Consider the following 72,089-nt stretch of genomic DNA (forward strand, 5'->3'; position numbering starts at 1 on the left):
AAACTATGTGTGCTACCACTGTCCACCAACACAAATGCATCTCTTCCCTTGACCTTAGCCTTAAGTCTCAATGTATGTTCCCCTGTGTGCAACCGACATAGGGTTCATTGGATATGGAACAAAGAGTAGCATTGTGTTCATATGCATTTGGAGCACCCAAAGTATGAGGTAAGACATAATCATAATCATAATGATCACGAAGAAAACCCCTGGAGTTAAAAGAAAACTCCCCTTCTAGTTATAAAGAATGGTTGGCATCCACAAACTCATATGGCTCCATTTCTTTTTCATCAGTCTCATCCACTATTTCCAAATAAACCATATTAATTTTGACATTGTGGGCTTTGCACTCCTTTCAATGCTCTTTGTGGTACTTCCCACCACATTTGTAGCATTGGTTTTTGTTCCTCATCTCATTGATGTGGTGTTCCCTCACAAATTTGGTCTTGTTCACCCCATAATTGGTTGTCTTTACACCCATTTGTGAAGGCTTTTGAGAAGTATTCCCACTTTTGAAACCTCCCACATTGTATGGTTTGCCACCACTACCAAAGATGGTAGGAAATTTAGGTACATTGGGAGTGGTAAAAGGTGGCTTTGTGAAAGCATTTGACCCATAATCCGGTCAACAATTCACCCATGTATATGTCTTTTATAGTCCCAAGGCCCATGTGTCCTAATCCCACAAGTAAATGACCCTAAGCCCATATACCTAGACCCATCCCATGTGCATGTGCATCCTAAGAACAATTTGTTTACAAACCATCGCCTCCTAATATGATTTCTTCCTCAAAATCTAAGGGTGGTCATGCATGAAAATACATATACAAAAGGCTATATACAAAAGTTTAAAAAAATCGCACGATCAAGGACATAGATCTCGTGCCACCTAGGTCCAAAGGGTAGGTCGTATCTCCCCTCGCCCCATCAGTGTGCGGTCACCTAGGTCAAACATGAAGTAATGTCGCTCCACTGAAAGGTGATCTCCGACGATGCCTGGATCAAATGGAAAGGTCAGTGGACTCCCTTCTCAATGATGAGGCTAGATAAGCTCCCGCCTGGATCAAAGGGAAATCTAAGGCACTTTGAATCAAAGACAGTGGTCCTATGATGGTCTGGTGTGAATGGAGAGGCTAAGGAATCACCGTCGATGGGGCGAAGCTAGTCATGTAACCTCACACATCAGGGATTCTTGATACCGATGTCCTGGTAGCACCAAGGTCAAAGGGAAAACTCGTAATCTCATCCACACGACCATGGTGTGAATCCAAAACTCGAGGTATCCACCAAGTGGAATCAACACTCCTAGTAGAAAGAATGTGGAATGGTCGTAGCACAGAAGAACCATCGTGTATGGCACGGCTGAGATGTGCTATAGGTGTATCAAAATGACGTATCACACTAATCAAGAGTTAATCCCCATGATAGTCTAATGCATCAGTATCTCCTAATGCATCACTATGATCCGTTTGATGGTAGGTAGACATAAGTGTACCATCAATCATAATGCTTGAAATCCTCGCTCTGCCATCCCTGCCATCAAGATCATGACCACATGATCTAACTCACACACATCACTCTCACTATCACTATCACATACATCATCATCATGTGCATGTGTCAGTGTCATCATGTGTGCATGTATCACTATCATCATGTGTATGTGTGTGCGATACATCACTATCATCATGTGTATGTGTGTGTGATACATCAGCATCATCATGTGTATGTGTGCACGATACATCATCATGGATATGTGGGTGTGATACATCATCATCATCATCATCTGTGCCGATGTCGATGTGGTATACATCCTCAGGAACATAATCATGACTACTCAAGAATGTAGGACACTCAAATAAGCAACCATAGGAGTCATCCCAACTGAGAAAAATTGGTCCATCTGCCTCTAAGAAATATCTCAATGACCAACAGTCAAAGGATCACTGAAGATGCCAATCTCTCATCCCATAAATGAGGAACATACATGTATAGACAATAAACTCTGCAACTCCATCATCCATCTATGGCCTAAATGGAGTATCTCCTCATCACGTGAAATAGATGATGAAGAATCCTATGGTTGAAGTCTAGATGTCCCAAATGTATGCACACATTCACCAAAAGTGATGTATAATCCGATCATGTCAGGTAACCCATGATACTGCGTACGAAGAATCCCCACTAAAAATCTAGCATCACATGCATCCCCAATCATCGAGAGTCACAAGATAATGTCATTGCCAAAGGAAGAGAGGACCATGGCAAGTAGTAGAGGGGTAATAGTAATAAACCATGGCTGTGTGTGAACACTACCCGATGCTCAAAGCGTGTGAACAAGGGCTACAATGCACAATGAACTCACACCGTATGTGAATGCACCCAAATTAAGTGCCAATATGTGTGAAAAGAATAAAGCCCACAATGTGCTAATGCATGTGAACACGCCCCATAAAAGCCCTAAGCATGTGAACAATATCCAATGAAAGATTAGAGCGAGCGAACATCTCACACAAAAGGACTCATGTGTGAACAAGTCTCACAATGCGTTAAAAGAACATGTGAACAAGCCCCAACAATCCCAAAAACATGTGAACACACTCCACAAATGACAAGTGTATGAATCACGAAACAAATTATCAATGAATTCCAAGGCATGTGAGTAAGATTCACAAAGCACTTACGCACACAAATATGTCCCAACAAACCCTGAAAGTGAACTCACATGTAAGAAACAACCCCATCAATCTCCATGCATGCCCATATCTCTCAAGGAGTGTATGTATGTACCATGAGTATAATGTAAATGAAAAAAATAAGACAAGGTAGCAAGGTATATGGAGAGACGGAAAACTCTCTCACTTGTAGCAAGAGTAGCATGATCCACGTGTAGCTCAATCCAATGGGATTTGCATCCCTTTCGGAGCTAGGGATTCAACCCGTACCGGTGCACAAAAGCTTATCCACAAATGGAGAGAATGCTAAGAACACCACTACCTTGACATAGACTTAACACACACATTGTCAAGCTCAATCTTGCCACAACTCATTCACTCATCATCCCACTCATTCATGCATCCAATACAAGAAGAAAGCTAAGCTAATGTATACACAAGCTCAAAGCATACTTCATTCTCAAGCACTTACTTCCCTAGCATGCACACAAACCTTGAAGCTATCAACAAAGAAACATACACACTAGAGAATAGACATGAGAAGAGAGACAAACATCATCTCATTGCATTGAATTAAAAAAAGAACATTGCTCATACAATAATGTAGATGGGGAGAGAGAAGAGCTTGCACCTCTATGAAAAAAAGAGGGAGAGCTAGTCTCAAGAGAGCTCAAACATGAGTTTAGCCCAATGTGTCCATAAGCTCTCAAATGAGCCACTTTTTATACAAAAACTCTAAAACTCCCAAAATTTCGCATGTGGGATTATTCTCAAGCCCACTCCCACACTCATCTACAACTTGGAACTCTTTACAAGAGCCCTAAATAAGAATGTCACTTGTTTTCCTGCTTGCATCTTTGTGTTGCATCCTTGCATCGATCACCAGTCGTCACGCAACACTCCCCCCTTCCTATTTTGCACACGTCCTCGAGCGCGGTAGAAGCAAAAACTGCAAAAAACAATGGATACAAGTAAAGCCTTTTATTGAAAAAAAAATAGCAATGACAATCTCACACGTGAGCATACAAGTGAAAGGCTGATTAGAGTTCTAAAGAGTGCTAAAAGAGGTGAGTAAAGACTAGTCAAAGTGAGACTAAGTGGTAGATAGTGCTATGCAAAGGCAAGTGTGCTTGCACACCACAGGTTATGACCGCAGTCTCATTGTCCTACAAGTGTTTAAGTTATTCCTAAGTGGCAACCTAACTCCTAAATATGAGCAATGGTGATTGGACCTCTTTTTTTTTCTATTTTCTATTTTCTATTTTTTTCTTCTTTTTCTTCTTCTTCTTTTTTTTGGTGTGTGTGTAAAAGATGAATAAAGAGGAAGGTTCCATCCCAATGAGACCCAAGCAATGGCCAAGAGACCTCCGCCAAGAGAATCTAAAGGCCGCTAAGTATCTCAAGGGCGACAGACCCTTTTCTTTCTTTTTGACATAAGGAGTACCCCATGAAGATGAGGGCATCCATCTCGAGGGCCCATAATGTACCCCAGAGTCCTACCAACATCTATCAAGGCGATAGAGTCCTTGAAGGTCTTTCTTAGCCTTTTAGACATCTGTGTTCACCCCATGGAAACCAAGGCATCGGCCCCAAGGTGCTAAGACAACCCCAAGTCCTACCAAGCATTCCACATGGCTGTAGACACGTCATGTCTCGATTCTGGCATCATTTTTAACTGTAGCCTTTGCCTCTACCCATTTGGTCAAATAGTCAGTTGTGACTATAATATATTCGGCATGCGTGTGACGAGCTGGAGGTTTAATGGGACCGACAAAATCAATACCCCATTTTGCAAAAGCACATGTGCTTAACATAGGCCGCAATGGCATATTGTCCTTTGTGATGGGAGGTTTGGTCCTTTGACAATCGTCAGAACGTTTTACATATTCTTCGGCATCCATTTGTAAGGTTGGCCACCAAAGTCCAAACCACCTAATCAACTTAGCTGTGGTATTGCCCGAAAAGTGTCCACCCCCAACACTTGCATGTGCATGAGTCAAGATTTTCAAGTAGTCAGCTTCACATACACACATGCGTAAGTTGCCATCCTTGCCCCTCTTGTAGAGTTGGCCCTCTATCAGCATATAGTTTGTCGCTTCAACTTCAATAGCATGCTTTTGATATTTAGGAATTTTTTGATGAGTATGACCATGCTGAAGATAGTCCACAATATACTTACTCCAACTTGGTGTAGTTGAAATTTGGAATAATGTGACATTATGAATTGGCTGTTGAATTTGACATGAAGCACAGTTGCAAACAAATTTTTCAGCATCCGCATGCATGGTAGGCCACCATTGCCCATCCTGAGATATACGTCGCATACAAGTAGTAGCTGATGCATGGATTCCACCGATACCCGCATGTGCCCATTCCAAGATCTCCTCATATTGGTCAGGGTTAGGTATAAGCCGCAACACTCCATCATTACCCTGACGATATAATCTCCCTGAGATTAACTTGAATGGTCGCCATAGGTCCACATTAGGACCCGCTAGTTGTATCTGCCCACTTGTCAAAATTTCTAAGATGGATTCAGACCATTTAGGAGCTGTCTATGTAGGGTCTTGTCCACTAGATTTGCCTTTGCATCCCTAGTTCGAGGTGTCTCATCAGTCTGCATTTCGGCATTTCGTGTCTATGATCTAGTCATGACTCTAAGTGGCACGACATCCTCATTCTCTGATGAAGGTGGCGATGGAACTGCCCCTACAAGGTTGAGTGAGACCTTTGGTTGAGAGGTGCCTTCCTCATGTGGTTTCAGCAAAAAACAATCCTTTGGGAAGTGTTCTACACAACACCCTAGACAATATCTTTCAATTGGTGGAAACTGTGGTATTGTTGTATTGGATCGAGCTGCTTGCCTTGAGCGATGTGGACAATCACGAGCCCAATGGGGTTCTCCGCACTCATAACAGGGTCCCATTAGTTTGGCTTCTACTTTCCTTTGCTGCCAATGACCTGAGGGGCCTGGAGTCCTAGGTTGGTAGCCGCCTAGCAACATCAAAGAATTTTGTTCCCCTGGTTGAGCCTCCAGTGCTTGGCTTGGATATGCGGGACTTTCAAAGAGACTTTCCTTGGATGAATATGATGCATATTCCTCCTCCACATAGCCTGAGTTTACCAAGTCTCTACACATATTTGAATTATCGTAGTAGCAGGAGGTTGAGCTCCAAGAACAGGTCGTGCTTGCTCTTGTGCCATCGGTGGCTGACGTTCAAAATTAGTATACTGTTGATGCATTTGTGGAGTCACTCCACCCCTTTGCTGCTCACGCTCCTGTCTCATTCTTGCAATGCGAGTACATTCCTGTGTGGTGTGGGTAACGTTCCAAGCACAGGCCTGGCACCACTTCTTTGTGGGCTAGTTTGTGACTAGAGGAGAAAAGGTATTACATTCTTTGGTTTTATGGTTACCGCCACATGCTCCACAAAGATGAGGACCTGTAGGTAGTACACTCCTCATTCGCTGCTGCTGTTGTTGTGGGTGCATGGGTGGGCGATAGGTCTATCCCAATCTCCTTAGTACTAGGTTAGCTATCTGGTCTGGATTTACTAGCGCACTAGACCCTGAACTTTGGTCATCACCCCACTGATCCCTAGGTTGCACCTCAGGGCCAGAACCATCTTGGAATTTGAAGTTATCTATGAAATCCATAGCATCATGGCAACACTCAATGAAATTTGCATGCTTCTTTGCATAGAGATGTGTATGCAGTGTTGAATTTTTGAGTCCTTTTAAGAAGAGAGAAATTAATCGACTCTGGGTGGGCTTCTCATCTTCTAGGCAATGATTAATGTACTGCTTCATCCTATTTACACAATCTCTAACACTCTCAATCTCGCCTTGCTTGAAAGAGTAGATATTTGCTACCGTGTCATGTTGATTCTCCATCAAGGAAAAAGCAGCAATGAATCTCTCTTCGAGAACTCGTAAAGAAGATTTGTCTGAAGCCTCTAGTGCCTGAAACCAAGCAAGGGCCTTTCCCTCAAGAGTGAGCCCAAATCCTTCAATTTGCGTATGCTTGTTAGTCACTTGCTCAGCTCGAACTCCTTCAATTTGCATATGCTTGTCAGTCACTTGCTCAACTCAAACTGCTTGCCTAAATGCTGCTTCATGGTCATATGGATCTCCCGACCCTTCGTACTTCTTTACCAGTTTTTGAAGAGTTGATGGCCTTACTTGTCTTGAATATTCATCATAGGGCCTACGGCCTCTCACTCTCAGTGGGAATTGTTCCTCTCTTTGGTGAGATGGTCCACATGCATCCCAAATTGGTGTGGGTCCCCTATTACCTGCCTCACCAACCCCCTATTACCTGCCTCACCAACCCCCTCCAAAGATCTTGTTACCCGCATTTCAGGAGGTGCATTTATGGGAGGCCGAGTTGGCTCCCCTACCCTCCGATTGTCATAGTGAGAGAAACGTTGTTGTGGTGTGATCTGTGGTCGCACTTTTGGTGTAGGATAATATCTTGGTGCTAGAGTTCGGCTACTTGCAGTGGTCCACTTTGATGTTGAGGGTCCCTCTCTAATGAACTCTCGTAGGAGAGAAGCGACAGTTTCTTCAAGAAAGGCTGTCTCTCCTGGTTTAGCTATATTTGTTGAGAACACTTCCATGAATAATGGTTGTCCTTTCCACGTGAGCTCCCAAATCTCCTTCCAATCTAAGGTTCGGTATTCATTGGCCCATTTATCAACGATTGGGTTCTTGTATTCTGCAAGCTTCTCGACTACCACCACAAGTGCTAGAGGAAGATCTAGCTCTGGCAATCTAGTTGTGGCATAATATCCTTCTAAAGAGTCCTTATAGACCTCTTGAAGTGGGTCATCCTGTAAGACCTTTGTCACTGGAATTTGTCGTACAAACTCCCATTGGTTCTCAACCCCCTGATCCATTTTGCTCTTGCCTTTCCTATCCCTTTCCAAATTTAGATCTACAAGAAGTAAATCATCTATGGATGGCTTTGAGGACTGGGCATTGGATGGTCCAGGCATGTCCGGCTCAATGAGCCAATCATCTCTAGACTCCCTTACTCTGGAAAGCTTTGATAAGTCTAAGAACTCGCTTTTGGTGGAGAGCTCCCCTAATTTGTCTACATTCTCTGGATGATAGGTGACTTCGTAGGCGAACACCATCTCCACCCATGTACATGTTACCCTGGTCATTGACTAGAGGTGCTCTATCAAATTCTGAGAAAAAGTCTGCGATCTTAACAAGATATCGTTGTTGTGGATCCCTAAAGATCTCAGCTCCTTGAGCATTCGTGTAGACATATTGAAGTCTCACATTGAGTGGTAACCCCATGGTGTCGGCTTCAAATGGATTAAAAGATCTTGTGGGTGTCCTATTTGGGGCTAAGGGATGACTATTTGATTGTCCATGGACAATGAGCTAGTTGTTCTGGAAAGGGTATCAGATTGGGATTCGGAAAAGGTTTCAGCAATATCTGCCAAATTTCCTACCGATTGGGTCCCACTTTCCTGCGTAGGTACTCTAAAAGGTACCCTAGGCCCTATGGCAGTGTCTATATGACGTCCCGACCGCAAGTGCATAAGGTCAAATTTTAAGGTTTTTTTTAAATACATATATATATATATATATATATATTTATGTATATATATATATATTTATGTATATATATATATATATATTTTTAAACCCTACCTAACCACTAAATGCAACTAACATGAATATGTGTGTAACTATCTATATTATTTTTTATTTTTTTATTTTTTTATTTATTTCTTACTAATTATACAAAAATTATGCACAAAATTACAAAAATTTAAAAAAATGCAAGTTACACTAATTATGCAAAAAAAAATAGAGAAAATTTAAAAAAAAATACAAATTATGCAAAAAATATGGACTCAAAATAAAACACATAATTTTTTTTTATTTTTATTTTTTTACTAATTACACAAAAATACTAATTATGCATAAAATTACAAAAAAAATTAAAGAAATGCAAGTTACACTAGTTATGCAAAAAATTATAGAAATTTAAAAAAAATAAAAAATTACAGAATATGCAAAAAATGTGAACTAAAATTACAAAAAAAAAACTTTTCTCTTTTTTTTTAAATTATTTTTATTGTTTTATTGTTTTTTTTCTATTTATTTTTATTATTTTTTTAAAAAAATGCAAAAACATGAAAATTAACAAAAAAATAAAAAATAAAAAATAAAAAAAAGTACTAACCTTATCTTTTGGTCGCCTCCGGATCGTGCGCCGTTCCCGGATTTCCTTCACGTGCCTCCTCGCCTGCAGCCCCACCTTATCTCCAGTCGCTTCCTCAGCTCCTCGCTTCCTTCACAGCCTTCGCCCGGCCTCTACTCGCCTTCTGCAGCTCCCTTTCGCCTCTACGTCCGTGCGGCCGAGGTGGTAGCCCCTGCTGCTACGGACGTAGCCGTTGAGAAGCCCAAGCCCATCGGCCCTCCTCGCCTGACTTCTTCTCTTTCTCCCACCGTCGGTGGCCTTGGCTTCACCTTCTTCCGCCAGCTGCTCTGCCAGTCGCCTCCACGCAGCCCTTCAGCGGCCAGGTGGCTTTTTATTTTTATTTTTTCACCTCCTTGCCGTCACCGCCTCTGCTGCCGGCCACTGCCTTCGCCTCTTGCTATAGCCAGTCGTCCACGGCCTTAGATGCAGCCGGCTAATATTGCATTAAGCATTAATCTATTGCATTATTGCATAATGCATTAAGCTTAAGCCATAACGCATTAATACATTAAGCACAAGTTTAATGCATAATACATAAGCTCACACATAATGCATTGAGCTTAATGTATTATTCAGATTTTCATTTCTAATCTATGAACAAAAAATGAACACAACGATGAAAACAACCATGGAAAGCATATACATGAGTGAGAAAACATTAGCGGGAGTAGATCTCAACCGCACAAGTAAGTACTAATCTACTTTTTCTCTTCTAATCACTAGCTCCGAGATTCCACACTCATGTTAACCCTAAACCTAAAAACAAAAAGAAATAGTGGTAGTAATGCAAGCTTCTCAACCGGTTTTGAGTCTTCTCCCCGACAGCGGCGCCAATGGAGAGACGGAAAACTCTCTCACTTATAGCAAGAGTAGCATGATCCACGTGTAGCTCAATCCAATGGGATTTGCATCCCTTTCGGAGCTAGGGATTCAACCCGTACCGGTGCACAAAAGCTTATCCACAAATGGAGAGAATGCTAAGAACACCACTACCTTGACATAGACTTAACACACACATTGTCAAGCTCAATCTTGCCACAACTCATTCACTCATCATCCCACTCATTCATGCATCCAATATAAGAAGAAAGCTAAGCTAATGTATACACAAGCTCAAAGCATACTTCATTCTCAAGCACTTACTTCCCTAGCATGCACACAAACCTTGAAGCTATCAACAAAGAAACATGCACACTAGAGAATAGACATGAGAAGAGAGACAAACATCATCTCATTGCATTGAATTAAAAAAAGAACATTGCTCATACAATAATGTAGATGGGGAGAGAGAAGAGCTTGCACCTCTATGAAAAAAAGAGGGAGAGCTAGTCTCAAGAGAGCTCAAACATGAGTTTAGCCCAATGTGTCCATAAGCCCTCAAATGAGCCACTTTTTATACAAAAACTCTAAAACTCCCAAAACTTCGCATGTGGGATTATTCTCAAGCCCACTCCCACACTCATCTACAACTTGGAACTCTTTACAAGAGCCCTAAATAAGAATGTCACTTGTTTTCCTGCTTGCATCTTTGTGTTGCATCCTTGCATTGATCACCACTCGTCATGCAACAGTATGTATGTACCATGAATGTAAATGAAAAAAATATGACAAGGTAGCAAGGTAATGTGAGAAGGGAATTATTTATAAGAGGGAGATCAAAGAAAGTGTGGTCTAAGGTTAAAAAAATGGGTAAAGGCATATGGGACAAGGGAGTGTGAAAGCATTAGATGAGGTGTGGATGTGGACTAATTAAAGAAGGTGTGAAAAAATAAGAACCCTAAAAAAAACCTCACTTCACTTGAGATCAGGTTGGTGGCTTCTTTTCACCTTGAGCTTCTTTATCAGCCAATTCTGGTAATGAGATGAGAGCTCTTTGGTTAATGATTTATGCTCTGTATAGCAAAGCTCTCTTCTTCTTCTTTTCCTTTAGCAAAACAATTGTTGCTTCTTCTTTTCCTTAACAACAATTGCTTTCCGTTGTTGAGCTGAGACGAAACGAAAGCCTAAGATTTAAGTAAAGCGAATCCTTAGCATTGCGCCAAGGGTTGGTCAACAAGCATTTTTCTTTGCTGATGAGCTGAGACAAAACAAGGCCTGAGGTGAAACGAAAACCTCCAATCTTTGCTGAGCTGAGATGAAACGAAGAATTATGCACTCTCTTCTCACTGGCGAGATTAACCCGTCTCTGCACTTGCTTCTATGAAACTTGCTTCACGCTAAAATGCCTGTGAGCTGCTTGCTCTGAAGCACTTGCTCTGAGACGCTTATGATGCAAACAGTGAATGTTGAATACCAACTCTGATGGCCGCCTTACCTCTCTGCTCTTAAGTCATCAAAATGCATGTGCGGTGCTTGTTACTGATGAGACGCTTATGCTGCAAACCGTGAATGTTGAATACCAACGTTGATGGCCTTACCTGTGCTCTCAAGTGATCAAAACGTTGCCTGTGCTAATGCACTGAAGAGGTTTGGAGATATGATGGTTTCTGATCAGAAGGCAGCCCATATTGCACTGAAGATGCTAGGGCTTCCCAATGCTCTTGATGGCACTTACAAGCTTGGAGGAGTGCAGCCAAAGCTTGTTTTGGCTTCAGCTTCTAAGAATGAGACCTCTATTTCTACATAGGCTTTTCTCACTTTTTTTAGTATTAGTTTATGGTATCTTTTCCTTTTAACAGTTAGCTTGTGAGACAAGGAAGGACATAAATATGTTTTGGAGTCTTCATGTACAAATTCTAAATAATGTGACTTTTGTTTGTTGCTAGAGCACATGTGCTACCAATTGTTTGCCTTTTATCATCAATCTTTTGCAAGCATACTTGGAAATTGTCTTGCAAACCACTAACCGAGAGCTGCTATAGCTCAATGTGCTACCAATTGTTTGCCTTTGATCATCAATATTTTTCAAGCATACATGGAAATTGTCTTGCAAACCACTGTCTAAGGGCTGTTATAGCTCAATGAAGAAAATGTGTAAGCTTGTTGCTGCTGTTGTCAAGACCTTCTAATGCTCCCTTGGCCAGCTAGGTTAGAAGACCCCTCCTATGCTGCCCAACTTGCTGTAAATCCTTGAAGGCTACCAACCGATCAATGGTTGGTAGTCTCTCCCAATAGCCCAACACAACTCGAGTTGTAAGTCCTTGAAGGCTGCCAACCAATCAATTGTTGGTAGTCTCTCCCAATAGCCCAACACAACTCGAGTTGTAAATCCTTGAAGGCTGCCAACCAATCAATTGTTGGTAGTCTCTCCCAACAACCCAACACAACTCAAGCCTTATGGTGTACGGAGAATATTGGCTAGTGCCAATGGTCTGGGTTCAACTCCCAGTGAGGCTTTCTTGATTAACAACAAACAGTTGCAGCAAGAATCCATCTCACATGGAATACATTCATCATTGCTTGCCTAGTATGCATCATTTTTTACATGGATTTAAGTCATTATGTCATGCATACATCAACTTTTGCATCAAACTGTCAATCTTACTTGCATTCCAACAAACCATGAAATTGTTTTGCTTGATAATCTTGTCCTCCTTTCATCAAAATTAGTATAGCTTGATCAATATTTGTTGTAGAAGTGTGTTTAACATTAGTCTTTGAAATATTAACACTAATCTATGATAAGACCTTGCTTTTGCACGAATCTGAAAAGATTTAACAGTTTCTACACATTTTCTTGCTCAAGAGCTACATCGTTTCATTGTTGTTCTCTGTAATTTATAGCTCTTGAAGCTTTCACAATTTCATTGCAATTGTTATATAATCTTTGTCAAAAGTTGTCAAGATTCACTTAATCTTTCACCAAGTATTAATGTCTATCAATTTGTTGCTTGTTGAGCAAGCCATAGTTGCACAATATTCAAGAAACATGAAATGAAGTTAAAGTTTGTGCACTTACTCCTCCAAGATTTATTGAAAACTTCATTAATCTTGAAATGCACTAAAATCTGTTCAGAATTACAATAAATACTCTCTACACAGCACTTTGCAACTCTGCAACAGTAATCTGAGAACTCTGCACAGCAATCTGAATATTCTTCACAATAATCTAAAAACTCTACACAGCAACCTTGATTTTCTACACATCAGTCCTTTTCTTGCAATGCGTCTCCAAGAACTCCAAGATTTAAGAATCTAGGGTTTGATCTTGAAGAAATAAGGGCTTTAAGGATTGATATTTGAAACTATACGCTCGCTAAGCAAGATAATGCAAGAAAATCACTAAATATTTGTTACTAGAATTCTCTACAAACCCTAATTTTGAAAATCAAGAAATCAAGATCAAGAAGATCAAGAACTTCAAGAAATCAAACACTGAAGTGGATCAAGGTTCTGAAAAAACAGTCATTAATACAAATTTAAGTTTGATTGCTAATCTTCTCAAAACTAGAGAATAGCAAATCTGAAAACTGTGTAAAACTCAATTCTAAAAATGATTAACACCACTAATCATGATCAAGAAAATTATTAACACTAATCATGATCAAGAAAATTATTAACACTAATCATGATCAAGAAAATGCATTTTCAAAAACTAAGTTAAGAGTAATCCAAAAATTATTAATCTCCTAATCAAAGCATTAAGATCTAAGCCTAGAGCTCAGATACCAATGAAAGAAAGTAACATCTAGGTTAGTCGCATGAATTAGCCTAATTAGCTTGGATTAGGGAAAGCTTGAGCAATTAATACTAAGGAATGGCTGAAAAGATATGTATCCAAAGGTCAAAGGTTCAAAAGGTATCAAAAGGTTACGATAGTCCTAGAGCACATGCCTTGTATAGTCTCAAGGCCCATGTTCCCTAATCCCACAAGTAAATGACCCTAAGCACTGTTACCATATATATAGGCAGTGATGTGTGTGAACACACTTAGGACCACCGGGGTACTTTTTTTCCTCTTTAGGAGGTTTTTTTTCCCGGCTTGTAAATACGCCCATCATTCTAGGACTAACTTATCTTTGTACATTGACACAATCTAATACACTGTGTGTTGTGTGCATTCTTGCTTCTTCTTCTCCAAGCTTTGTGTGCTTTCCTGCAACCCTAATTCCAACAATTGGTATCAGAGCAGGCATCAGCTCCCAGGGCTACGCTGCTACTAGCACCCTCCGACTCACGTTCTCCGATTGAGGTGAGCTTTCACGACCGCTTACAAGTCCCTATACTGTGCATCTAAGGTCATTTCGGGCTCCGTTTTTGCATTACAAGTTCTGTACAGGTGTTTTCATCATTCTGTGTAGAAATTTCAACAGTGCAGTTTTCTGCATAACAGGCACACGTATTCTATTTTTGTGGACCGTGCTACATAGCACGAGTTGTTTTCTGTTCAGTCTTTGCTTCATTACAGGTAGCTTTTGCATCAGTTTCAGTCAGTGGCCATGGCTGATAACAGTAATGATGTATTTCGCATGTTGTCCCGCTGATGACAAATTGGATGGAGACAGTAACTACCCACTTTGGGCATACATGATGCAGCATGTTTTGGTTGCAAAAGGAGTGTGGAACATTGTGCAGGGTATGGATGTACGTCCAGGTTCTGTGGATGTAGGATCTGTTGAGGATGTTGCAAGTTCTAGTAGCTCTACTGTTGCTGTTGTTTTACCCACTGCTGAACAAGCTCGTTGGGATGGTAAAGATGCGCAGGCTCATGCCTTGATTGCACTTTCTGTCAAACATAACATCACTCCACATATTCGTTCAGCTAAAACAGCAAAACAAGCTTGGGATATTCTAGCTGGTTTGTATGCAGGTCGTAACGAGGCAAAAATCTCTTACCTGCGTAAAGAGCTAGAATCGAAGATTATGCAGGAAGATATGACATGAATGTTTTTCTTGCTGATATTAAAGATCTCAAGGAATAGTTGATTTCTGCACGTGAGATTATTCCTGATCATTCTCTTGTGCAGACTGTTCTTGATGCTTTACTTGAGTCATATCAGACTTTTGCTTCCACGTGGAGACTTGTTACTGATGTTGTCAAGCATGATACTTTAGTTAACAAGCTCTTGCAAGAAGCACAGTCCAAGTAAAACAGGGCTAGGCAGCATGCAGTTGATCAGGCATTTGTTGCTGCCCCAAAGAAGAAGTGGTAAGGCAGCCCCTTCCACTATTTCTTCTCCTATTAGTAGGTCTGCAACTTCTTCTCCTTCCACAGGTAGCAACAATAGGTCTGAGAAGGCTCTTGATAAAGGCAAGAAAAAGATCAGGTGCAACTATTGTAAGGCAACTGATCATGTCATTAAGAATTGCCCTAAGCTAAAGGCTAAAGAGGCAAAGAAGAAAGAGGTCAAATGCAGCCACAATAGCGGATACTTCTACAAATGCAGATTCTGTAAATGTTGTGCAGGATACAGAATGGGCGTTTAGCATGTATTGCCAGTTTGACCCATCTGTACATGATGCATGTTTGGCAGTTTCTGTTGACTCTGATGTATGGTATTTTGACAGTGGTGCTACAAAGCACATTACCTCACATCGTCATATGTTCACTTGTCTTGAGGCTGTCCCTAATGGGAATACTGTCACATGTGACAATAATGCTTCTTACCCAGTGAAGGGCGTTGGGAAAATTATGCTTACTGCTGCAAATGGCAGCGCTTTCACACTTTCAGATGCTTTGTATGTGCCAGGGATAAAGAAGAATCTATTGTCTGTCTCTGCGCTTGCTAGACTTGGACTTGTAGTCAAATTTGTGGATGACAGATGTACTGTTCATGATTTGACTTCTGGTTATACGATTATTACATCTGGCACCTTGTTTCGTGGGCTGTATAGGCTCAATTCTTATGACAAGTGTGTGGAAGATTCAGCAAATGCAGTTTCTAATGAAAAGGCAGTTTCAGATGCAAAACTATGGCATGCTCGTTTTGGTCATCTGAACTTTGCTAGTTTGTTGCGTTTGCAGAAATTTGATATGGTTGCTTCATTGCCCCCTCTTGAGGCACCATTGAAACGTATTTGTGAAGACTGTATTTTGGGTAAAATGCAGCGTTCTGCGTTTCCAAAGGATGGTTCTATGCAGGCCACTCGCAAATTGCAACTTGTACATAGTGATGTATGTGGGCCTATGCAAACTCCGTCATTTAGTAAACACTTGTACTTCGTGACTTTCATTGATGATTACTCAAGGCATGCATGGGTATATCCACTGAAGGCAAAGTCCGAAGTGTTTTTGTGCTTCAAACAGTTTTTGCTTATGGTTGAAAATGTATCCAATTGTACTATGGGCACCCTCCGTTCTGATCAGGGGGGGAGTACATGTCTAAAGAGTTTGATGCATTTCTGGCTAGTCATGGGATAACACACCAATGTACAGTGCCGTATACCCCTCAGCAAAATGGTGTTGCTGAGAGGAAAAACAGGTCACTTATGGAGATGGCACGATGTATGGTCAAGAGCCAAGCTTTCCTACATGCGTTTTGGCTTGAGGCTGTCATGTGTGCTGCATATGTACTCAACAGGTGTCCCACTAAGGCCTTGTAGTCTGTTACTCCATATGAAGCTTGGCATGGCAGGAAGCCTTCTATTGGTCACTTCATGTCTTTGGTTGCTTGGCCTATGCTTTAGTGCCTGTGCAACAACGTAGAAAATTGGATGATAAGGCTGTCAAATGCATTTTTGTTGGTTACAGTGCTGAGAGCAAGGGTTACAGATTGTATCATCCGCAATCAAAGCGTATCTTGATTAGTCGAGATGTTTTTGTAGAAGATGCTGTGCAGTCTTTGTTATCATGTACCAAAGAGACAGGTGTGAGCTCACGGGATGTATTTGATACGTTGTTGCCTCTGCTTATAGGTGGAAATTCAAATGTAAGTCCGAATGAGTCAAATATTGAGCCTATAGAGATTTCAAACGATATCATAGATCAGCCTATTTCTGATGGGAATTCAAATGTAAGTCCTAATGAGTCAAATATTCAGCCTATGCAGATTTCAAACGATATCATAGATCAGCCTATTTCTGATGCAGATTTATAGGATGTAATTTATGAGGATAGGGCTGAAAATGAGCAGGCTAGAGGTGTGCCTAAATGGCTGGTGCAAACCTTGTGTGATAGTAAAATTAATGCACCTATTTCTAGTCGTACTCGTTCAGGTTTTCAGCATACCTCTTATGCAAGCACGCTATACACTAACACATACACACTATACACTATAGGTACACACTATACACTATAGTTAGAGCCTCGCCATTGAAAATCTTTCCTTGCATTCAACTCTTACGTACACCGCACGCATGCTTTTTTATTTCATGATGCATATAAGAAAGTAGGTTCTTACATCATTTAAGGAATGCATTAACCATCCTTACTTGTTTCAATCCAAGCAGCATTAACCACCCTTACTTGTTTCAGTCGAGGCAGCATTAAGAACTATGCATGCTCTATGTATGCATACATGAGCCTACATATAGCTCTGTATGCTCCATTTATGCATACATAGAGCTCTGTATGCTTTATGTATGCATTCATAGAGCATACATAGAGGTATGTATGATCCATTTATGCATATATATATAGCATGCAGATCTCTATGCATACATACATATAGAGCATACATAGTTCTATGTCTGGATACATAGAGCATGTATAGGTTTATGGTGCATGCATACATAGAGCATGCATAGCTTTATGTTCCAATAAATAGAACATACGAAGCTCTATGTATACATAAATGGCTCATACATCAAGTAAATACAATCCACTCACACATTTCAACATACATAACAAGACAGCAGTGTCGTAAGATGCTTACCGGAGAACCTAATTGAACTCGAGTTGCCCCGTTCTCCCGTCCTTGTCGCGTAGTGGAATCTTTGAACTTGGGCGATGAGCATGCACCGTTCATAAATTGCAGCGAGACGAGTTCTTTGCTCACTCTTTGCTAGTCTCTCAGTCATGGCAGTCAGCTACTTGCTTCTCGCCACGCTGATGGTGTTGGCCTCCTCTACGTTGCCCTCATAGCCCAGGTGAGTACCGCCCCTCTGCAGTGTATGTTCTATCTATTGGACATATGGCTAGATGATAGAAAAGTGGTACTAAGTTCTTATGTATTTACATGACCCTTATGTTTAGGCATGGGTAGAGTGCAAATAAGTTACATTGGGGGATGTTACACATGAAGAAGGAGTAGATATAGATATTTGCCTGCAATCCTTATATGTAATTTACCACAAAATTATTATTTTTTTAATTTAAAAAAGACCAAAAATGCATGTTCATTTGAAGGTATTTGGATAATATTATCTTTTTATCACAATGTTATATATTTTTAGTTTTTTTTTTGGTTGTGATTTTTGGCATGTAGTGATTGATTGTTGCGTGGCACTTCTATTGATGATTTTAAAGATACTTTAAATATTAAATGAAATGTCTTTCTATGCTCATAAATATATGAAAATGAAAGCATCATTTATCTGTCAAGCATGCACATGCGAAAAATTGCGCTGAGAGATTGTACTTTCTTTCAAACTAGTCCTCTCTTTTAGCTCGTACGTCCCTTGGGCCTGAAGTATAGGTTTCTTAGAACTTTAAAATAGTTATAAGACTCAAGCTACATGATTTGTGTTCACTTGCCCAGTTGATCATCTAGTGTGTTGCATCATGAAGTCACTAACACATGATTTGTGTTCACTTGCCCAATGTGTCCACACTTAAATATGCCTCTACAAGCATGATTTGTGTCTCCACTAGCTTACAATCATGCATGACTTTATTTTGACATAAGGAATTATGTAGATGCAGGCCAGTAGAAACACTTTCTTAAACAAGAGTAAAGATAGTCCTATAGTTTTTAGGTAGGACAGTGGTCCCCAGACCCATATAGTGTAGTGGAGAAGGTAGAATGTGCTAGTCTTATTATTCAACATTGGTGGGTGATGTGATGGTGGGGTACGTCTCACATTAACTATTCGACTACTATCATTGGGTTCAAATGTTTGCATTTATAGATGTATAGTTTACAATAAAGTAGTGCAATCCACCTCCTAGTTATCGTGTGCGGATCATGAACTTCACCAAATACCTAATGTGCTCAAGATCAACCATATCTATAGGCATCATATTTTCTTCCCTAATGAATGTTGCTCTATGTCTCATAATCTTTGAAGCATAGTATGGTATGGTTTCATTCAAGTTCCTACTAATATGTTTAGATCTATGGTGCTTCAAATATTTTCTTCCACAAGAGTAAAGGAAGGCTGCAGCCATATATATTTGTAGCCTGTAGGGACCCCAAATTGATGCTTTGTAGAAGAGTGAAAGTATCCTAATGACCCTAAGATTTCATGGGGATTAATGAGTTCATGGGTTTATCTAGGAAAAAAGACCAAACATACATGTTCATTTCAAGATATCTAGATAATATTACCTTTTTGTCACAATGTTATATGTTTTTAGTTATTTGTTTGTTGTGATTGTGGGCATGTAGTGATGGATTGTCGCATGGCACTTATATTGATGATTTTAAAGATACTTTAGATATTAAATGAAACGTCTTTGTATTCTCATAAATACATGAAAATGAAATCATCATTTATGTATCAAGCATGCATATAAGAAAAACTAGGGTGAAAGAATAAACCAGTCCTCTCTTTAGCTCGTACGTCCCTTGGGTCCAAATTACAGGTTTGGTAGAACCTTACAATTGTCTATGTAAGACTCAAGTTACATAGCAGAATATACTTATGTGGTACCTAAAATTATCAGGGTGGCTATAATCAATAACTTTCATGAACCATTTTCCAAAACAGTGATGTATATTAAAGCGGACTTACTTTTGGTTTTTTATCATAAACATACCTATTTTTCACTGTTTCATTTTATCTGTATAATCATACCAAATTTTAATAATTATATAAGGTTTTTGAAATCCATAAGTATAACTTTATATATGACATTTGGAAATGCGGCATTACAATTTGTAGCCTGCAGTGTGAGGATATTATGTTTGGAGAAGATCTCCCTCTACCCTTCGTATAGTCTAGTATGGGTATCTCATTCTGCACTTACGTGTATGCCATGCCTATGTAACTTGTCTCTTAACCATCTGACTATTGATGGCCTTACCCAGAATAAGCTGATCTTCAGGGAATCCGTGTCTCATTGGCTTCGCCCAGAAAATGTGCTAGTCTTATTATTCAACATTGGTGGGGGAAGGTCTCACATTTATGTATACGTAAATGGCTCATACATCAAGTAAATACAATCCCGTTCTCCCGTCCTTGTCGCGTGGGAGATAGTGGAATCTTTGAACTTGGGCGATGAGCGTGCACCGTCCTTGTCGCGTGGGAGATAGTGGAATCTTTGAACTTGCAGCGACGAGTTCTTTGCTCACTCTTTGCTAGTCTCTCAGTCATGGCAGTCAGCTACTTGCTTCTCGCCACGCTGATGGTGTTGGCCTCGCCCTCATAGCCCAGGTGAGTACCGCTGATGAAGACCCTCTGCAGTGTATGTTCTATCTACTGGACATATGGCTAGATGGTAGAAAAGTGGTACTAAGTTCTTATGTATTTACATGACCCTTATGTTTAGGCATGGGTAGAGTGCAAATAAGTTACATGAGATGTTACACATGAAGAAGGAGTAGATATAGATATCCCTGCAATCCTTATATTATGTATTTTACCTCAAAATTGTTTTTTATTTATTAAAAAAAGACCAAAAATGCATGTTCATTTGAAGGTATTTGGATAATATTATCTTTTTATCACAATGTTATATATTTTTAGTTTTCTTTTTTGTTGTGATTGTTGGCATGTAGTGATTGATTGTGGCATGGCACTTCTATTGATGATTTTAAAGATACTTTAAATATTAAATGAAATGTCTTTCTATGCTCATAAATATATGAAAATGAAAGCATCATTTATCTGTCAAGCATGCACATGAGAAAAATTACGCTGAGAGATTGTACTTTCTTTCAAACTGGTCCTCTCTTTTAACTCGTACGTCCCTTGGGCCTGAAGTATGGGTTTCTCATAACCTTAAAATAGTTATAAGACTCAAGCTACATGATTTGTGTTCACTTGCCCAGTTGATCATCTAGTGTGTTGCATCATGAAGTCACTAACACATGATTTGTGTTCACTTGCCCAATGTGTCCACACTTAAATATGGCTCTACAAGCATGATTTGTGTCTCCACTAGCTTACAATCATGCATGACTTTATTTTGACATAAGGGATTATGTAGATGCAGGTCAGTAGAAACACTTTCTTAAACAAGAGTAAAGATAGTCCTATAGTTTTTAGGTAGGACAGTGGTCCCCAGCAGACCCATATAGTGTAGTGGAGAAGGTAGAATGTGCTAGTCTTATTATTCAACATTGGTGGGTGATGTGATGGCGGGGCAGGTCTCACATTAACTATCGACTACTATCATTGGGTTCAAATGTTTACATTTATAGATATACAGTTTACAATAAAGTCGTGCAATCCACCTCCTTTGACAAATGCATATGCTCTACTTGGTTGAGAGTCGAAGAAATCTACATACATAATTTGGTAGGTGCTCGCGACGTGATGGTGGGGTGGGTCTCACATTAACTATTCGACTACTATCATTGGGTTCAAATGATTGCATTTATAGATGTATAGTTTACAATGAAGTAGTGCAATCCACCTCCTAGTTATCGTGTGTGCGGATCATGAACTTCACACAAGTATGGTATGGTTTCATACAAGTTCCTACTAATATGTTTAGATCTATGGTGCTTCAAATATTTTCTTCCACAAGAGTAAAGGAAGGCTCCAGCCATATATATATTTGTAGCCTGTAGGGACGTGCTTTGTAGAAGAGTGAAAGTATCCTAATGACCCTAAGATTTCATGGGGGATTGATGGCATTTGTGTTCAAACTTAGATCACGGGTTTTTCATCTTATGGCAGCGCTGCCGTAAGATGCTGACCGGAGAACCGAGCCGAACTCCAGTTGCTTTCAGATAGCGTTCACCCGTCCTTGTGGCGTGGCAGATAGTAGAATCTTTGAACTCGGGCGCCGTTCATAAATTGCAGCGACGAGTGCCTTCTTTTCAATATGTACTCTTTGCTAGTCTCTCAGTCATGGCAGTTAGCTACTTGCTTCTGGCCGCGCTGATGCTGTTGGCCTCCTCTGCGCCGCCGCTGCTCATAGTCGAGGTGAGTGCCGCCGATGAAGACCCTCTGCAGGACTTCTGCGTGGCGGACGGCGGCCCACTCACCCTCAACGGGCTGACCTGCAAGCCGTCCAACCGCGTGCAGCCCTCGGACTTCACGTCAACGCTGCTTCGTAACGCGGCACCCCTGGTCAAAGGACTGGGCTCCGCCGTTAACCTGGCCTTCGCGACCAACTTCCCGGGCCTCAACACGCAGGGCCTGTCCATCGCGCGCATCGACTTTCAGCCCAAGGGCCTTAACCCTCCCCACGTGCATCCCCGCGCCACCGAGGTGCTCTTCCTGGCCCAGGGCATGCTCCAGGTGGGTTTCGTCTCCACCAACAACTCCCTCTTCCAGCAGAACCTCTCCCCAGGCGATCTCTTCGTCTTCCCCCGTGGCCTAGTGCACTTCCAGCTCAACCCCGACATGCACCAGCCCGCCCTGGCCATCTCCGCCCTTAACAGCCAGAACCCGGGCACCTCGCAGCTCGCCGCCGCCCTCTTCGCGGCCAATCCGCCCCTCCCCGACCAGGTGCTCGAAACGGCCTTCGGCATCGAGAAGAAAGAGGTGGACCTCCTCACTGCTAGCGTCAGGACCACCCTCTCCTAGCTGTGACAAGGAACAATGCCTTACTATATAATATCATCTTCTAAATAATTTCATCTTCTAAATAATATCATCGATGTTTCCGAACTAGTGGAGTTGCCGAATTAACTTGCCAATGTAAGCTCTTGAGTAAGTTCATTTATCATAATTTTAATCCAAGGAGTATCTAAAATGAGTGTGTTTAGAAACTTCAAGATACAGTACGAAGCAAAATCGCAGTCTTATGGTATGCATCGATTGATTCTAAAATACATACTTAACTATCATATATATCTGTCTCTTGTTTTGAAAATAGGGATCATGTTGATTCAAATTTGAAGTTTCCAGGAAGTTTTGATATAGGTGAAGAAGATGCACAAATGGGGAACAAAATGGAGACTAATGTTAGTCCACTGGCTATTTTAATTTAAAAGGGCCTTCAAACAGCGTTGGGCTATTTTATAGGGATAGAAAATCCAAATTTGCTATCTTGTATTTGTTACTGAGGTAAATTTGCCAATATTACACTACATGTCAGCACATTACACTCAAAATTTGAAATAGTTGCCCAATGTTTCTATACTTTCAAGTTCAAAAGAGGATGTAACGTACTCCTATGTATGTATTTTTGGGTCCAGTTGACTTGGTGGTTTTTAGCATCTATATTAAATGTTTTAAAAGTGGCAAATACTTTTAATTTTGGTCACAAATTGAGTGATTTTAGAGATGTCGATTTTTGGCCAATTTTGGAGTTTTTATACCTATTTTGTGCCATCATTCGTAAGAGATTTATATTCCATACCTAACCATTTTCGATAATGTATAAGAGGGTCACAGTGGGAAGTTTAGACTAAAGGAAACTCGCATGGGAGTTTACATAGTAAATATAGCCACAACGGGCGCTCGAAACAGGGCCTGGATACCAACTTGACCCTTAATTTTTAGTAAAGGCTTCCCATGAGGGGGTGGATAACTATATTTGTCAAAGAGAAGTATTAAAGAAAGTTAGATCATCACAAGAGAAACAAAGTCCGTGTTCGGGCCATTTGGAGATCCCGCACAGTTTAGTCGGTATTCGCGAAATGAAACCAATACCACTTTCCAGTGTTTTGTAATCTAACTAATTCTGGTTTTAAGAAAAGATTACTATCTTTATCATTTTCGTGCATGGTAATCTAACTAATTCTTATTCGCTATTTTTTGGGCTATTCTTTCAGAGCCTTGAGGTGATTTTATGGAGGAACAGTGAGAGAGAGAGAGATATTTTGAGATTCGGGCTGACCAGTACTGTTTACCCATCGGATAGAGAACGAGATTATGTCAAAGTTACTTCAACAACAAGGCCTCTTGGCTTGATGTTGAATTACTTGAAAGCAATAATAACACTTACTTGAGTGTCCATCCAAGATCCACACGCATAAAAGCATAATCGTGAATCAATCCTAGGACGTGTAATCCATGGTTCATCAACACATAGAAAATAAACCAAGAGGACAATTGGTGGGTTTAGCTACCATCTAACCTTATGCTCCAAATCAAATATAATGGAAAGACACTCTGCTAAGTGAAAGACTACACAACCTGAGCATAATTTGCACCCCCGAAGGCATGCACCACCCATATGATGCAACCCTATTCTTCACATGATTGTCACTTATGCCACTAAACAATGGGCTAAATAGTAGATGCATCCTTGAGAGATGATACTCTCCCAAGGTTCATGTTTCATGAAAAATCTCCCCAAAATATAATATTATCCCTTTCCTTACCAGAGGATGTTTTAGGAAAAATATTAAAACTAAATTAGAGCAAAGAAACATTCTCCCAAGTGTGGTCGTAGTCTCCCGGTTTGATCAGCCACTTAGAACTTGACATGTTAATCATTCCCTACGAAATCAGCAACCCCAACCATCTAATGAGAAACATAAAAAGAAAAAACCCCGAGTCTCATAAGATCCTATCTAGATAAACACTAAGCTATCTCCTACACCCACGAGCTCTTTTGACCTACTAACATGAAAGACATGATGCACACTCTTTTTTGTACTCTACCGAGGTGCTCTACCTGGCCCAGGGCATGCCCAAGGTGGGTTTTATCTCCACTATGCCTAAACAACTCCCTCTTCTAGCAGACCCTCTCTCCCGGCGATCTCTTCATCTTCCTCGTGGCATAGTGCACTTCCAGCTCAACCTCGACATGCCCCGCCCTTCCCTTCCCTTCCCTTCCCGCCCTCAGCAACCACAACCCGGGCAACTTGCACCTCTCCGTTGACCTCTTCCTGGCCAACCTGCCCCTCCCCAACCACATGCTTGAAATGGCCTTCGGCATCAACCAGAACATAGTTTTTCCATACCATAATCATATGGAATACACATACCAGTATGGAAGTATGATTAAAGTATGGTAAAAACCTCTAGTTTGAAATATACGTGCTTGAAACAGCCTTCTGCATCAACCACCAGAACATAGTTTTTCCATACCATAATCATATGGAATACACATACGAGGAAGTATGATTAAAGTACGGTAAAAACCTCTAGTTTGAAATATATGTGACACTACTTTGTTGAGTATTTTTTTTAAAAAACACATGAGAATCCAGTCATTCAATATGATGGAGAATATGTAAAACTTATAGTTTGGAACGGTAAAGATCATGAATGAATGTTAAAACATTTAAACATTATAAATCAAAGTCTCATGATTCAACATGCAACTTGCTAAAGATGAAGCCAACAACAAAAATACTAACGGGCTAAAGATGAAGAAAGCTAGAAGAACATGAATGAAGTAGTAGCAAAGCTACTTAACAAGATCCTCATAAATTATATCATCATCGTCCCCCTTTGGAAAGAACTCAACAATAAGAGCATCATCATTGTCATCGTCATCATCATCAAAGTCAAGGGCCTCAATAGCATACGAGGATGAGGCCTCACCATAGTTAGCCTCCTAAGCCTCCTCCTCCTCAATAGCCTCCTACAACTCTTGTAGAGCAATCAATTGATCACCATACTTCTCTTTGTTGAGCATTTCCAATGTAACCTCCATCTTCTCATAACCCCGCTCCTTGATTTTACATACATGAGATGAAGGTTTGTGTTTACAAAAACATGCTTTTCAGTATGTGAATGTTTGAGCCCATTTCTTATTTTGTTGTTAATGAGAGAAAATGTGCTCCAATTTCTTGCACATGGTGAAACACAAGTGCCTTGAGAGAGCACTCGGATTCCTAACTACTACAAATTAGGTGTGCATGTCCCAAATGTTTGCCACCATTTCACACCCTCTTACATTATTTTTTCTTCTTTTGTAATTGTACATAAAAATGAATCTCCTTCTGACTTGTACTTATCATACTCATCAAGAATATTTCCTTACAATTCTGCATCACCTTTTGTGTAAGCCTCAAGCAGAGTCATCCAATTCTTATGCACCTCTGGTCACTATCTTGGTATTCTCCTTTCCAATCATGATGCAAAACATAGCCCATAGTATGCAAGGGTGTATGAAACATATACCAACGCTCAATACAAAAATCTCTAACCTACTTTAACTTGGTGGAATCAACCCCTTGAATATTCTTTATCATCTCCACCATGCAATCCATGAGCTCATAGATAAGGCCCATGGTGGCTCCTTCCCTATCAACCAAGCACATAATTTTAAAAGTAGGCACACATATGTTCACAATCAATCGAGCTTCTTGCCAAAGTGTTGCTCCATACACAATGGATGATACTTCCTCTGCTTTTTGAGCATGTGAAACCTAGAGTATTCCAAACTTATCACAAAGCATTAACTTTTGCAATCCCTTATAACATCTCTCATCAAGCAAATTGACCAACATAATAAACATATATGCAAATCGTGTAAGCGCAGGCCTAACCAAGTCCTTTTTACTCTGCTCTCTTCTGTGTTACATAGGAGACAATATTGATTCAAATCTGAAAATTCAAAGAAGTTATAGGTGAAGAAGAAACACAAGTGGGGAACAAAATGGAGACTAATGTTAGTGCACTGCCTATTTTAAATGGGCCTTCAAATAGCGTTGGGATATTTTATAGAGAAATTATAAAATCCAAATTTACTATTTTGTATTTGTAACTAAGGTAAATTTACACTACATGTCAGAACATTACACTCAAAATTCTTGCTCCATTGATGGAGAAGTGCTTTTTTGAGTGCTTATCACCACAATCAATTGCTCTCCCAACTCCTTCATTACATGAATGTTGCCATGCTCCACTAACTCATCCCCTTTCATGTCTTATGTGACCAATGATAACTTCGGAGGTTCCCTGCCATAATGAAATATTTTGAGAAAACTAGAAAAAAATGGAACTAGGGTTAACCAATTTGAACTAAATGCATCCATTACTCACAATGCAATCCCCTTTTCCAATATGCATTCAATCAAGCCAATCCAATGACCATAATGTGGCTTCTAGGACTTTCTTAGCAAGCTGGTTAGCATATGTAATCAAGGCTTAATCCATGAGATCAAGGTTTCTTCAAAGAAACTCGTAATTCTTGATAATGGATTCAAGAACTCACGAAATCCATCAAATAATGCAAGAAAATGTGTAGCAATTGATCGATGATTACCAAGAAGCCTCCAGCTTGTGTGATAAAGAAAAGTCTCTTCCTTGTGTAGATTTGCGAAGCACATTCTTTGCTTTGGCCCTCTTGAAGAAAGCTTCAAGAACTTCAAAATCTCCATATAAAGACTCTAAGAATGTCTTCTTTAAGCTCCCAATAGCATTACTAAGTTATGGAAGCCTCCATATCTTGCACCAAGTGTTGGTTGGAAGCAAAAGAAACTCCTCCTCATGCAGAACTCACTGCTAGCTTGTATGGAGCTTTGGAGATGCAAATCACACAAACTGTACTCAAGATAAGGCTCTAATGCTAATATATGGTGAGTATGATGGATCTTGAGCCCTATGAAAGATTGAGAACACCATTTCTAGGGTTTCTTGATTCATGGGAAGAAGGAGAAAAATAAAACATTCCAAGCCTAAAAAATACTTCAAAATGGTGCTCTATGTGTTGCTAAAGATGTCCCTGACAAAAGTCCCAAGGATTTGTGTGGAAACGGCTACTATTTGATGAACCCTGGACATGGAAAGCTTAAACAAAAGTGGAAGAGAAACTAAAAATGTGATTATAAAAAAATTACCACTAATCACTCCTACTTAGTTCAAATTTGCTCCACATCTTTTTAAAATTTGGTCTTGTGCTCAGATTTAGTCCAAGAAATTGATCCAGTGCCCAATTCTTGCCCAAAAACCTTAGAAAAATTTATAGTTGAAGCAAAATTCATGCAATCCCAACATTTTTCATCTTCTTTATCAAGAAAATCAAGAAAACTCAAAATATTTTCAAGAAATTTCAAGAAACTTGATCAAAATCGAAGCTCTAATACGAATTGAAATGGATCTAGACCAAATATCAAAGAAATCAGCACATAAAGTCCAAATCTAGCATCCGTTATGTTCAATTATGATGAAAAGAGAAGAAATTGACATGCACATTAGCAAAGAAGGTATTTGCATAAGGCCTAAGTGATTTAACCTCTCACTATGAGGGTGGCTATCAAGCTTGCCCTGAGCCCTAGACCATGAAAGGAGACAAGAGTACATGTAAGTGTCCAAGATATGAATGACCAAAAAATCCCTACAATGAACCCAAGGCCTTAAGGAAACAAAAAGTGCAGAGCACGTTGAGCACATTTTGACATAGCTAAAACCTTACGGGAGCCTTCAACGTCCTCTCTTGCTTTTCGTAGAGTTTGTTCTAGCTATCTAGGTGGCATATTATTAGGGAGTTGTGTAGTCTTAAGAGGATATATAAGATGTCTTGGTCTTATCCTGAAATGTTTTCGTACATTTGACCTCCCCACGTGTGCCTCTTTACATCAAGCCATTTTTTCATTTCTAGAGAATTGAACATACCAAATTTATTTATCTTATCTTGTAATGTGTCATCTATATTACCAGTTAGTCCTTTGCCTTATGGTACCTCTCCAACTATTTTTCCATCCTCTTTATTGTGCCAAAGTCGAGGGATGTCTCAAGATCATCACTACAAGAGAACTTCTATGTTAATGTCACTATGCTAATGTCACATGGCCCAAAAAGCACATGGGTTTTCTATGTGTAAGCTTTCAAGATACGGGAGATGTTAACACGTCAATCATTAATGTCATTAGGGGTGACGTTTAATGTCACAACAAAATGTCACACAACATCATAAGAAAAGCCTTTTTAAAGGGATTTTGGTAAGTTTTTATGAGAATGATGTTTAGTGCCACATTATTTTATGACACTAAATATCACTATTTAACAAATCACTACAACACATTGGGGCAACAACAGTGTTTTCTAGCAGCATTTCAGTAGCGCTTTTTTTGTCGGGATGTCGAGGATTTCGTTCCCTGCTGAACAGTGCTATTAACAGTAAAATTTTGTTGGTCCAAAACGTTTATAGCAGCGAAATTCCGTTGCTATGGCTGATGAGCAGCGTTTATAGCAACGAAATTCCATTGTTGAGAGCAGCGTCTTTAGCAGCAGCAAAATTTCAGTGCTATACTATGATTTCACTATTGAACAGCGAAAAACGCTGCTATTTTTGTTGCATGAAATTCCATAGAGTTGTTGGATGCTGAATTTTAAAAATACATCACATACACAAAAAATGATATATAGTTTTAAAAAAAACATGCGTTAAAACCCTTAGAGCCATGTTTCGAGAAAAAAAGAAAAGATAGTTGAAAGATCATGAATCTATCCCATCTTGTAATAAATCCATATGTGCTGCTTCATCAATGTCTATATCTAATGGAAGCTCAATGAAAAGATGGGGTTCCATATCAATTTCAATATCACTATCATGATCCAATGAAGAATTGTCATGATTGATAGGTGACTCATCATCTTCTTTCGATTGATCTTCTTCATGCTCTTCATCAGTCACATCCAAAACGTTTTCTTCATCATCTTCTTCCAATGAGACGATTTGAGGTGGTACTAGCACTTCATCCAGAGATTTGGCCTCAACATCTTGATCTTGAAAGATATGTTTTGAACGAGGGAAAACTTGTATTTAACATACCACCACTTTAGATCAATTCGATCGGCATGTAACACAACCTAATATCACAAAGCAAGGGGGTTACACTTTTATTATACTACATCAAGATTTAATTTGGGATTGGTTGGGTTACTAACCTGTTTGACAGTGTTGAGGTAGTACGAAGTTATCTTTCTCATCGTTCCAAAACTTGGTGGAATCAATTTGAAAGAACTCATTTGGATGTTTTTTCACAGTTGCTTGAGCACCTCTATATATCACCTTGAACCATTTGACACATCAAAGATGAATAGACTAAATGCTCTAAATCCAACCTCAAGAATATCCTAAATAGTTCCACGATACTCAAGATTGTCCTCTATGACATTGGTATCATGTCTACTAGCTCGACTTTATTGCTCAAAAGTTGTCATCACACCACAATCAAATGTGTTTCTTTTAGAATCCACACGCTCTGTGTAAAAGTTCCTTCCCTCTCACCATATTGCATTATATAGTTTGTACTAACATTAAACAAAAGCATGACATTTTGTATAGTGCATTAAATAAGGTATATACGTGAGATAGAGATGAAGAATGTACTTACTTGAGGGTCGCATGACATTTTGTATAGTGCATTAAATAAGGTATATACGTGAGATAGAGATGAAGAATGTACTTACTTGAGGGTCGCATCCTCTTGTATACTCATGCTCTTCTCCTGTTATCATCTCTCCTTTTTGCGATGTCATTGATATTTCCATACAAATCCATTCTATATTGATCACATTTGGTAGAGGTTCCAAGTTAGGCTGAAATGGCAAGCGTCTATTTTCTCTTCTGAAAGCTCTTCTCTCGTCCTTTCATCTATTGATTGCATCCTTGTATCTCCAAATCCACTTCTCTATGATGGGACTATTTAGAATGCAGAATGTATTCACCTTGTGGCATAATGCTTCATCCAGTCTTCCTTGCCTTCCTTTTCCTTAAGGCATATTAGTGATTAGTCGGTCATCCTCCTCATTGCTCCACAATCGTGTCATGGAAGGATCTATGCGAGATAGATATTTTGAGATATATACAAGAGACTCTTGCATTAACCATCCCTCTGCCATGCTTGCTTCCAAACTTGCTCTTTGTCTCACAAAGTTCTTTAAGGTTTTCATGAACCTTTCAAGAAAAAACATCCATCAAACATGAACAACACCACACAATGCCACTTCATCAACCAAATGCACCACAAGATGCAATTGGTTAGTGAGAATTATTCAAGGAAAGTTATCCTCAATCATACACACTACCTCAATAGCATTGAGACGAGCCATCTCAATGGATGTAGGATCTATCTCCTTTAAGAATATGTACCTACATACATAGCAATTGTGTGTACTATTTACCAATACACATAACTTATCAGTGCTTGAGAATTCCAAATAAGCAATATAACTTAGTGAATTGAAGAGAAGATTCATACCTCACCAAGCTTTCCATTTTATAAATAGCCTCTCTCACCTTCTTGTCTCCACAACCAACTATAGCAATTGGAAGAATAAACTATGCATAGAAAAAAATGAAAGTTAGTATATGAGCTTACAAATTCTGTACCATAAAGAGAAAATGAATAAGCGAATATTCATATACCTATAATATCTTATGCCAATCATGTGTCTTGAGGCCATATAATTGTTCCTCTCCTTTCTTTTTTGGTTTTTGTGAAGGTACCCTTCAATGAATGAATTACTCCCATTGGTGTATGAAAAAAGAGGCAACCACACTTTTCACCTTATTGTGCTCCCTCTTGTTTAATACCCATGGTGCCTTTGGTAGAACTATTTTGCCACTCTCACTTTCAATTGGCCATGCACTTTGAAGGTGTCCAATGTTTTGTAAGTCCTCCGTTGCACCCTTTGCATCTCTTTTACCAATTAAATGGTCCCAAATATTTGTTTCCATATTTTTGAAGATATGCTTGGGATCTAAGAGATGATTGATCTTCATGTCACACCAATATCGAAGTCGAAAGAAGATTGAGTGTGTAGACATCCCATTTGGTGGTGGATTGGGAGTGCTTCTCCATGCCTCAAACCAATCTCTATCTCTCATCACAAGTGGTGAGACATCATGTGGTGGCACATACTTGGGATGTAAAGAGGGAGAAATCAATGATGTTTGTCATACACCACCTTCTTAAGTGTAGATGGTCTTTTCCAAACAAGTGGTGGTCCGTAAATTGAACATAAATGATGTCCAGAGGTTGCCAAACCTATTTTTAAATTGAGATGATTGAGATAGAGAGATATAAAATAGAGATATAAAATTAAAGTTTAAAGGCTAAAGCCTTAAGAATATAAGGTTCAAGTATGTACCTGAGCACTTCGAGAACCTAAGATAGTCATGCATCGTCGAAAGAAAAACTCCTTTCACCTCCGCCTCATGCCTATTTATTGGCCTTGAAACATCATGTACTTTGATACCTCACCAGAGTGTCTCAAGCTCCTCAATCAAAGGCTTGAGGTACACATCCATGTTTCCCACCTTATACTTTCATGCTTATACTTTCGTGGTACAAGGAGAGTAAGAATGATATGACCTTTCTTGATTGCCACCCATGGAGGGAGGTTGTAATTCACCAATACAATAGGCCAAGTAGACCATTATGTGGACTTGAAGCCAAATGGGTTAACACCATCCATGCCCAAGCCAAGACCTAAGTGACGAGGCTCATGTTTAAACTCTGACCATTGATGCTCCACATGTTGCCATGCGGTGAATCAGCCTATGATCCTCATGATGCCATCGGTCGAGCAATAAGTAGCATGCCACATCATGAGTTCTACAATCCCTTACATTTAAAAGTGTTGGATGCGAGGAATGATAGGAAAGTGTTTCAAAACCTTTAGGGAAACTTTATCTCCTTGCAAATCATCCCTATAGCGGCTCTCCCCACATTGTAGACATTGTGTTGCATCTTTATTAACCCCTCTAAACAGCATGCAATCATTGGGACATGCATGCATTTTTGTGTAATCCATACATAGTAGAGAGAGAATTTTATGACACCCATATCATGATTTCAGTAATAGATTTTTGAGAGAAAAGAATCTTCTTGAGAAGCCTACAACATAACATAAGAAACCATATGTCAAAAATTTAGCACAAGGAGAGTATATAGAACATTGAATATTTTCTTTTTGAGAGAGTATAATGAGGCAGTCTTACCGCCGAAGAAGACTTGTGACACTTGCATCACTCCATCCATAGGTTGTTTGCAAGTTCAATAGCTCCAAGTTTGCAGGTAGTGTGGAGTATGAACACATCATACAAGGGGGTGCTTGCCTCTCTATGCAAGGTTTCCTCCTCTTGTGACATTGGAGCTTGCTCAGCATCATCTATGACCTCCTGTCCAAAGAAGTCATTCACCATGTCATCCATGATGAGATTCTCTTCCTCCTCATGTGGCAATGGTGGAGGCACCTCATTCATTGGTTGGGGAAGATGAGTCTCAGCCATGCTTTCCATATGAAGCCTTACCACCTTCTACACTCTACCTGATGTCACTAAATGGTGTGGCATGTTACCTAGAACTCTCATATGATTCTCCTCCATGTCATCATTCGCACTTGGTTGTGCCACTGCCTCATGAAGACCATATGTCTAGACATGCTCAATTGTTATATGGCGTTATTGTATATACTAGCCCTTACATTGATCACACACACACATCGAAGTTTTTCTCTCAACCATGCCTCGGAACCAAATTCTGGTCCTTGATAAAGTATGAGCGTATACATGCAAAAACATCTTTAACCTGTCAGACATCTTTAACCTGGCCAAAACTGATTTAGGGTTTATACAAAACACACAACAATATCCAGTACTACAAACAAAAAATTACGCAGGGTTTCGCTGCTAAACAACGACCACATCAACGTTTTTTCACTCCAACAAAAATCTGCTCCTTAGGCAAAAATTTGTTGCTTACCAGCAATAGGGATATGCATAGCCCTATGCATAAGGCTTATGCATAGCCTCATGCATAGGACTATGCATAGCTATTGCAATAAGACTATGCATAGTCCTTATGCAATAGGACTTATGCATAAGCTTATTACAATAGCCTTATGTATAGGGCTTATGCAATAGGCCTTATAAAATAGGGCTATGCATAGGCCTTATGCAATAGGGCTTATGCATAGCCTTATGCATACGGATTATACATAGCCTTATGCACAGCTATTGCAATAAGGCTATACATAGGCCTTATGCAATAGGGCTTATGCATAGCCTTATGAATAGGGCTATGCACAGGCCTTATGCAATAGGGATTATGCATAGGCTATACATAGCGTATGCATAGGCTATGCATACACTATGCAGAGGCTATGTATATGTTATGCATAGGCTATGCATATCTATGCATAAGGCCTATGCATAGCCTATGCATAGGGCTTATGCATAGTGCTTATGAACTTATGAACTAATGTTTTGATTTATTATGATAAAGTTTTATGTCTATTCAAGCGAAAAACCACCAAGGGTTCCGGCCACGTAGTGGTTCTCATATGGATTCGGCTAGTAGAGGTAAGCCCTCTTTGTTTGTGCTTCTTCTCTTTGTGTTTTTGCACCCTTGGGTGCCAAGGATTAAGTTTAGGTCAAGAGTCTATGGCCCCTATGCATAGCCTATGCTGCATAGGCTATGCATACGTTATGCATAGCATATGCAGAAGCTATGCATAGTCTATGCTATACATACCCTATGCATAGCCTATGTATATCCTATGCTTTACCTATGCTATGCATATCCTATGAATAGCCTATGCTATTCATACCCTATGCATAGTGTACATATAGGCTATGCATAGTGTATGCATAGGATATGCATAGGCTATGCATAGCATATGGTTTAGACTATGCATATGCTATGGTTTAGGTCAACGGCCTATGCATACATTATGGTTTATGCATAGAGATATGAGGCATTATTATATGCCATCTAGAATGCTGCTTATGTCAAGTTAGGAGTGGTTATCTCCGAGTAGGTGGTTATAGTGGAGGGAGAGCCCTCAATCTTCTCACTATGCTTCTCTTGTAAAAGAGGAGGTGCCTTTGGCTTTAATAGTGGGGAGAATATGTAAAGATAGCTACATACTAGAAAAATAAAATCGGATACCTTTCTCGTGCATGTTGCCCGACCTGCTTTCGCATTCTCCACTCCTCTTCTGCTTCACGCATAAGTTTAAAGGTCGATCCTCTCTAGCTATGGCATGTACCTTACCCTACTCTCCCTTGTCCTCCCTTGCCCTTATCATGCTCTTCTCCCTTCACAAGCCCTTCTCAAGGTCTTCTCATAATCCCTCACCTTCACAAGAAGTCGAGTACAAGATGAAGAACGCGAGATACCACCACCAACTAAACAAGATGAAGGTGTCATAATGAGGAAGGAATTGAATCTGAGCATAATTATGAGGATGATAATGATGTTGAGTCCATTAGCAATGGGATAGATTTTTTTGTTGATCTTACAATGAAACATATGGATCTTGAGATAGACCAATTAGCATGTATGAATTTGATGGTAGATGCAACAAATTTTGGGTTGATCTCACCTTTATTCATTAATCAATTTCTTAATTTACTAGTCTTGCTTTAGTCCATAATTGATTGTATTACATTACATTTTGTACTTCTTCTTTTGTGATATTGGGATATTTTGAGCTCTCTAGAATTTTCTCTAGAATATCTAGATTTCTTTCCTAGTATGCGGCTATACATATAGCTATGCATGAGGATATAGCCATGTGCATAGATATGCACTAGAACTGTGCACACCCTCCACTCATGCTGCTGCCCAGGTCCTCATGTGGCTATGCTCCCCATCTCTTGTAGTGTAGTGTACACCCATATGGGTTGCATCTTACCTCATGTACTGCATTAATAGTTATTGTTTGATTTTAACACCTTAAATATGGGGTACTTAAGTTCCATAAGCAAGACTCATAAGCTTAAAAGGGGGTATAATTTATTCTCGAGAGAAACCTAAATAGGGAGTTTTTATGAGTTTTGTGAACCTAGATGACATCCCCTTTTATATGGAAAGTGAACCCCTATGATAGACCAACACTTATCCTTTGATGCTTTATCATAGTGTAGTTGATCTCTACCTTGTTAAAGATTCCTACTCGCAAAGCTGACTAGGAAGTCTAGCTTATGCTAACTGGTTATGCGAAAGAACATCTTGTGAAAAACTTTGAAGCATCTACATGAATATGGTGCATTGACCAATGCTTATTTCAACCCCTCAAATTCTTATTCACACTCATTTGTCCACTCAAATATTATGAAGAATTTGGATAGTATACATGCTACCTCAACATAAAAGATACTGAATTGTCGATAGTACCCCATGTGGCCCATTAAGCGGTGTTGCACTCCCTTGAAGTTTGTGGGAGTTGTTAGTTCCGCAATCACTCGGATCTTACTTTGATCTATAGATATGCCATTCCTATCTCCCAATATCACTCCATCCTAAACCTAGAATTGACATTTGAGAGGATTGAAGGAGATCCTGTACTCTTTGTATTTGATTAATACTTTTTGTAAGCATTCAAAGTGCTTGTCCCATGTGGAATGCATTAGAAAATGAGTAGATCTCTGGTACAAAACATTCTTATAACCCTAACCCTTTTTTCTCTCTTGCACCTAAGCTCATTCCTACACACTTTCACCCTACACAATTTACTCTTGAGCACAGTCTTAATTCTTTTGACATGGTATTAGAGCCTAATAGGAATTAAAGAAGTGGTGAACAACTTGAAAACTCAGAATCGGGAGCTCCAAAAGAACAACTTGTTGCTTAAGCAGGCCTTTGATATTGAATGGGACAAGATGAATGCAGCCAAACAGGATGCACGAAACAAGCAACGACACCTTGCAAGCCTGAAGAAGCTTCTGTTGAAAAAATAGGTAGAGGGAGAGGAGACACACACACAGGAGCAAACCCTAATGTATATTGCAAACCCAAACCATAGAGGGAAGCCATCTCCCTTCTCACATAATGCATAAAACCATAATCCATAATACACACAACACACTATGACTTCTGTCCACACACATCTAACCCTAGCTAATGTCCACACACTATGACCAGCTAGACGCGGTCATTTATGTCTCACACATGTTCCTACCTAACATGCTAGCACATAACATAGCTGGCTCACACTGACATCGAGCTTGAATCTCAACAGCCCCTCTCAAGCTCATGATGTACTGCCATAGATGAAGATGTAGATGAGCTTGGGATATCAAGGCTCTCAACACTCCCCCTCAAGCTCATCCCACGTACTCCCAACATAGTACGGAAGTACTCAAACTTCTCCTTGCTAAGTGGCTTTGTAAAGATGTCTGCCACCTGCTCTCATCAGTCGTCACATACTCTAGATCCACTGTACCATCCAACACTTTCTCTCTGACAAAGTGATAATGGACCTCTATGTGTTTGGTCCGCGTATGAAATATTGGATTCTTGGCCAACTGTATACTGCTCATGTTGACATCACAATGAATGACAACTTTGCCATCAATAGGCTCACCCAAATCTGCCAAGAGACTCTTTAACCAAATTCCTTCACAAGTAGCAATGGCTGCACCTCTGTATTCAGCCTCTGTACTAGATAAAGCAACTGTAGGTTGCTTCTTGCTACTCTAACTCACCACGGCACTTCCAAGTGTAAAGGCATAACCACTAGTAGACCTCCTGTCATATGAGCTACGTGCCCAATCAGCATCTGTGTAGCCATGTATATCCAAGCCTTTACCACTCTCATAAAGAAGACCATAATGTGCAGTGGTCTTTACATATCGCATAATGCGTCTCACTGCATCCAAATGAGGTTTTCTGGGGCTCTGCATAAACTGGCTTACTAGCACCACTGCATAACTCAAATCCGGGCGTGTGATAGTCATGTAAATGAGACTACCAACCATCTTCCTGTACATAGATGGATTATCTAACTCCTCACCAAAATCAGCCCACAACTTTACATTCTGCTCCAAAGGTATACTCATAGGCTTACACCCTGTCATGCCATATTTTGCCAACATATCCAATGCATATTGGCGTTGCACTAACCATGTACCTGCATGGTCTTTGATCACTTCAATTCCAAGAAAGTATCTCAACTCACCCAAATCTTTCATGTCAAATTGCCCACTCAATGCTTTCTTGACATGCATCACATCTGTACCATGATCACCTGTGATAATCAAGTCATCCACATAGATGACAAGTAAAACAATTCCATGATCTGTTTTCTTCACATAGAGTGAAGAATCTACTGTAGAAATCTGAAATCCAAGGGAGATAAGATATCTACTCATCTTATCACTCCAAGCACGAGGTGCTTGCTTTAAACCATATAAAGCCTTTTTCAATCTACATACATGAGTGGGATACTTTGGGTGTACATAACCTTCTGGCTGTGCCATATACACTTCTTCTTGTAGATCACCATTTAGAAATGCATTTTTCACATCCATTTGATGCATTTTCCAACCATTAGCTGTAGCCATAGCAATGACTGCTCTTACTGTTCCCATCTTTGCCACTGGACTAAATGTTTCATCATAGTACAAACCTTGGGTTTGTGCATAACCCTTAGTTACCAATCTTGCTTTATGTCACTCAATGGAACCATCAGACTTGCATTTCACTTCGTAAACCCATTTACAACCAATAACATTTTTGTCCCGTGGTAATGCAACCAAATCCCATGTGTCATTATAAACCAATGCGTCCATCTCAACATCCATTGCTTTCTCCCATACATGCTTTCCAATAGCTTCTGTATAGCATGTAGGTTCCACATGCTTCACCAAAGATGTCATATATGCATAATGCATAGCAAAATCACGGTATGTCAACCTGTCACAACTGGATATCTGACCCTTTGGGATCTCTGCAATGCATGCGGATCACTCTGAACACCTGCCACTCTAGCATGTGGTGGCATATATCTATCCTGCCTAGCACCAGGTGTGCGTAAAACGAGTATACCAAGTTCCTCATCCAAACTCTCTGAACTTGATGACTCATAACCTATTATTCCAATGCCTTCAACCTTCTTCTTTCCTTTGTCCACAGCACTACTCCCAGTGCTCAAACTCTCATGCCTCAAACGTCCTGACCATGGACGTACAATACTACTCTCAGCCTCTCTTGCTGGCCCAGACATAGAAGTAGAACTAGAACTTGCTTGTGGCAAGTTCACATGCACATCAGCTTCAAGTGACTCAATGACACCCTCATCCTTTGCTTTGTACCAACTAGCAAGCTCATCAAACACCACATCTCGTGAGATAACCACTTGTCTAGTTTGTGGATTGTAACATTTGTATGCCTTACGATCCTGTGCATATCCAACAAATACACACTTTTCTGCCTTAGGATCCAACTTCCTTCTTCTTTCATCAGGCACATGTACATAAGCTATGCATCCAAAAACTTTGAGGTGTCCAATGTCTGGCCTAAAACCTGTGAGCCGCATCTCTAGCGTACTTCCATGTATGGCTACTCTATAGGTGTTTTATTCAGTATATACACCGCAGTAGCACAAGCTTCTGCCCAATAATAATCTGGCATGCTCTTTTCATTGAGCATTGCCCTAGCCACTTCACATATGACTCTATTCTTTCTCTCAGCCACACCATTTTGCTGAGGTGTATACCTGCAAGTCAATTGTCTTCTTATTCCATGCTTTCTCAAGAAATGCGCAAAAGCATTTGAGGTGTATTCACCACCTCCATATGTCCTCAAACACTTAATCCAAGAACCATATTGCTTTCCTACAAAAGCTTTGAAATCCATAAACTTTTCCAACACTTCACTTTTGTCTCTGAGAAAGTATATCCATGTCATTCTGCTGAAATCATCAATGAATGTCACATAATATAAACTGCCTTTGATAGATGGGTTTTGTGCAGGACCCCATACATCATTATGTACTATCTCAAGTGGCCTGCTACTCATGTTGCCTTCTCTAGGAAACCGCAACCTCGCCTACTTTCCAAACTGACAAGCTTCACAAACATGCATATTCCCATCATACTTGAATCTAGGCAGCCCACTAACAATGCCTCTTGCCTGCATGTTCTTTAACTTTTGTATATTGACATGTCCAACCCTCTTATGCCACATATCAATGTCCTGTACCACATTTCTGCTTTTAGAGAACATGGCTGATTTTAACTCAGGAATCCCAGTATCCAGCTTAAACAACCTGCCTTCTTTCTTGCCTTTAGCAATGACTCTACATCCATGTTTGAAATCCTCAACGAAGCAACCATGCTCGTTGAAACGAACCTATAATCCCTGTTCCACCATTTGACCAACTGAGGCCAAGCTTTTTGACCAACTGAGGCCAAGCTTTTTGTAATCGAAGGCACATACAATACATCTGACATAGATTTTGTTTAACCATCATGCATAACCAATGGTACACTTCCAACATGTGTAATGGCATGCTGAGTATCATCTCCTGTCTCCACATAGCCTTTCACATCCATAGGCTTCATATGCTCAAATCATTCACCATGACAAGTCATATGGTTTGATGCTCCAGAGTCCATATACCAAGTGTCATCATTTTCAGCATTTGTCATCATAGATCCCACAACATGTTTCATGGCAAACAAGTGATTTGCGCTGCCATCATTACTGCTTGATGCATAATTTCCACCATGTTGTGCATAATTTCTACCATAATGTCCACCACGTTGTGCTCTACTCCCTCTCAAATCATTCTGTTTGCGGAAACAATCACGTGCCATATGACCAAATTTCCCACAGTAATGGCATTTCACATCTTGCATAGATGTTTGTTGGCCTTGCCAACGTTCTCTACCACGAGGATTACCTCTGCCTCTCTGAGGTGTATATCCACGACCACCTCTAGCACCATGAGAAGGCTGAAAATTCTATTGTGGTGACATGTCTTGCCATCCACGACCATTACCACGGCCACGTGATGCGAATCTCCCCCTGCCTCTAAATCCTCTTTGAGAATAGAAAGCTTGATTTCTGCCATTATCATCATGGCTAGTAGATGCATCCTGAAAAGAATCACTGAGTTTGATTTCCTCAACAAGCAAGAGTGAAACCAACTCATCAAAACCTGGTAAACCTCCTGTACTTGATCGATTGTTTAAGACCAGTGAGTAATTGATCGATTAATCACACTCTGTTTCTCTATAACCAGTAGAGAAGATAGCCTGTTTAATCAGCTCATTTCCAGCTCAATTGATGATAATTTCTCAATCCAATCATGTAGCCTCCTTCTCAAGTGTATGTAGTAGCCAATTGCTAAACCAATTTTGAAATTAATCAAGCACAAGAGGTGATTTTGGTCCTCCACTTTGTAAAATAGTGTGAAATATGCTCTGTTTCTCTGTCCAGCCTGCGTCGTCTACCCCTGAGGGATTTGGGAGTGATTATAGTGTTAATTGATGATGGAATTAAGTCCCCAACACACCTAGGCATGTGTCCAATCCATCAATGCTTTGTTTTTTGCCAAAAACTTGCTCCAAATGCATCAAAATTTGGCTTCCTTTTCTCTGTTTTGTGAGAGCTCAAAAACCAGTAAATTTCACTCATTGAAATGCATCCAAATTGCTCCAAAATCAGTGTAGGGCTTGCATTTGAGTTGCCAATACATTCCTCCTTGTGAGATACATGTGTCTTTGCCAGATTTACATCTATTTCCACCATACATCACCACTTCCAAGCTTCAATGGAAAGCTTTCAAAAACCAAAATTTTTCTTTGCTTTGGGTTGTCCTAATTTGCTTTGTTTTTGCCTGAATCACCTGCAATCCGCTCAAGGATGTTTAGAATACCTTACCCGGTAGGCCAAGCTCTCAGATCTGTGTGCTCCAAGCTTTACAGCATCAATGGCAAGCTTCACAGCTTTTCTTCACAGCTTCTTCTCCCTCTTCTCTCACTCACTCATAAACCCTAATAGATAGCACAAGGCTCTGATATCATATTGAAAAAATAGGTAGAGGGAGAGGAGATACACACACAGGAGCAAACCCTAATGTATATTGTAAACCCTAACCATAGAGGGAAGCCATCTCCCTTCTCACATAATGCATAAAACCATAATCCATAATACACACAACACACTATGAGTTGTGTCCACACACATCTAACCCTAGCTAATGTCCACACACTATGACCAGCTGGACGCGGTCATTTATGTCTCACATGTTCCTACCTAACATGCCAACACATAGCATAGCTGGCTCACACTGACATCGAGCTTGAATCTCAACAGCTTCTAGTAGGCTTTCGACAATAGAAAAGAAAGCGTCAGTCCCTAGAAACCTTGGCAACCCTAAGTGGAGCAAGAAAACGACGTGTACGAGCAACAAGGTAACTTCTATTCTTGCCATTGTTTTGCAGGCCATTCTGTTTTGTGAAACATATTGATGTTATTTTGTATTTATGTTCCATGTAGAGATATTGCTGGGGCGATATGATGGGATATGAAGGTGGTGCTGAGGAATGTAGAGCAGGCATATTGAAACATGTTGTTAAGTTATCAGATATATCAAAGCTGCTAGAAGATCCCACATGCAAAATAGCTAAGCAAATCCAAAACAAAATTTCTGGAGAGCTGCAAAATATGGTAAGCCCCATACAGATTATGGATGCATGTGATAGTGCTAGTGTCAGTAGGAAGGGATATGAAGCCATTTACAGGGTGTTTACACTAGGTCATCGTGCTAAAGGACTTCTTCGACCCATGCTACCAACTCCATACAGTGTAACCATGGCAAGAAAAAGTACAAACTCAGACATTGCAAACATGTTAGGTGGCTACCGTCATGTGGAGGATGCTTTGCATGTATGTACTACAAAGGTATTTAAATACAACAAGTACAACAATGTCTTTATTGATTTAAGGACCCTTCAAAGAGCTATGATTTCTTATTATGGTCTAAGCATTGAGGAGTGCCAAGGTTAGGCTATGTTTGTGTTAAAGCTTGATGAGTGTACGAAAATTAGAAAGAGTCATCCTAACACTTATGAACAGGGCTATCAAAGGAAATCTGGAACAGGATGATAATCTTCTTGGCTGTAGTGCACAAGCCTCAAATTCCAACACGGGAAGGCAATCTCAGGGAAAAGATTACTATGGAGTGCAATCAGAAAAGAATATATGGTGGTTGTCAGCATTTGAGCTTCCACAGGAGACGAATGATACATTGCGATGGTACCTTACCCGAACAGGCATCCCAAATGTCATATCATTGCAATCAAAAGGAGAGACTTTGCATGTGGAATATGTAGGAACATTTACAGTTGAGTGGCACATGGTAGGGGATTTAAAGACATTGAAGTGTATGCTAGGATGCAAGCTAGGAGCAAATACTTTTTTTCCATGTATTTATTACTGCCATTCAAAATCAGAGTATATTGAACGTGGCAAAGCTTCAGGCAAGGTTGCAACCACCAAGACAACCAAATCTCATGCAAAGGGCAAGAAAAATGTACAACCACCTTCAATGAGTACAAGGCAAAACAAAGATCCAAAGAAACCTATTGAATGGGTTAATGGCATTATGAATTGTAATACCAATTGTCCGCCTAATCGTGATCAAGAAGATATCTCATGGAGCCCTATATTAGAGATTCCACTTTCCCGTGTTCATATTTGCACGCTTCATGCTAGGTTACGCATAATGGACAAATTACTGAAGTTACATATCAATTATGCATAGAATATGGAGCCTGAACATCTTCGCACAACGAATGCATCAGTAAGCGGGAAGATGTCCTTTCAAGCGTGGGGCTTCATGGTGGTGCTGTAAAGTTAACTCAGGATACTAAAAAGTCAAGACCAGGTCAGGATAATCCAAACAAAATATGCATGGGTGGGTCCAAAGCAAGACACCTTCTCTCAAATTACGAGGGGTAGAATAGTCACACAAAATATGAGATATGGAAGGCCATTTGTGAATGCACCACTTATCGTGGGAATAATGCAGAGCTTGGTCTCAAGCATGCAAGGCTGTGGGAGTCACTTGATAAAATGATTCAATTGCTAGAAAAGGCTCCACTTGTTGCTGAGGAGATTATACAAACTTAAAGACTGCAATACATACATTTACTCAACAAATGGTTGATGCATGGGGAGAAACACATATCACCCACTATATGGTATTTACCTTTCTATCTATTTACTGATATTCATCGCCAAATAGTAAAATTCTGATATGATCTTTGTTGCAGCACATTATATTTGCCCACGCACAGTTTTTTCTCGACCAATATGGTCCAATGGCAATTTGGAGCACCCAAGGAATGGAGCACTCTCATTATCAAGCTAAGGCAGCATACTTTAAGCACACGCGACATTGTGGAGGTGGTAAGGAAAAAAGCAATGCCTTGCATGAGATGGTTAATTGGTTTTATCGCAGTTTGGGAGGTCGACGCCAACAAAAACCAAAAGGGCAGGTGTCATTACTACGAAAGGTTGTAAAAAATGTCAATCTACAACGAGCAATTGCATGGTGAGCATCAAGTGCCATGCATGGGATGCGTGAGTGGTTCGGTGCGCGTAGGCGTATCAATCAAAATGGGTTCCATATTAAAAAATTGTAGCCTTTTTTAAGTTAAAGCTTTTTTTTTAAATTTCTAGAGATATTTTTTTTATCAATAAGTTTTTTCAAAAACTATATAAACCTGTAAAAGTCAGTTTTAAAAGTACATTTTCACGTTCATTCACTCGTGTAAGTCAATGGATGGCTAGAACTAAGCACACTGCACGCAAAACTGAGAACCCAAACGTACCGTCTGGTGCACACAATTTAATACAGGCAGTCGCTGCGGCACAGGCATTTCAACAAGTGCAAAAACGCATCAAAAAGAAGCATACAAGCATGGACAGAGAGGTAGAGACTCGATAGGAAGATGTACAGCCAGATGTGTTTTCAGGACTGGACAATATTGAGGATGTCTCCAAGTAGCCTGGAGACACCGGCTCATTTAGAGCCACGCGTACACCATTCCCCCGACCTCTCTCAGAGGCTGAGCAGCAGCAGCGTGTGCTTGAAGCAGGGATTTCATAAACGTGTTCACAAATTCGTGATCACGTTAACAAAACGTGTTATTAACATTCTAAAACATGTGATCACAACATATATTCACAAGACTTGATCTCTTACCGGCCAAAACTTACTATTCCTGTAAACTCGGCGGGATTCTTTGTTTCTTGGCGGGCCCCGCCGGGAAACAAAGAATCCCGACGGGCATATTTCTTATTAATAAAAGGCACCCGACACCCTCCAGCCAGCTTTTTGGGAAGATTGTCCTTGTTTTGGGGGCGTCACATCTTTCCTTGAAGTGCTTATAGAGCTCCCAGTTGGCTAGGAGCGTCCTCTAGAGAAGAACATCCTTATCTTAGGGACTATTATCTTTCCTTGTTGGCACTCCTAAGGCTACTGAGCCACTAGTCCTCAATTCTTTGAATTGTGGGCAGAGTGTGGTTCGTATCTAATACTCGCGGAGATTTAGGGACAAAGTTGGAGTCACTTCAACTTTGCGTTCGAGCAGCGCAGGTAGTCTACCTTATTCTGCTCTATAAATGGTTTGATGGAGCCAAGAGTCCTCCTTAGGGGCTTGTATTGGTTCTTGATATTTGATATAGTCTTTATTAGACAAGGGTCTATTGTCCTATACTAGAGTGTTGGGCAAACATAGATCTTTGATTTGCTTTGTCAATGTTAGAGTCTTAGAGAAGGTCTTTTGTCCTATACTAGAGTATTGGGCAATCATAGATCTTTGATTTATTTAAAGTATCCTTAATTGGGTACGAAAGACATCCTTCATTGGGGGTGCAATGTGCATTGTATGCATACTGTCAATTACATGTATCTTAATCTTAAAATACACATTTATGCATTCGTCTTGTCTTGTCGTGACGCTAAAAGTCTAGCAAAAATTAATATCTATGGTTCTGTAAGTTGAAAAATAAAACTCCTATAGGCAAAAAACTTTCAGTCATCCTTTGCAGTTAGCATGAATCGTCATGGATGTCTTTCTCTTTTAAAATAAAAACAATAAACAACATATATGACGATCAACATGTATGACGATCTTTTATTTTTGTCAAAATAGATTCAAACTAGTTTTAGATTTTTGCTTGGCTACATTTTAGCTTTTCAGTAATCACTTGGTTTTTTAAGGCTTCTATGTTTCTGTGGGGTGATATATGTTTTGTAATATGTGAGTGGCTTTGTTGTTACTTCGTTTATGTATTCATTATTGTATGCTTGCTTGAATAGGTTATTTGAGATGGAAGAAAACATTGGACCTAGCGATACTTCTAATAGAGCTCAAATTCAGAATAGCAGAAAAAAAGGCTTGTGGGATAGTGTGGAAATATGCAATTAACATCGGTGACCGATTCATATATTGGGAGTGTAAGCTATGCCACGCAGTAAAATCAAGTGGGGTGCCTCGATTAAGAGAACACTTTTTAGGTGGAGTGAAGAAAAAAGGTGGAGGATGTACCCACCCCTCTGCACCTGCAGTGGCCAAATGTTTAAGAGATGAAATACAGAAGAAAGACGCAAGGAAACAGTTCTCATCTACTGCCAATGTATCGAGGCAGGAAGAACATTGTTGTTCTAATCATCAAACTCTAGAAGCATCGCGGGCTTGTACTCCGAACTTTAAGGTGCAACTAGAAAGTAATCTACCCAGTGCATCTTCTTGCAAGCGTCACTTTAACATACCCATGCATCAAACTTCATTGCATGAAAGCTTACGTAACGGTCTGCTTGATGATGCACAGCTCGCCCTTGCTGAAGCGATCTACTTTTCAGGGAGTGCTATGGTGATGGTGGAGAGTGAGCATTGGAAGAGAGCATGGAAGAAAATCGGTGAATTTGGATCAGGGTTTTCGCCGCCTTCGTATCATGCTATGCGAAATGATCTATTGGAGAAATGCTATGCTCAAGCGAAAGAACGTGTACATAGAATAATTCTTAGCAACATAGAGCTTTCTCGATGTAGTATAGTCAGCGATGGATGGTCCAATGTACAAAGAAAACCATTAATTAATATAATGGTTGTTTCACCTAGAGGTGAGACTTTTATGTGTGCCGTGGATTCGGCTGGTGCAATAAAATCTGGGGCGTATATTGCTGGTATCATTGCCTCTGTGATAGAAGAAGTGGGTGCCAAAAATGTAGTCCAAATTGTTAAGGACAATGCAAAAAATTGCAAGAATGCATCCAAAATCTTAAAGCGACAGTATCCAAATGTTTTTCCGTCTGGCTGCAATACTCATAGTTTGAATCTTGTATTGAAAGATTGGTATAAAAGTGATGATACCAAATGGTTTGCCTCAATCGTCGTCGATACTATTTGCAAGCTTGTGAGATTTATGCTCAAGAGACAGAGAGTGTTAGATATTTTTCGGCCTCGCATGTCAGTTATGTTAAAGCTTCCTGCAGAGACCAGGTTTTGCACTCACTTCTATACTTTCGAGTCTCTTCTTCGAAACAAAGATGCAATTTGTGAAACATTTACATGGATGGCAGTTTATGATTGGGAGAGCACTCAGACTGAAAGAGTGAAAGAGAAAATCCATGGTGGCTTTGTCGTGAGTACTGCCGCCCATCCACCACAACTCCTACACTTTCCTCCAAAAGTCATATAACACCTCTAATAAATATCCCAAGGTGAAAACATCGCTCGCAGGAGTGTATGCATCTTCCAAGAGAGGATCAAAAATCTCTAGAACTATCCATGGTCGCTTGTTTCGCTCCCTGTCGGCATAAGCTTGAGCCTCTGCCACCTTTTTGGATTTTTACTGGCTTCGAATACAAAATTGAGCGATACTCGCTTTTTGGGCGCTCTCAGCAGAAGGCCCCAGTCAATGATACCAATGCGTGCTTTTAAATCCTTTGTAAAATCTAGCACAACATTGAAGGGATGTAGCAATTGAAGGGATGTAGGTCAGTGTGAATGATGCTAGCCATGTGTGCGGCTGCTAGGCCATCCACCAGGGCATGCATAATGTGAGGCATATTCAAAGCCACCTCCTTTATCTGAGCGAGGTGCACCTGGCTTAATTGTATGTCAGCAGGCGGGGGCTTTTTCCATCCCTGATCCAAGCGGTACATCGCTTTGGTAAATTCACTGTATCTGAAAGAAACCTTCAAGAGCGTGTCACCCAGCAAATATAACGAAAAAATAGTGATCCACGGCAATTCCTTGGTGAAGGCTATGCATTGCACGATGGATGGGTGTAGAACCTGCATGCCCTGCTCTGCCTGAAAGCTCTCAAATCTTGAGCTGCCTTCTCCCTTGTAAAGCTTTCCGCAAAAAGTAATGTGCTCTGGAAGAAATGAGATGCCCTGGACCTTATCCTCCTTCACTGTGCCAAAAGCTCCTCACCCTGTTGTTTGCCCCTCAATCAAGGCCTCGTGCGAAACGCCGATAAGGTGTGTACATCGCTCGTTGAAAATGGTACGCATGATTGCGCCCGTCCGTGTCACATCCGGTTGTCCGGACGGTGTAGCTGGGCGATGCGCACTCTTTTCGGAAGTGTGTCTGCTGAAAGAACTCTCATACGTTTGCTCTTCACCTTCTGCTCATTCCATGTTGCGTCCCACAGTTGTAACGGCGTAAGTCGGCATAGGGTGGTGCGGCATCTCTGAGATCCTCATATGCCGAACGCATACTCCCCAAGATAGTGCGTATCCTGTGCTGGTAGTCAAAGTCGACTAACTTCCATCTTTCACACAATTCAGCGTTGCCTTCACATATGAGACGACGCTGTGCATTTTCCCAGATCTGCACGACGAGGTCTCTCATGAGGATATCTGACTCATTAGTCTTTCTGACAGCTTCTTCTGATAATTGTGACACTATGATAACTGCCTCTGTAGCGAATGGCTCGTAGGATGATCTTTCGCTCTTCGATGGAGAGCATGGTGGCCATCGTCGCAAATCTAGAAAATATCTTAAGATACAGAACAAAAAGAGAATATCAAACAATAGTATTGAAAACAACATCAAGCAATACATCAACATGTTATCCATTTACGCTTTACACTAAAACAGGTAAAACAACCGTAACAAGTGTGTCACATTAATTATCATTGATCAAACAAAAGAAGCATCCATTGTTGCACATTCACTGAACTTCTACCACCAATCAAGTAGATCAAGAGAAATATATGAGAGAGAGAGAGAGAGTATCAAGACACAGATAGAGAGGAAAGGCACTGTGAACAGTCAAGCTAAATATTCATTGTCATATATACATATCTTTCTAGCCATAATCACGTGAATCGAGGGAGAGATAGAGCGAGCGAGAGAGAGAGAGAGAGAGAGAGAGAGAGAGAGAGAGAGAGAGAGAGAGAGATTAAAATTGTTTTATATTCACTGTCTAGCCAAAATCACCTAAGTCAAGACAGTGGAAGGAGGAGAGAAATAGATGGAAAGAGAGATTTTATTAGATGGCATTTTGAATAATTTCAGCAATGTTTAAAGATAGTTTCCTAAATGGTTTCATAAATTCTTAAAGACAGTGCAAAACAATTTTTATAATCCCTTTATGGCATTTTAAATAATTTTTAAAATTTTTAAAGATGAGATTTTAAATGGTTTTATAAATTCTTAAAGATAATGCAAAACAATGTATATGATTGTTTTATATTCATTGTGATCTATACATGGAAATCTAACCATAATCACCTAGTCAAGACAGAGATAAGAGAAGGAAAATAGAGAGAGAGATAGATATAGAGAGAGAGAGTGAATAATAGAAGACATTTTGAATGATTTCGTAAATTCTCCAAGATAGACTAAAATAGTGTGTAGAATTGTTTTGTTTACATTGTCATCTTTGCATGGACGTTTAGCCATAATCACCCAAGTAAAGATAGAGGTAGGAGAGAGAGAGAGAGAGAGAGAGAGAGAGAGAGAGAGAGAATGATAGAGAGAGAATATCATCTATTTTTTAGTGTTATTTCGGTTATTACTTTGTTACTTTGATTTTACTATTTCATGAAATGAGACTTGTAGACAATATGATTTAAACTATGATCCATGTGATACTCAAGCCGCGTTACCAACCAAGTATCGCATGTATCACACGCAATAAAAACAACACAGGCCACATTACCGGTAAACCAAACAAATTTACGACATTTTTTGACCGCATTATCGGTCAAATGCCACAATATGCAATCAGAGCATATGCACTAGCGAACGACACCATTTTGCTGCGTTACCAACAAGATGCCGCCCGAATCTATGGGAATAGGAATTGGATACGGACATAAATTAGCCACGTTACCGACCATATGCCTGCATTTGATAAAGGGAAGGGAAGGTGACATCGTCATAATGATACTATGCTTGTCGTATTACCGACTAGTACCATTACAACGTGCCATACTTACCATAGGACACAACTCGGCCGCGTTACCGACCATGTGCCCCATGATAAGCACCATTCCGAAGAATGGCCTTACACACACACACGCATCTCTCGTGTGGTGGACCACCCACATCTAGCCGCGCACTGTGAGACTGTGGGCGGCTGCCCGCACGAGTACTCACACACCCACACTACCCACATGCAGATAAGACATTACCTGTGTGTAAACAGCTGTCAAGTAATAAATCCCCAAGGGGCCCCGTGGGCTTCATATATATAGAAATATGTTGCCCGGCAGGAATTCTGATGGCCCCGACGGTTCCCGTCGGGTTTTAATTATACCCGGCGGGCCCATTGGGTTTTTTTTGAATCCCGATGAGATTTTGGCCGGTTGCCAGGTAACCAGCAACCTGCTATTTTGTGAACGTGTAATCATGTAAACATGTTATTAACATGTTCACATGTGTTATTAACAAGAAAAAACTTGTGATCACGTGAATATTAAATCCCATGCTGGAAGAGCAACAATGCTAGATTGATGAGGAGGCGCATAGAAGAAGAGAGCAAGAGAAAGCCCTACTCCCTCACCAACAGCTAGAAGAGGAGCTAAGGGTCGCATTTGAGGAAGACCAGGAAGCAATAAGGGGGACACCTCATCCTAGATTCACTCCACCTCTTTTGCTTTTCCCACCAGAATATCTCCACATATCCTAGATCTTCTCATGCTACCCTTTATTCTCTCCCAGTAGATACCTCTCACCTTTTCACTGCTACCCACTCTTTTACAGACTCTCTTTTACATCCTCTTGCTAAGGGCTTGTTCTCGCATACACCCATTCACTTGCATCCAATGATATGTTACATGATATAGTTTTAAGGTACTATGGATAGAGTTATCCACGATCCCCCTTTTTGTAATAGAATGATGACTTGGCATTTCTTAGAGGGCCCAAAAATGAGTCCACATTTTTCCTAATGAATGAGTTGGGGAGCATTACATGAAGTTTCCAGGAGGTCTCAAAGGCTCAAATCATGCTCTCTTGGACAACTTTGGCAAAGAAGTATGAAGTCGTTCATATTGATGCTTATGCAAAGAAGTATGAAGTCGTTCATATTGATGCTTATGCAAACCATTCATACTATGGTTTTACTATGTGCATGTTTCAAGGACCAAACATATTCGGGTGGGGATGGTTCATAATGAAGTGGTGGACACATGAGTGTGGACACAAAGTGTACATATTAGTAAGGGCCAACCATAAGTTGAATAGGCCAAGGGGCCAAGAGTAAGTGTGGGACATAGGCTTATGGACCAAAGGCCAAGGAGGGTGGACATTAATAAGTGTGTGTGAAAAGGGGGCCATGGTATATAGGCCAATGTGCATTACTAATCACAATTAACTCATACTTATCAAGACTACAAGCTAAAAAGCTTTCATGGCAACGTTGCCCTCCTCTTTGTCCATGGATGGTGCTTCTACACCGATGTTATCATTCCATGCTTTCAGTGGCCAGCTGTAGTTCATTGCAGACAACTTAGAATGATCCATGACTGGGAAATTGACCATGTTTACTTGCACCAAAAACCTGGAAGGTCAATCTCAAAAATTAGAGTTACCACCACCCAGTTAACAAAGCATCATGTAGAGGATAAAGACTTTGCCAACACTAACAAAAGTGAAAAAGAGGAAGCTAAAAGTGTTTATCTTTTTGAAAAAATCCCATTCTGATGATGTGTCATCTGTGGGACTGAACTTTGATGCTAAATATCTTCTTGAGCCTAGAGAAGATGAGAATTGGCTCCACGTCTTAACAAGAACTACCAAACCTTGGTAGTAGCAATACACTTGCCAACCGAAAAAAACCTAACTTGGCCAAAAGGAAATGTGATTCAAGTAAAGAGACTCTAATTACAACTCACCAACCAAAGAAGGTAAGCACCTGATAAGTGTGGATCCCAAAGGTGTTGCTTTTTGCTCAAGTTTATTATGTGGGAAATCCATTTATTTGGATTCCAAAAAGAAACATTTCCCAAACATGCACCATTACTAACCCTCTTTCTGACAAGCCCTTAGGTCCCCTTGGGACTAAACTGGACCTCATCCAAAGTGTTGATAAATTTGTCACACAAGGTCCATTTTCTGATGATGTTATCAATCCTAGTGAGAATTCCTCCCACATGAATGTTGTGTGGTTAGCAAATCACTTAAAAGGAAATAATATGGTGAGATTGGCCTTATTGATCAAACTGCTCCTTTCCAAAAAACTTTCACCGAAAAAGGTAACAATTTGTTCACAACTATGCTAACCATTTTGTTTATGGTTGCTAATGTGTGTCATGGACGTGTTGAGACCACAGATTCACAAGAGACGGGCTTTCCTAGAAAGCAAAGATCTTGTTGAGAGCTACTTCTTTGCACATAAAACTTGCTTCCATAAAGATAGTGATGCCATTTCTTGATTGCATGCAAAATAGCAATCATCTCTTGGTCATATATTTCATTTCCATCTCCTTGTCATCAAGTTTTCAGCTTTCATATGCATGTACTCTATGTTCTTGATACAACACGGCACCAATACCTCTTCCACATGCATCCTCTCTAATAGTGAAAGGCTTGGAAAAATTCGGGCATACCAAAATAGGTGCCAAAGTAAGCATCCTTTTTAACTCATCAAAATTATTTTGTGCTATTACATCTAAAAAGAATGCCTCTCGTTCTTCAACTTATCCATCAAAGCAGCTACTATATGTGCATACTTCTCAATGATTCGTCGATAGAATGATGAGAAGCCTAAAACGCCCCTCACTTGAGTAAGATTGGTGGGAGTAGGGCAATTCTTTACACATTCCACCTTTTTGGGCTCCACCTTTATGCCATCAACACAATGTGACCAAGGTATTCCACCTCTTTTGCCATGAATGTGCAAGTCTTGGTTTCTTTGGCATACAATTGGTTGGTAGCCAATCACACCCCAAAATCATATCAATCGGCCCCATATCTAGAACCAACAATTCATCTTTGCAAGTATAATCCTATGAGAGCATCAATTCCACATTTCTACAAATCACTATGCAATCCATATTATCCCCATTTGCGACTTCAACTTTTCTCTTCATTGTTAATGCATCTAGCCTACAACTTGAGATTTGCCAATGATTTGTGGTTCACAAAACTATGTGTGCTACCACTGTCCACCAACACAAATGCATCTCTTCCCTTGACCTTAGCCTTAAGTCTCAATGTATGTTCCCCTGTGTGCAACCGACATAGGGTTCATTGGATATGGAACAAAGAGTAGCATTGTGTTCATATGCATTTGGAGCACCCAAAGTATGAGGTAAGACATAATCATAATCATAATGATCACGAAGAAAACCCTTGGAGTTAAAAGAAAACTCCCCTTCTAGTTATAAAGAATGGTTGGCATCCACAAACTCATATGGCTCCATTTCTTTTTCATTAGTCTCATCCACTATTTCCAAATAAACCATATTAATTTTGACATTGTGGGCTTTGCACTCCTTTCAATGCTCTTTGTGGTACTTCCCACCACATTTGTAGCATTGGTTTTTGTTCCTCATCTCATTGATGTGGTGTTCCCTCACAAATTTGGTCTTGTTCACCCCATAATTGGTTGTCTTTACACCCATTTGTGAAGGCTTTTGAGAAGTATTCCCACTTTTGAAACCTCCCACATTGTATGGTTTGCCACCACTACCAAAGATGGTAGGAAATTTAGGTACATTGGGAGTGGTAAAAGGTGGCTTTGTGAAAGCATTTGACCCATAATCCGGTCAACAATTCACCCATGTATATGTCTTTTATAGTCCCAAGGCCCATGTGTCCTAATCCCACAAGTAAATGACCCTAAGCCCATATGCCTAGACCCATCCCATGTGCATGTGCATCCTAAGAACAATTTGTTTACAAACCATCGCCTCCTAATACGATTTCTTCCTCAAAATCTAAGGGTGGTCATGCATGAAAATACACATACAAAAGGCTATATACAAAAGTTAAAAAAAATCGCACGATCAAGGACATAGATCTCGTGCCACCTAGGTCCAAAGGGTAGGTCGTATCTCCCCTTGCCCCATCAGTGTGCGGCCACCTAGGTCAAACGTGAAGTAATGTCGCTCCACTGAAAGGTGATCTCCGACGATGCCTGGATCAAATGGAAAGGTCAGTGGACTCCCTTCTCAATGATGAGGCTAGATAAGCTCCCTCCTGGATCAAAGGGAAATCTAAGGCACTTTGAATCAAAGACAGTGGTCCTATGATGGTCTGGTGTGAATGGAGAGGCTAAGGAATCACCGTCGATGGGGCGAAGCTAGTCATGTAACCTCACACATCAGGGATTCTTGATACCGATGTCCTGGTAGCACCAAGGTCAAAGGGAAAACTCGTAATCTCATCCACACGACCATGGTGTGAATCCAAAACTCGAGGTATCCACCAAGTGGAATCAACACTCCTAGTAGAAAGAATGTGGAATGGTCGTAGCACAGAAGAACCATCGTGTATGGCACGGCTGAGATGTGCTATAGGTGTATCAAAATGACGTATCACACTAATCAAGAGTTAATCCCCATGATAGTCTAATGCATCAGTATCTCCTAATGCATCACTATGATCCGTTGGATGGTAGGTAGACATAAGTGTACCATCAATCATAATGCTTGAAATCCTCGCTCTGCCATTCCTGCCATCAAGATCATGACCACATGATCTAACTCACACACATCACTCTCACTATCACTATCACATACATCATCATCATGTGCATGTGTTAGTGTCATCATGTGTGCATGTATCACTATCATCATGTGTATGTGTGTGCGATACATCACTATCATCATGTGTATGTGTGTGTGATACATCAGTATCATCATGTGTATGTGTGCACGATACATCATCATGGATATGTGGGTGTGATACATCATCATCATCATCATTTGTGCCGATGTCGATGTGGTATACATCCTCAGGAACATAATCATGACTACTCAAGAATGTAGGACACTCAAATAAGCAACCATAGGAGTCATCCCAACTGAGAAAAATTGGTCCATCTGCCTCTAAGAAATATCTCAATGACCAACAGTCAAAGGATCACTGAAGATGCCAATCTCTCATCCCATAAATGAGGAACATACATGTATAGACAATAAACTCTGCAACTCCATCATCCATCTATGGCCTAAATGGAGTATCTCCTCATCACGTGAAATAGATGATGAAGAATCCTATGGTTGAAGTCTAGATGTCCCAAATGTATGCACACATTCACCAAAAGTGATGTATAATCTGATCATGTCAGGTAACCCATGATACTGCGTACGAAGAATCCCCACTAAAAATCTAGCATCACATGCATCCCCAATCATCGAGAGTCACAAGATAATGTCATTGCCAAAGGAAGAGAGGACCATGGCAAGTAGTAGAGGGGTAATAGTAATAAACCATGGCTGTGTGTGAACACTACCCGACGCTCAAAGCGTGTGAACAAGGGCTACAATGCACAATGAACTCACACCGTATGTGAATGCACCCAAATTAAGTGCCAATATGTGTGAAAAGAATAAAGCCCACAATGTGCTAATACATGTGAACACGCCCCATAAAAGCCCTAAGCATGTGAACAATATCCAATGAAAGATCAGAGCGAGCGAACATCTCACACAAAAGGACTCATGTGTGAACAAGTCTCACAATGCGTTAAAAGAACATGTGAACAAGCCCCAACAATCCCAAAAACATGTGAACACACTCCACAAATGACAAGTGTATGAATCATGAAACAAATTATCAATGAATTCCAAGGCATGTGAGTAAGATTCACAAAGCACTTATGCACACAAATATGCCCCAACAAACCCTGAAAGTGAACTCACATGTAATAAACAACCCCAATGAATCTCCATGCATGCCCATATCTCTCAAGGAGTGTATGTATGTACCATGAGTATAATGTAAATGAAAAAAATAAGACAAGGTAGCAAGGTATATGGAGAGACGGAAAACTCTCTCACTTGTAGCAAGAGTAGTATGATCCACGTGTAGCTCAATCCAATGGGATTTGCATCCCTTTCGGAGCTAGGGATTCAACCCGTACCGGTGCATAAAAGCTTATCCACAAATGGAGAGAATGCTAAGAACACCACTACCTTGACATAGACTTAACACACACACAAGCTCAATCTTGCCACAACTCATTCACTCATCATCCCACTCATTCATGCATCCAATACAAGAAGAAAGCTAAGCTAATGTATACACAAGCTCAAAGCATACTTCATTCTCAAGCACTTACTTCCCTAGCATGCACACAGCTATCAACAAAGAAACATGCACACTAGAGAATAGACATGAGAAGAGAGACAAACATCATCTCATTGCATTGAATTAAAAAAAGAACATTGCTCATACAATAATGTAGATGGGGAGAGAGAAGAGCTTGCACCTCTATGAAAAAAAGAGGGAGAGCTAGTCTCAAGAGAGCTCAAACATGAGTTTAGCCCAATGTGTCCATAAGCTCTCAAATAAGCCACTTTTTATACAAAAACTCTAAAACTCCCAAAACTTCCCATGTGGGATTATTCTCAAGCCCACTCCCACACTCATCTACAACTTGGAACTCTTTACAAGAGCCCTAAATAAGAATGTCACTTGTTTTCCTGCTTGCATCTTTGTGTTGCATCCTTGCATTGATCACCACTCGTCACGCAACACTCCCCCCTTCCTATTTTGCGCACGTCCTCGAGCGCGGTAGAAGCAAAAGCTGCAAAAAACAATGGATACAAGTAAAGCCTTTTATTGAAAAAAAAACCAGCAGTGACAATCTCACACGTGAGCATACAAGTGAAAGGCTGATTAGAGTTCTAAAGAGTGCTAAAAGAGGTGAGTAAAGACTAGTCAAAGTGAGACTAAGTGGTAGATAGTGCTATGCAAAGGCAAGTGTGCTTGCACACCACCACAGGTTATGACCGTAGTCTCATTGTCCTACAAGTGTTTAAGTTATTCCTAAGTGGCAACCTGACTCCTAAATATGAGCAATGGTGATTGGACCTCTTTTTTTTTTCTATTTTCTATTTTCTATTTTTTCTTCTTCTTCTTCTTCTTCTTCTCTTTTTTTGGTGTGTGTGTAAAAGATGAATAAAGAGGAAGGTTCCATCCCAATGAGACCCAAGCAATGGCCAAGAGACCTCCGCCAAGAGAATCTAAAGGCCGCTAAGTATCTCAAGGGCGACAGACCCTTTTCTTTCTTTTTGACATAAGGAGTACCCCATGAAGATGAGGGCATCGGTCTCGAGGGCCCATAATGTACCCCAGAGTCCTACCAACATCTATCAAGGCGATAGAGTCCTTGAAGGTCTTTCTTAGCCTTTTAGACGTCTGTGTTCACCCCATGGAAACCAAGGCATCGGCCCCAAGGTGCTAAGACAACCCCAAGTCCTACCAAGCATTCCACATGGCTGTAGACACGTCATGTCTCGATTATGGCATCATTTTTAACTGTAGCCTTTGCCTCTACCCATTTGGTCAAATAGTCAGTTGTGACTATAATATATTCGGCATGCGTGTGACGAGCTGGAGGTTTAATGGGACCGAGAAAATCAATACCCCATTTTGCAAAAGCACATGTGCTTAACATAGGCCGCAATGGCATATTGTCCTTTGTGATGGGAGGTTTGGTCCTTTGACAATCGTCAGAACGTTTTACATATTCTTCGGCATCCATTTGTAAGGTTGGCCACCAAAGTCCAAACCACCTAATCAACTTAGCTGTGGTATTGCCCGAAAAGTGTCCACCCCCAACACCTGCATGTGCATGAGTCAAGATTTTCAAGTAGTCAGCTTCACATACACACATGCGTAAGTTGCCATCCTTGCCCCTCTTGTAGAGTTGGCCCTCTATTAGCATATAGTTTGTCGCTTCAACTTCAATAGCATGCTTTCGATATTTAGGAATTTTTTGATGAGTATGACCATGCTGAAGATAGTCCACAATATACTTACTCCAACTTGGTGTAGTTGAAATTTGGAATAATGTGACATTATGAATTGGCTATTGAATTTGACATGAAGCACAATTGCAAACAAATTTTTCAGCATCCGCATGCATGGTAGGCCACCATTTCCCATCCTGAGATATACGTCGCACACAAGTAGTAGCTGATGCATGGATTCCACCGATACCCGCATGTGCCCATTCCAAGATCTCCTCATATTGGTCAAGGTTAGGTATAAGCCGCAACACTCCATCATTACCCTGACGATATAATCTCCCTGAGATTAACTTGAATGGTCGCCATAGGTCCACATTAGGACCCGCTAGTTGTATCTGCCCACTTGTCAAAATTTCTAAGATGGATTCAGACCATTTAGAAGCTGTCTCTACAAGGAAAAGTGTTGAATCTAACATATCATCATCCACACCCACAGGAGCTTCTCCCGAGGTGATTCGAGACAAATGATCTGCCCTTAGATGAGTTGTTCCTTTTCGGACTGCCACTTCAAAATCAAACTCAAGAAGGATGACAAACCACCTCACAATCCTTCCAGTTGCACAAGGCTTATTCACCAAATATAGCAATGCTTGATGGTCCACAAAAAATATGAATTTGTTTGCCAAAAGGTAATGGCGAAACTTTTTCACTGCATATATCATGGACAAACCTTCTCTTTTTGTTGTGGTATAATTCTTCTCAGCATTGTTCAACTGTCGACTAGCATATGAGATTGGGAAATCCTTATTATGTTCTCCCGATTGAGCCAAAATACATCCAATTGCAAAGTTTGAAGCATCAATATGGACATGAAAGATTTGGTTCCAATCTGGTGCCCGTAAGATGGGTGCAGTCACTAATGCTTGCTTCAACTTTTCAAAGGATTCCTCACACTCATCAGTCCAATTAAACTTTACAAGAAGAGCATATAATAGTCTGGCTAGGACACCGTACATGTAGATAAATCGACGATAATAGCCACAATGTCCCATGAATGTTTGTATCCCTTTAGGGTTGATAGGCCGAGGTAATGAGACAATGACGTCAATTTTATCCATATCTGTTGAAATCCCATTGCGAGAAACAATATGGCTTAAAATTTTCCCTTGTCTTACCATGAATTTGCACTTGTCAGGATTCAAGCATATACGATAAACTTGACACTTTTGAAACACAAGTCTGAGGTGTTCTATATGATCATCACGCTCTTGTGAGTGAACACATAAATCATCCATGAAGATCTCAAGAAACTGCCTAAGGTACTCCTTGAATACATGACTCATTAACCGCTGAAAGGTTGCTGGTGCATTTGTTAGACCAAATGGCATAACACGATAGGCAAAGATGCCATCTTCAGTAGCAAAGGCTGTCTTGTGTTGATCCTTTGGATCAATTGACACTTGATTGTAACCGGAGAATCCATCCAAGAAACTATATGCCTTTTTCCCTGCAACTCCTTCCAAAACATGATCCGTGATTGGAAGTGGGTAATGATCACGTACAGTAGCTGCATTTACCTTCTTGAGGTTTACACATACTCGAAGTTTTCCATTTTTCTTGAGCACCACTACAATAGGGGAGACCCATTCAGTGTGTTCAATCTCATAGATAAATTCTGCCTCTAAGAGCTTGTCTATTTCTTCTTTTATCTTTCGTGCAAAATTCTCATTGTAAGTATAAGGACGTTGCTTGGAAGGCTTTGCATCCTCTCGCAATGGAATTGTATGCTGACATATGCTTGGATCAACTCCTTTGAGGTCTTTATAACTCCAAGCAAAAACATCGCGATACTCCTTTATTGTTTGAGTTAATAACTTCTCCTCATCTAAGGACAAGTCTGTGGCAATCCACACATAGCGAGGCTCTTCTCCTGGCTTAGCGATATCAAATTTTTTTGCATCTTCTGGACCATCATATGAAACCCCTAGCATGCTTGGCTTTTGTCGCATGGGCTATTGAAGAACAATCTTCCGATCTTGAAGAGTGTACTGTGTGAAGTTGGGGGGAACATTGAGACGTTGTTCTTGTCCACTTGAGTCGTCACTCATTGAAGACCATGTGGTTTTGAGCTCTCCTTTGCAATCTTGCATCAGATTTTTTTGTTCAACCGTTATCTTTGCACTTTCGACATTCTCTTTTGGATCGGTTTTAGACTTGAGTTTTGGTTTTTGTTTCTTCGTTTTTTTGCAATTTTTGCAACAGTTTTTAGCTTTTCTCCTGGTTGGAATCCATCTGATCGTTTTACTTGGTCTTTGATACTATCTTGTGCTTGGACATAGTATAGATATCCGTTCTTTCCTGTGAAGTGAGGTGGTGGTCAAGAGTGTTCATTCTTAAACTCCTCCTTTTCTTTTTGTAGTCTCTCACGTCGTTCCCTCTCATCTTGTTTACGGATTCTCTTATGACTCTTACAGCATTTACGTTTAGGTCAGCTTCGAGGGATCTCTACTTGAACCTCCCTTCCTCTCAAGAGTAGGCACGCCTTCCTAACTCTTCCTCAGGGATTATCACATCATTATCAAAATCAGAGTCCCATCCATCTTCCTTATCAGCATCATTAGCAGATTCGAGTGTTAAATCCTCCACTGAGACTTCCTCTACATGCAGTGCTATTGTGGATGCATCCCCATAGTACAGAACATCTAGAAGGTCACGTGGTTGTACCATTCGTATAGGAATAATGTCATATCCATCTGAGTCACAAAATTGAATTGGCTTAGGTAAAGCACATGTCGATAATGTTGCAAGGACATGACCCATTCTAGTGGATCAATTAAGTGCTCAGGGAAGGGTTGTGGAATGTATGCCTCATCTGATACACTTCGATTACCCTTAAGTCTCTCAGTGTTGAAATCCCTACATGAGGCTCCACACATCCACAGATCTTCTCGCCCATCTGACGATGTAACTCTTGAGCCCTCAGATGAAGCAGAATCAAACTCATCTATTGGAGACCTTGTTACATCATGATATGAGTGATTCTTTAGGTTGACCCTTGTGATGACAGAATCATGTCGGAGGTACAAATAATTGTATTCCCAATCTTGAATCATTTGAAATTGTCGCATGAATGGTCTACCCAATATCACTTCATAGTTTGGATGTTTTCCAAAATCCACTACTACAAAGGTGTGCTCATATTCAATCCCACATGTGGTGACCAATATGTTCTCAAGCAGCCCAAGGGGATGTTATAAGCTTCCATCTGCTAGCTGCAAGCGCATCCTGGTACTCCTAATAGCTGGTTTGCCCCACTTTTCCCAAATGGACCTTGTCACTGCCCACTCCTGCACCACTATCAACAAGTATTGCAGTTGAAGCTACTTTTCGCACTTCTAATGGGAGGGTAGCATTTCCCTGATCATCCTCACAAAATTTTCCTACTTTGTTGATAGGAACTAGCATAACATGCTTTGTCTCAGGGTGTATAGTACAATGATGGTGACCCTTTTGTAGCAATACCTGCTCTGATAAACATGTGGCAATATCATTCCACAACTCAGGTTGAAGCTTTATCAAATCAAGCAAAGGTAAGGTACAAGCCACTGGTGCTGACAAAATAGCTTGCACGATACCCATATCCATCTCCTTTGTCAACCTTTTATGCATGGAGGTTATCCTCAAGGTTTGAGAACAGTTCTCATATTCTCCCAAACATGATGGTAAGGTTTTCATTGTATGCTTACTTCTAGGAGAAACAATTGTTTGAACTTCCTCCTGGATGCTTGGGCGTCTAAAGTTGTTTTCTGTGCCCCTGGTAAAATCCACCTCAGAGAATGGAGGTGAAATAATAGAGGACATATTCTCATTAACTTTCTCATGAACTGCTGCCCACATCTCATTTGCCATGTCCTCGTTAGCATCAATAACTTCATCATTGCATGGGAAGGCAAGGCTAGGTGGTGGCAGAATACCTTCTTTCAATGGGGTGGCAACTGGTGCAGACTTCTCGCTATGAGATTGTGAGATGAGCTCACTTTTTATTTCCCAACTTGATGACACTTCTGGTATGGTTTCTAATGTTGGCTTAAGAAAGGTTGGGCCCCGAGGGATAGGTGGAGGTGGGCCCTCAAGTATTGATTGAGCTTCCTTAATGAGTTGCTGATGTACAGCTAGATTGACCTTTTCCTCACGAGGGTTTGGGTATTCTTGAAGCTTCTTGGGTAGCTCAGATAAAGCTGCAATGCGACTTCTATGAGCATCAATGATTGCATCTAGAGTCTCGTTCACCTTATCCACAAAAACAGAACCCCCAGAACTATCCTTGGTCGTACTAGCCTCATCTTGTTTAGCACTAGGCCCAGGTTGAGGTTGATGCTCCTCATGCACTTCTTGGGATGTAAAAGTTTGATCCCTCATGTTTTGTTTAGAGACTTCTTGAGAACTAGTGGATGCACTTTTAGTTCGCTTGTTGCGGTTCTTTTTCCTCCTAGTGGTCTTTTTTCTATTGGAATGTAGGGTCTTGTCCACTAGATTTGCCTTTGCATCCCTAGTTCAAGGTGTCTCATCAGTCTGCATTTCGGCATTTCGTGTCTGTGATCTAGTCATGACTCTAAGTGGCACGACATCCTCATTCTTTGATGAAGGTGGCGACGATGGAACTGCCCCTACAAGGTTGAGTGAGACCTTTGGTTGAGAGGTGCCTTCCTCATGTGGTTTCAGCAAAAAACAATCCTTTGGGAAGTGTTCTACACAACACCCTAGACAATATCTTTCAATTGGTGGAAACTGTGGTATTGTTGTATTGGATCGAGCTGCTTGCCTTGAGCGATGTGGACAATCACGAGCCCAATGGGGTTCTCCGCACTCATAACAGGGTCCCATTAGTTTGGCTTCTACTTTTCTTTGCTGCCAATGACCTGAGGGGCCTAGAGTCCTAGGTTGGTAGCCGCCTAGCAACATCAAAGAATTTTGTTCCCCTGGTTGAGCCTCCAGTGCTTGGCTTGGATATGCGGGACTTTCAAAGAGACTTTCCTTGGATGAATATGATGCATATTCCTCCTCCACATAGCCTGGGTTTACCAAGTCTCTACACATATTTGAATTGTCGTAGTAGCAGGAGGTTGAGCTCCAAGAACAGGTCGTGCTTGCTCTTGTGCCATCGGTGGCTGACGTTCAAAATTAGTATACTGTTGATGCATTTGTGGAGTCACTCCATCCCTTTGCTGCTCACGCTCTTGTCTCATTCTTGCAATGCGAGTACATTCCTGTGTGGTGTGGGTAAAGTTCCAAGCACAGGCCTGGCACCACTTCTTTGTGGGCTAGTTTGTGACTAGAGGAGAAAAAGTATTACATTCTTTGGTTTTATGGTTACCGCCACATGCTCCACAAAGATGAGGACCTGTAGGTAGTACACTCCTCATTCGCTGCTGTTGTTGTTGTGGCTGCATGGGTGGGCGATAGGTCTATCCCAATCTCCTTAGTACTAGGTTAGCTATCTGGTCTGGATTTACTAGCGCACTAGACCCTGAACTTTGGTCATCACCCCACTGATCCCTAGGTTGCACCTCAGGGCCAGAACCATCTTGGAATTTGAAGTTATCTGTGAAATCCATAGCATCATGGCAACACTCATTGAAATTTGTATGCTTCTTTGCATAGAGATGTGTATGCAGTGTTAAATTTTTGAGTTCTTTTAAGAAGAGAGAAATTAATCGACTCTGGGTGGGCTTCTCATCTTCTAGGCAATGATTAATGTACTGCTTCATCCTATTTACACAATCTCTAACACTCTCAGTCTCGCCTTGCTTGAAAGAGTAGATATTTGCGACCGTGTCATGTTGATTCCCCATCAAGGAAAAAGCAGCAATGAATATCTCTTCCAGAACTCGTAAAGAAGATTTGTCTGAAGCCTCTAGTGCCTAAAACCAAGCAAGGGCCTTTCCCTCAAGAGTGAGCCCAAATCCTTCAATTTGCGTATGCTTGTCAGTCACTTGCTCAGCTCGAACTCCTTCAATTTGCGTATGCTTGTCAGTCACTTGCTCAGCTCGAACTGCTTGCCTAAATGCTCAGCTCGAACTGCTTGCCTAAATGCTGCTTCATGGTCATATGGATCTCCCGACCCTTCGTACTTCTTTACCAGTTTCTGAAGAGTTGATGGCCTTACTTGTCTTGAATATTCATCATAGGGCCTACGGCCTCTCACTCTCAGTGGGAATTGTTCCTCTCTTTGGTGAGATGGTCCACATGCATCCCAAATTGGTGTGGGTCCCCTATTACTTGCCTCACCAACCCCCTCCAAAGATCTTGTTACCCGCATTTCAGGAGGTGCATTTATGGGAGGCCGAGTTGGCTCCCCTACCCTCCGATTGTCATAGTGAGAGAAACGTTGTTGTGGTGTGATCTATGGTCGCACTTTTGGTGTAGGATAATATCTTGGTGCTAGAGTTCGGCTACTTGCAGTGGTCCACTTTGATGTTGAGGGTCCCTCTCTAATGAACTCTCGTAGGAGAGAAGCGACAGTTTCTTCAAGAAAGGCTGTCTCTCCTGGTTTAGCTGTATTTGTTGAGAACACTTCCATGAATAATGGTTGTCCTTTCCACGTGAGCTCCCAAATCTCCTTCCAATCTAAGGTTCGGTATTCATTGGCCCATTTATCAACGATTCGGTTCTTGTATTCTGCAAGCTTCTCGACTACCACCACAAGTGCTAGAGGAAGATCTAGCTCTGGCAATCTAGTTGTGGCATAATATCCTTCTAAAGAGTCCTTATAGACCTCTTGAAGTGGGTCATCCTGTAAGACCTTTGTCACTGGAATTTGTCGTACAAACTCCCATTGGTTCTCAACCCCCTGATCCATTTTGCTCTTGCCTTTCCTATCCCTTTCCAAATTTAGATCTACAAGAAGTAAATCATCTATGGATGGCTTTGAGGACTGGGCATTGGATGGTCCAGGCATGTCCGGCTCAATGAGCCAATCATCTCTAGACTCCCTTGCTCTGGAAAGCTTTGATAAGTCTAAGAACTCGCTTTTGGTGGAGAGCTCCCCTAATTTGTCTACATTTGCTGGATGATAGGTGACTTCGCAGGCGAACACCATCTCCACCCATGTACATGTTACCCTGGTCATTGACTAGAGGTGCTCTATCAAATTCTGAGAAAAAGTCTGCGATCTTAACAAGATACCGTTGTTGTGGATCCCTAAAGATCTCAGCTCCTTGAGCATTCGTGTAGACATATTGAAGTCTCACATTGAGTGGTAACCCCATGGTGTCGGCTTCAAATGGATTAAAAGATCTTGTGGGTGTCCTATTTGGGGCTAAGGGATGACTATTTGATTGTCCATGGACAATGAGCTAGTTGTTCTAGAAAGGGTATCAGATTGGGATTTGGAAAAGGTTTCAGCAATATCTGCCAAATTTCCTACCGATTGGGCCCCACTTTCCTACGTAGGTACTCTAAAAGGTGCCCTAGGCCCTATGGCAGTGTCTATATGACGTCCCGACCGCAAGTGCATAAGGTCAAATTTTAAGGTTTTTTATATATATATATATATATATATATATATATTTATGTATATATATATATATATTTTTAAACCCTACCTAACCACTAAATGCAACTAACATGAATATGTGTGTAACTATCTATATTATTTTTTATTTTTTATTTATTTCTTACTAATTATATAAAAATTATGCACAAAATTACAAAAATTTAAAAAAATGCAAGTTACACTAATTATGCAAAAAAATTTTAGAGAAAATTAAAAAAAATACAAATTATGCAAAAATATGGACTCAAAATAAAACACATAATTTTTTTTTATTTTTATTTTTTTACTAATTACACAAAAATACTAATTATGCATAAAATTACAAAAAAAAATAAAAAAAATGTAAGTTACACTAGTTATGCAAAAAATTATAGAAATTTTAAAAAAATAAAAAATTACAGAATATGCAAAAAATGTGAACTAAAATTACAGAATTTTTTTTTCTTTTCTTCTTTTTAAATTTTTTTTTTATTGTTTTATTATTTTTTTCTTTTTATTTTTATTATTTTTAAAAAAATGCAAAAACATGAAAATTAACAAAAAATAAAAAATAAAAAAATAAAAAAAAGTACTAACCTTATCTTTCTGCCGCCTCCGGATCGTGCGCCGTTCCCGGATTTCCTTCACGTGCCTCCTCGCCTACAGCCCCATCTTATCTCCAGTCGCTTCCTCAGCTCCTCGCTTCCTTCACAGCCTTCGCCCGGCCTCCACTCGCCTTCTGAAGCTCCCTTTCGCCTCTACGTCCGTGCGACCGAGGTGGTAGCCCCTGCTACGGACGTAGCCGTTGAGAAGCCCAAGCCCATCGGCCCTCCTCGCCTGACTTCTTCTCTTTCTCCCACCGTCGGCGGCCTTGGCTTCACCTTCTTCCGCCAGCTGCTGCCAGTCGCCTCCACGCAGCCCTTCAGCGGCTAGGTGGCTTTTTATTTTTATTTTTTCACCTCCTTGCCGTCACCGCCTCTGCTGCCGGCCACTACCTTCGCCTCTTGCTATAGCCAGCCATCCCCCCACGGCCTTAGATGCAGCCGGCTAATATTGCATTAAGCATTAATCTATTGCATTATTGTAAAATGCATTAAGCTTAAGCCATAACGCATTAATACATTAAGCACAAGTTTAATGCATAATACATAAGCTCACACATAATGCATTGAGCTTAATGTATTATTCAGATTTTCGTTTCTAATCTATGAACAAAAAATGAACACAACGATGAAAACAACCATGGAAAGCATATACATGAATGAGAAAACATTAGCGGGAGTAGATCTCAACCGCACAAGTAAGTACTAATCTACTTTTTCTCTTCTAATCACTAGCTCCGAGATTCCACACTCATGCTAACCCTAAACCTAAAAACAAAAAGAAATAGTGGTAGTAATGCAAGCTTCTCAACCGGTTTTGAGTCTTCTCCCCGGCAGCAGCGACGCCAATGGAGAGACGAAAAACTCTCTCACTTATAGCAAGAGTAGCATGATCCACGCGTAGCTGAATCCAATGGGATTTGCATCCCTTTCGGAGCTAGGGATTCAACCCGTACCGGTGCACAAAAGCTTATCCACAAATGGAGAGAATGCTAAGAACACCACTACCTTGACATAGACTTAACACACACATTGTCAAGCTCAATCTTGCCACAACTCATTCACTCATCATCCCACTCATTCATGCATCCAATACAAGAAGAAAGCTAAGCTAATGTATACACAAGCTCAAAGCATACTTCATTCTCAAGCACTTACTTCCCTAGCATGCACACAAACCTTGAAGCTATCAACAAAGAAACATGCACACTAGAGAATAGACATGAGAAGAGAGACAAACATCATCTCATTGCATTGAATTAAAAAAAGAACATTGCTCATACAATAATGTAGATGGGGAGAGAGAAGAGCTTGCACCTCTATGAAAAAAAGAGGGAGAGCTAGTCTCAAGAGAGCTCAAACATGAGTTTAGCCCAATGTGTCCATAAGCCCTCAAATGAGCCACTTTTTATACAAAAACTCTAAAACTCCCAAAACTTCGCATGTGGGATTATTCTCAAGCCCACTCCCACACTCATCTACAACTTGGAACTCTTTACAAGAGCTCTAAATAACAATGTCACTTGTTTTCCTGCTTGCATCTTTGTGTTGCATCCTTGCATTGATCACCACTCGTCACGCAATAGTATGTATGTACCATGAATGTAAATGAAAAAATAATGACAAGGTAGCAAGGTAATGTGAGAAGGGAATTATTTATAAGAGGGAGATCAAAGAAAGTGTGGTCTAAGGTTAAAAAAATGGGTAAAGGTATATGGAACAAGGGAGTGTGAAAGCATTAGACGAGGTGTGGATGTGGACTAATTAAAGAAGGTGTGAAAAAATAAGAACCCTAAAAAAAACCTCACTTCACTTAAGATCAGGTTGGTGGCTTCTTTTCACCTTGAGCTTCTTCATCAGCCAATTCTGGTAATGAGATGAGAGCTCTTTGGTTAATCATTTATGCTCTGTATAGCAAAGCTCTCTTACTTTTTCTGTTCTAAAATTCTTTTTCAATCATCTTAATTACAAGATCACTTATATATTGAAAGGCCTCAAGGAAGTTGGCCAAGTAGAGGTGTCTTCTAAGAGTAAAACTAAACAAAGCAAAGTTTTTTCCACATGGTCAAATTCTATAGAAGACATCTCTTCAAAAGCCCATGATATGAATTATCAATTGGCCACTTCCACTATAATAGGTCCATGATGAACCTATGACCATGTCTACATGAAAATTGGCATTACAAATAAACCTTTCATTGTGGCATGAGAGTATGGATAAAATCCATGCTCACCTGTGTTTGATTGTTGCATGAAATTATAGCTAAAATCTATGAGCGCCTAGCTTACAAAGATGGTTCTTTTTGTGTTCTGAAATTGTATATGGATCAAGATCACTTGTATATGGAAAAGCCTCAAGGCTAGGTAGAGACTCCTTCTCATAGTAAAACTAGAAAGAGAAAAGTTTTTGCCATATGGTCAAATCCTATGCATGCATATTATAATCATAACACTATTGAATAAAGTTTTGGCCATGTGGTCAAAACCTAATATTTCTATGCAATATCTTGCCATATGGTTAAATTCTAACTTAAACCCTTTCTATGATGATATTTGGACATACATTGGTCAAATCCTATGCATGCATATGGTAATCATAACACTATTGAGTAAAGCTTTGGCCATGTGGTCAAAACTTGAGATTTGTTTCTAATATATCTTATTTTTTGTACTTATGTAGGTTTATTCAATGCAATATCTTGCCATATGGTTAAATTCTAACTTAAACCCTTTCTATGATGATATTTGGACATACATTGGTCAAATCCTATGCATGCATAGGGTAATCATAACACTATTGAGTAAAGCTTTGGCCATGTGGTCAAAACTTGAGATTTGTTTCTAATATATCTTATTTTTTGTACTTATGTAGGTTTATTCAATGCAATATCTTGCCATATGGTTAAATTCTAACTTAAACCCTTTCCATGATGATATTTGGACATCCATTGGTCAAATCCTATGCATGCATATGGTAATCATAACACTATTGAGTAAAGCTTTGGCCATGTGGTCAAAACTTGAGATTTGTTTCTAATATATCTTATTTTTTGTACTTATGTAGGTTTATTCAATGGCAAAGAAATCTACTTCAGCAAGGAAGGAGAATCAAATCATTGATGGAGTTAGTGGGGATTTTCTGTGGCCTTGGTTTATGGATGTTTATGACAAAGAAGGAAAAAGGACAAACAATGTCCTTTTATATGCTTCAAAGCTTGAGGATTCAACATATGATCAAGTTGGGATCATTGAGGGGTTGATGGATGGATGTGCTGGGAAGAAAGGGATCCCGTGTATTGTAGTAAAGATCAAGGGAAAGAACATTGAATATGTAAGATTCCTCCCCAGCCTTCGAGGTATACAGGAGTAAGAATCTCCCTTTCTGATCTTATAATTATTCCCTCTCTAAAATAAAAGAAAGTTTCTGTTTAAAAAAGGAAGACCCTTTCCCTAGAATACTTCTTAGGAGTCCCACCCGTTTTAAGGATTTAGAACAATGAGTTCAGAAGTGAGAATCGGTATTTTGGATACCAAGGTTTTGGTTTTCATTCGAGTACGGCCCAAAAGAAGTTCTTTATCTCTTGGGGAGTATAAGAAGTTATCCCCCAGATATTGTGACCCTTATATCTGAATTCAATGAAAGTAGGTGACTTAGCCTACAAGCTTCTTTTATCTCCTCATCTCAAAATTCTTAATGCCTTCTATAGAAAAATGTGTTAAACAAATCATGGAAAACTGCAGTGGTTGGCAAGTTACCGTTGGCTTCTAGGTTACACTAGCTCCTTCCTTTATATAAGTCGTAACTTTTACTTGTCGCTCACAGTAATCTTACTCCCATCAATCTCCTTTCTTAATCTCCTTCATGGCTTGGCAACAGGAATTAGTTTTATCCATGATGATTTCTCACCTTCAAGACGCAAGAGAGTCTGTGAAGAAAGACTTTATAGAACAGTATGAGCGCTCACTTTTTCCTCACCTAGGAACTTCTGTAGCTCAGACCAAATGGCGGACCTATCAAAACATAACTAGGGTAACACCCTGGGGTCAGCAGCACTTTCATAACAATGTCCGCTTAGCCATGGTTATTGAAGCTTTGGGTTTGGGTCCCCGATACTACTGCGTCATGAGATCAAGGCATCTTGGGTTTTCTGAGCGGGTCTTCTTACTAGCGTGTTTTCTTCCTCATGAGAAGATATGCCTTTATCCCGTTTTTTGCTTGTCTCTCAGAGGTCCTTTTGTTAGATCACCTCATACCACTGAGATAGGTGCGGCAATAACCAGCAGAATCATTCCCATAGATGAGTTACCCTATACTTGTGCAGCTTGTGAGTGCTGCTTTTGTGACCATATGATGGACGGGCTTATGGAAGTGTAAAGAGTTCTTCTATCTTTACTGTATAAGTTCTGAGAATGAATAAAGTTTAAATCTTGTTCTTATTTTGAATCTTACTCTCTTTAAGACTTTTCTTGGGGTTAATCTTGATTAAAATTTTTCTCTAAGTCTCATATTCGTGCATCTTGCGAAATTATCCCAGTTTGCGAGATGAGGACATCTCGCATTTTTTAAGTGGGGTAGAATGTAAGATTCCTCCCCCAACCCTTTTTGATGTCTAGCATATTTCCCTGTAATCAATTCCTTTTCTGAGATATAAGAGATCTTGTTTGTGGCTATTTTAACCTAGAGAGAGAAAATATTCTAGAGAGAGAATATTCAGATTTTGAATATTTTTGGATAGAAAAATATCTCATCTTATTAAAATAAGTTTCCCTGAAACAGAAATTTAAAAAGAATTTTCCAATGTGCAATTGGAATTAATTGGAAATGGGTATAAAGGACCTTAGTCTAAGGGTCTAGATTTTCAGAAATTTTTGGATTATGGTCCAATTAAGGTTCCTATGGGCCAATAGCATCAATCCATGTGTAGGAAGGAGATAAATCCAATTTGTAAAAGAAGATACCTAAAAATGAGTAAATGCTCACATAAGATGAAGAGTTGAAAATGTAGAAGATTTATTAGTAAAACACTATGAGCAATAAAATTATGACACATATGTAAGGAAGGGGAGTTCTTTAAAGAAGGTGCAAATTTCACATAAGATGAAGATTTGAAAATGTACAATGTTTATTAGTAAAAAACTATGAGCAATAAAATTTTGACACATATGTAAGGAAGGGGAGTTCTTTAAAGAAGGTGCATATTTCACATAAGATGAAGAGTTGAAAATGTACAAGGTTTATTAGTAAAAAACTATGAGCAATAAAATTTTGACACATATGTAAGGAAGGGGAGTTCTTTAAAGAAGGTGCATATTTCACATAAGATGAAGAGTTGAAAATGTACAAGGTTTATTAGTAAAAAACTATGAGCAATAAAATTTTGACACATATGTAAGGAAGGGGAATTCTTTAAAGGAGGTGCATATTTCACATGCTTGAATGAGTTTTAAACTCAAAAATAATGTGATATTTTTATCTCTCATCTCTCTTGAAGCAAACCAAATCAAAATGGAACCAAACCGAATCAAAAAGTAACCAAACTAGGTCCAAATCTAGTTCAAATTCAACCAAACTGACTTGGAAAATTCTAGAATCAATTTGTTTGGTTAGAAGCTCAATTTTTCCTATAAATAGAAGCCTCCCCTTGTTGAAAAAAATATAGTGTCTTATGCATTATTACTCTACTCCACCTAAGCCAAGAACTGTGAATTCTTTAATAATTCACTAGTTTTTGACACTTCTCTCTTTCTTAAATCCCCATTGCTGGCTCCATCAACATACTAAACCAATTGATTAGTTGGGGGCCTCTACCGTGAACAAAAAATCAAGCAAATTATAAGATAAGTATAGTGAATTT

General features: G+C 40.2%; 2 pseudogenes across 1 annotated transcript; one reads left to right on the forward strand and one right to left on the reverse strand.

Annotated features, from left to right (window-relative positions):
* Positions 1 to 21,951: 21,951 nt before the first annotated feature.
* Positions 21,952 to 22,725, forward strand: LOC147613657 (germin-like protein 8-2 pseudogene; annotated as a pseudogene). Its single transcript, XR_015263252.1, has one exon. The product of XR_015263252.1 is annotated as a germin-like protein 8-2 pseudogene (transcript).
* A 25,526-nt stretch (positions 22,726 to 48,251) lies between these two features.
* LOC147613658 (uncharacterized) lies at positions 48,252 to 48,692 on the reverse strand (annotated as a pseudogene).
* Between the last annotated feature and the right edge of the window lie 23,397 nt (positions 48,693 to 72,089).

This window comes from Cibotium barometz, chromosome 43 (genome assembly GCF_041138505.1).
Source record: "Cibotium barometz isolate CiBa-2024 chromosome 43, ASM4113850v1, whole genome shotgun sequence".
NCBI lineage: Eukaryota > Viridiplantae > Streptophyta > Polypodiopsida > Cyatheales > Cibotiaceae > Cibotium > Cibotium barometz.